Consider the following 72,089-nt stretch of genomic DNA (forward strand, 5'->3'; position numbering starts at 1 on the left):
GAAATGTGTTCGTTCTAATGCTGTGCCAAGAATTTCAGCTTAATTGCATTCAAATAAAGAAAGTGAGGGAACAAATTAGACTTGTATTGTCAAATTGGAGCAAAAGTATGACACCAAACTGTGATTTCATAAGAACGCCAGGAGAGAGTCTAACCTTGAATCTTAGTTAGTTACCAAGTAGTTTATGAAGTCTTTTCTAAGGCTACGAATGTAATATTTTACTTGCGAAAAACATTACATGGTTGACTAAAGAAAATAAGTACAGAAAACTGTATAAAGTTGTATAACTTGAAAAGATGTTACAGTAATGAAGTACGCTTGTGTGGGAAGTTGTTTTATAGTATTCATTCTTTTCTGCAAGCTATTGCTTCGTGGTTATACCCTCAATGACATTATATACTTGATTATTGTTTATCAATAATAAATTTGTTACAGGCCGTTAGAAGTTTTATTTTAGAATATCTGGTTTTCCCATTACATTTGCTCATAGCCTTTCCAGTGAGAAATATTTTCCACTGTAAGAAGCTATATCTAGTAGTGGGGTCTTTTCCTCATTGCGCTTGGAGAGAACACAATATCTAACTTCAGATCCGCCCTCATTTCAGAAGATGTTAGTAATACGTCATATATCCTTTTCAATTCAGTCGCATATTTTTAGCCTTAGTGTGAACAGAGCCCCATTTCTAACTAGGTAAACACAAACACAGAGCACTTCAGCTAAGTAAGGTATCAGAAATATGAGCCAGCCATGCTTGGCAAATTTCTCAAGAATGTGGTCAGTGTGGCCTGAGACATAGTTTCAGTTGGAAAGAGTCAGGAACCTGCTCAGAAAAACTGTCTATGGTAAGGCAAACTCCCAGACATAAACCTCTGAACTATGAATGATCTATGGATGATCTATGTTCTATATAAACAGCCAAGAAAACCCTACAGGGCAGTTCTACTCTGGCACACAGGGTTGCTATGAGTTGGAATCGACTCGACAGCATCCAACAATGAAGGAGAAAATACAGCAAAAGGGAGAGAGGCTTTTGGAGTAATCCCTGCTCAACCACCAGGGTCTTAGAAAGAAAAGGAGGAACTCCTTCCTTCTGCTGGAACCACATATCATTAGGTCGGTACCTATACTCAGTGATACTGTAGAGTGGTGTGATAGTATTAGTACCTACCACCACACATGCGGAGTTCCTGGTATATATCTTTATGGACATATATATATATGTATACACATGCAGGAAACCCTGGTGGTGTTGTGGGTAAGAACTACAGCTGCTAACCAAAAGGTCAGCAGTTTGAATCCACCAAGTGCTCCTTGCAAACCCTATGGGGCAGTTCTACTCTGTCCTTTAGGGTCACTATGAGTCGGAATAGACTTGAGAGCAGTGGGTTTGGTTTCTGTTTTTTTTATATACATATACATATACATATACATATACATATACATATACATATACATATACATATACATATACATATACATATACATATACATATACATATACATATACATATACATATACATATACATATACATATACATATACATATACATATACATATACATATACATATACATATACATATACATATACATATACATATACATATACATATACATATACAAGCAAAAATGGTTAAGCACTTGGCGGCTAACTGAAAGGTTGGCAGTTCAAACCCACTCAGAGGTGCCTTGGAACGAAGGCCTGGAGATCTGCTCCTGAGGGGCCACAGCTTTGAAACCTCTATGGCGCACAGTTCTACTCTGACACGCACAGGGTTACCATGCGTTATAATTGACTTGATGCCAACGAGTTTGCTTTTTGTTTACCACCGTACTAAGCATCATGTTTAAACATGCCAGCATGCACTTTTATACTATATCCCTGCCATTTATTCAATAGATACTGTCACTGTGTGGCTCTGTATAATAAAAAGCATTTTGAGGGTTAGACAAAACCACACTGTACTGTGTTAAAGTTTATCTCTTTTTATTTTTATTTTATTGTACTTCAGATAAAGGTTTATAGAGCAAACTAGACTTTCATTAAACAACTAATATACATATTGTTTTGTGACATTGGTTGCCAACCCCAGGACATGTCAACACTGTCCCCTCCTGCCTTCTAGTCCTTTTCCCAGGGCTGGTGTTCCACTTTAGTCTCATTTTGTTTTATGGGCCTGTCTAATCTTTGGCTGAAGGGTGAACCTCAGGAGTGACTTCATTACTGAGCTTAAAGGGTGTCCAGGGGCCATACTCTTGGGGTTTCTCCAGTCTCTGTCAGGCTAGTAAGTCTGTTCTTTTTTTTGTGAGTTAGAATTTTGTTCTACATTTTTCCCCAGCTCTGTCCGGGACCCTCTATTCTGATCCTTGTCAGAGCAGTCGGTAATAATAGCTGGGCCCCATCTAGTTGTGCTGGACTCAGTCTAGTGGAGGCCATCCTAGTTATGGCCCATCAGTCCTTTGGACTAATCTTTCCCTTGTGTCTTTGGTTTCCTTCATTCTCTCTTGCTCCAGACAGGGTGAGGCTAGTAGAGTATCTTAGATTATATTAAAGTTTGTTTCTTATGAGGATTTTCTTCCAGATTTTCCGAAGGAAGAAGTATGCTGGTGGGACTCAGGGGTGATTGGCATGTCAAGAATAATGCCCTGGATTTTATTTCAAGGAGAAGAAGGACAAAATCTAATCAGAGAGAAGTCGGAAGTACAAAGGCCATGCAATATTGTCAGCTCCTGGTTAGGACTAGGCCTTTGATGAGCAGAGTGGTGAAAAATATGAAACAGGTGTCAGTGGTACAGAGTAACTGAAAATTGAAGAGTTCCTTTCACCGTGTCAGGGAAAAGGAAACAAAACTTACTTAGAATCTTAGAAACTTGTAGAAATATAATGGGGAGTGAAGATATAAGGAGACAGCATGGTTTTCTCCTGCGTAGCATGTTCCTGTTGGATTATCTACCACTCACACTTATTAGTTTCACATTAAGAAATGAGACCACAGGAATAAAATTGCCCTAATACATCCAAACCAGTGTTTCTCATTGGGGATGATTGTTCTCCCACCTCATCCTAGGGGACAATTGGCAGCATCTGGGCACATTTTGGTTTGTCACAACCAAGGGGTAGGTGCCCTGGCATACAGTGAACAGAGTCCAGGGATGCTGCTAAGCATCCTATAACCCACAGAACGGGTCCCTACCACAAAGAATTATCCAGCCCAAAATGTCAATAGTGCCAGGTTGAGAAAACGTGATTTAAACTTTTTGGAAGGAAATTATTAAATTTATACATATATATGGATCATTTCATATATTAAAATATTTACATGTATAGATAGATAGATGGCCTTTAAATTAATCTTACTCACTGCATGAACCCACTAATCTTTAAAGTGTTAAAAAGCAAAGATGTCACTTTAAGAACTAAAGGGCACCTGACCCAAGCCATGGTGTTTTCAGTCGCCTCATATGCGTGCAAAACCTGGACAATGAATAAGGAAGACTGAAGAAGAATTGATGCCTTCGAATTACAGTGTCGAAGAGGGATACTGAATATACCATGGACTGCCAGAAGAACAAACAAATCTGTTTGGGAAGAAGTGCAGCCAGAACGCTCTTTAGAAGCAAGGATAGCAAGACTTCCTCGCACGTATTTTGGACATGTTATCAGGAGAAATCAGTTCCTGGAGAAGGATATTATGCATGGTAAAGTAGACAGTCAGTGCAAAAGAGGAAGACCCTCAAGGAGATGGATTGACACAGTGGCTGTAACAATGGGCTCAAGCATAACAATGACTGTGAGGATGGCACAGGGCTGGGCAGTGTTTCATTCTGTTGTACATAGGGTCCCTATAAGTCAGAATGATCTCAGCGGCACCCAACAACACTGCTCTGGAGTTAAGCCAGTCCATGTAAAAGCAATATTTTCTTGCAAAGTTTGAGCTGTTTGTTGATTTGTTTTGCTTTTTAGTGAGAGCTGAAAAGAGGAAAATGCTGGATTATAAGACTAAGTTTGGCATTGATCGCAGGAGAGAGTACAGCAATGTAGTCAGCGCACTTGGCTCTGTTGACCTTGGATATTTCTCTGAGCTTCAGTTTCTTCATCTGTAATAGTACGATAATGCTAATATCCACCTCAGGGTTTTCAAGGGTATGGCATAACGTAGAACACTTATCTTCATGTTCTATGTATAATAAACCTTGAATTTGCTATTATTTTGGGTTTTTTTTTAGCTTTTTACCTGAAAAATTACCTAGAAAATAATCTAAACTCAGGGTGGCTCACGAAAAAATTACACATTTATGTGGGCTTCTTCGAGTTGATAAAAAATAAAGCACTGAAACTCTCAATTAGAAGTCTTATTTTTTTCTTCCCCTCCTCACAAACTTTAAAGGGAACAAAGACAGTGTCTGTTGAGAGAATCCTGATTGCAGAGACCTGGGAGATGATGGAGTCCCACCTCTTACTTTCTGTAAGAACTCACGTGGCCTTGTAGCTGACTTAGAGGTCTTTACACCAGCATTAGGCCTGTCTGAATAACCACTAAGCTCTAATTTACTATCAAGTGCAATAAGACTTATTTACCATGGAGAAATCCTTCAAAATACATCGCTTCTTCTATGCTGTCAAGGAGAAGGAACTTACTTTCATTACAAGTCTGGTTTTCTGAACAGTTCTCTTGTTGTGGCTGCTGTCGTTGTTAGGTGTTGTCAAGTCCATTCTGACTCATAGGGATCCCATGTGACAGAGTAGAATGGCCCCATAGGGTTTCCTATGCTGTAATCTTTACCGTAACAAATTGCCAGGTCCTTTCTTCCATGGAACCACTTGGAAGTTGGAACTTTTCGATTGGCAGCTGAGGGCTTACCTTTAAGCCATCAGGGTTCCTCACAGTTCTCTTAGGTGAGTTCAAAATTAAAATAAATAAATAAATAATACTTGCCATGCTTTCTTAACTGTGATTTATGCAAGAATATTACAAGAATCAAGCTAATTGTCTTGGTAGGTTGAGTCATTAGTTATGATATCAGGTAGTATCTTCCTGTCTACAGACAGAAAGGGCAGCATTGTAATCTTTGAGTCACCAACTTTCTAATCATCGTCTGTCTGAAAGAGGACCTACCGTAAATGACTCAGTTAAGATATGCAGAGAAAGCACATTGTGTGAGCAAAGATACCTGGGCACCACTTGATGATTCAGGGGCTGAGTTAGCACCCTCAACCATCTGAAGTGTCTCATAGAAATGTCAATACCTTATGCATGAAAAAGAGGTTCACCTACACCCCACAAATACAGTAGAATTGCTTCTCTTTATCCATTATTGTGAAAATACTTGGACAGGTATTTTATTTTTCCTAAGTTCCAAGACAACCCCCCACTGGTGACATGCTCCCAAACAAGCAGCTGTGAGAGGATCCTATTATTTTAACAGGATCATTACTGATGTAACAGAAATGACATGTGTCCCTGATGAAAGTACCCCTTTTAGTCTCCTAATTGAGATGAAAATTACATATCAAACAATAAAACCAGGCACTTGGCCAGTTTATCATTCCATGAGCTCTGAAGAGGCTCTGAAGAGCCTGGGAATGCCTGGCGATTTAGGTCACTCAAGTGTTGTTTACCTGGATAATCTTGTAGGCTCTGCTCTTTATATAGGCAAAATAGATTTGCTAATCTAGCCTGCAGCTCCAGAGCCTGCACCTAAGGCTATTGTCAACAAACCTGCCCAGGGTCTGGAAGGATGGGGTCTAGGGTTACTCGACAACCACATTTCTTTCAGTAGTAACAGCCCTTCGGACTCTGGGTATTTTGTTTCTAAAATGCCAATTCTATCTTTGGGGATTTATCTTTGGGGAAGGAGGTATGAGTGGGAAGAAAGTCTCTAAATTACTCCAAAGTAGGCATCAAAGACAAACCATGGCCTAAAGTTCCTATCCACTATCCTTCTGTCAGTTTGTTTTACTGTGGAGGCTTACATGTTGGCTTACATGTTGCTGTGATTCTGGAAGCTATGTCACCAGTGTTTCAAATACCAGTTGGGTCACCCATGGTGGACAGGTTTCAGCAGAGCTTCTAGAGTAAGGCTACGAAAAAAAGGCCTAGTGATCTACTTCCAAAACTTAGCCAATGAAAATTTTATGTGTCACCACAGAATATTGTCTGATACACTGCTGGGAGACGACCCTTCTACATTGAAAGGCACTGAGAACACATGGTGGCCACAGCAACGGACTTGAGCATACCAAGGATCATGAAGATGGCGCGGGACCAAACAGCGTTTTGTCTGTTGTAGGTGGGGTTGCTGACTCGACATTAACTAACAACAGTTTTTATAAAGGAAAACTGTTTAGGTTTTCCACGTGTATGATGAAACAAAAAGATTCCATAGAACAGTGGAGCAGAGGTCCTTACCGAAGAGTAAAAGTTTCTTTAAACAAGAATGCACCCACACAAATGCTGTCCAAACTGAACAAAAGAAACAATGCCTGTTATAAATGCTGCCCAGGGCTGCAGCCAGTTTTCAACAGGCATCATGTTCCCGGATGGGACTTGAAATTTACAGCATTGTCCTTGGTCAGGATGGGACCCCACCACTTTGTTTCTTACTGCTTGCCTTATTCTGTGCAGAATAAGGACACATCCTATTTTTTCTTTCAATTATTAAGTTGAAGTCTCAGAATGAAAGAATAAATGCTGTTTTCTTTTTCCACGAGAGTTTAAAAGGAGAAGAGTTCTTTAACATACTTGCACGAATAAAATAATATCCATTTACTAAAAAGCCACCTTAAAGTCAGTGTTGTGCCTCGTGCTTTACATTCATTCTGTAAATTAAGTCTCATCGCTGTCTTCTGAGGAGAGAGGACTATCACAGAGATGAGGAGGCTGGTAGGTGCCCTGCTCAGGGCTGCACAGATGGACAGGAGCAAAGCCGGGCTGTGAATCCACACACAATTCTGTCTCCACTACAGCGTCCAACAGCAAGGCCTAATCAAGAGACAGAGCTTGTGTTATAAAAACAAACCCCCAAGAGAATGGTAAGAAAAAAATCGGCGGCTTCAGTGTTGCTCACAGTTTTGCTATTATTGAAGCTATCTGTCTTAATTATTTCAATCAATGAAGTTATTATGTGTATTCGTTGGAACTTTCAGCAGAAGGAATAATGGAGAAAATCCAATAAATAAGGAAAGGGAGACAAAGAACAGAAAATGCTGTTTTTCAAGCAAAATAACAACGGCATCGGCAAAAGCCTCACCTCCACTCTTAGCACCAGTACCAGCTTGTGCTGCACAAGTTCTGGGTCAGGCCACTTTGCTTTACCACCTAGGACCAGATGTGACAGGAAGGCCAGACTCTGTTCTTTTGCCTTAAGCTCTTTGTGTAGCTGAAGGCTTCTCTATGATTGCTTTACTTCAACTTCATTGATACTGATTTAGAACAACTGCACAGTCTTATAAATGTTATTTTGGGGCCCAGGTGGCACAGTTGTTTTGAGCTTGGCTATTAACAAAAAGATCGGCAGTTCGAATCCACCAGCGGCTCCTTGGAAACCCTATGGGTCAGTTCTACTCTGTCCTATAGGGTCACTATGAGTTAAAATCAATCAATGGCAATGGGTTTGATTATTTTTTTTAAATAAATATTATTTATACACTGGATAACTTTTACATGGCATTTCTCAACATGGTCTTGTAACTCCCACTCAAGTGATTGGGTGGAACTATACAAAGAAAGTAATTGAGGCCCACCAATGGGATTGGATAGCTTGACAATAATGCAAAAAAAAATTTGTGGTACCTGTGTGGGGGTGGGCCATACAAATAAGGTTTATGGAGTCCTAATGAAGGAATGGAAACCCTGGTGGCGTAGTGGTTAAGTGCTACGGCTGCTAACCAAAGGGTGAGCAGTTCAAATCCACCAGGCGCTCCTTGGAAACTCTATGGGGCAGTTCTACCCTGTCCTATAGGGTCGGTATGAGTCGGAATCTACTCGATGGCACTGGGTTTGGTTTGTTTTTTAATGAAGGGATTGGTCAGTTTTGCCATCCTGCTAGGCTTAAAATGAGCCATCCCATAGGTGGGAGGAGAAGATCTACCATCACCAAGAAAGAAGAGCCAAGAGCAGAGTGCATCCTTTGGACCTGGGATCCCTGCGCTGAGAACCTCCTAGACCCAGGAGACAGAGACAAAGCTGTAACACTGAAGACGGTAGGACAGTGAGAAGCAGTGGCAGAGAAACGGCAGCAGCAGAGGCAGCAGAACCAGGAGACTGGCAGGACAGCAGCAGGGGATGCTGTGGTGGGCTTCCCAGCCCACAGAGCAAGAAAGCTGAGTTCCTCTGGGCTGGGGCTTACTAGCCAAATGGGGTGTCTTGGGGTACTTATCAGCTGAATGGGGTACTTATAAGAGTTTTGTAACACTTGCCAGAGTGTGACAGAGGCTGAGGGCCAGAGAGAGACCTGCCTAAAGGCACAGCTGAGAAGAGGCTGTCCTGATGGAAGAACTGTATCCTGAGTGTTCCTGAACCTGAGTTAACCTAATACTTCCCTAATAAACCCATAACTATGAGTACTGTCTCTGAGTTCTGTGTGCCATTGCAACAAATTATTGAACCAAGCAGAAAAGTAGAGAGTGACATGGAAGGGAGGATTGGTATCAGAATTGGTAAAGATGGCAGAGAGAGGAGGTATGTCTGACCTCTGCCTCATAGGAATCAGCCTTGGGCTGGTGATCTTGATTCTCCTTCCTCCTTGTGAAGTGAGAAGAGGTCAGATGCTTCTGCCATGCCATTTTTACACAGAGACTAACCTCAGATCCTTACCCATGGTCTTCTGCTTTTCTGCAGAGGGGTGGAAGTAAAGCCTGAGAGCAAACTGATCCTTGGTGGTACTCTACCTAAATGTCTTTGTCAGTGGCAACTGTGTGAAGAGAAAAGTTCATGTGTGTTTTTAAGGGAGCCCTGGGAGCGCCATGGTTAAGAGCTTGGCTGCTAACCAAAAGGTCAAAGTTGGAATTCACCAGCTGCTACTTGGAAACTCTATGGGACAATTCTACTCTGTCCTATGGGGTCGCTATGAGTCAGAATTGACTCAATGGCAACAGGTCTGATTTTTTGGGGGGGGCAGTTTATACTCATGATCAAAGAGCCTGGTGATGCAGTGGTTAAGCACTCTTCTGCTAAGCAAAATATTTGCAGTTCTAACCCACCAGCTGCTACACAGGAGAGAGATGTGTAAGTCTGCTTCAGTAAAGATCACAGCCTTGTAAACCTTATGGGACATGTCTACTCTGTCTTATTGGCTCACTATGGTTTGGAATTGACTTGACAGCAACGGGTTAGGGTTTTGGTTTTATAAATACGATCTTATGTAATAATGGGTTAAGATACTTGAGTAGAATTGTCGCACAACTTGAAGAATATAATCAACCTCACTGAATTGTACAAGTAGAAATTGTTGAATCGACGTATGTTTTGCTGTGCGTATTTTCAACAACAACAACAAAAATAAACTATTTTAAAAATTCAAAAAAAAAAAAAAGAAATAAAGCATGGCGCATTCCTATCCCTGGCTCAATCTTTTTTTTTGCACTGGCAACAGCAAAATTATTTTGAAATGAAGAGGGAATACCCCAAATTTACCTTTATTGTGATTAGCAGAACACTGTAATACTAAGAATCATTGTAATAATCATTCTGAGAATGACTTCTCAGAACCTTAACGAACAAGATGACTCACCCGTTCTTTCATCGTTCATCATGTGTGCACAGCCACTGTGCGTGTCCTGATCCTCGGCTCACACCAGGGCTGGCCTCCTGACAGTCCTCCCATCTCTCAGAAGTCCCGTTGTGTAGTTAAGACAGCACCAACAATGTTGTTCCAGGACTTGTATTTATAGTACCTCACTTAAATTTCTTTCATGAGACAAAAATTATCACCAGATGAAAAGAGAGGCAAAACCTTGCCCAGTGCCAGAGGACAAGGAAGTGGCAGAACTAGATTGCAAACGTAGATGTTCTTTCCAGGACAGCCCAGCTCCTGAACTCTGAAAATGGCAGGCAGGGAGAGTCACCTGGAAGCAACATCTGCAATCTCAGGCCAGTTTCTTTACTTCTCTGCAACTTGGCCTCTTCATGTGTAAATAGTGAACAATACCTCCAAGAGGTTTTTTTTGTTGTTGTTCTTAAAGAAAAATAAGTGTTAGTTTTACTTCTGTCTCTACTTTTATATTTTACACCACATATTTTATGACATCCATTGTGTCATATTGTTTTCCTACCCCAAAACTTCAAATGCTCCCACCAACCCCACCCCCACCTGATGGAAATATTGCCACCATTTCATCAGGAGAAAGCTAAAATGTCATTGACTGTAAAGAGCTGGAAGTGTCATCAGAAATTATTTTTTCATAAAGTAAGCCCCTGGGTGGTTCATTATATCTATTAAGGATTCAAGGAGTCCCTGGGTGGTATAAATGGTTAATGTCCTTGGCTGCTAATGAAAAGGTTGTAGGTTCAAATTCACCCAGAGGTGCCCCAGAAGAAAAACCTGGTGATCTACTTCCAAAAAACCCAGCCTTTGAAAACCCAATGGAGCAAAGTTCTATGCTGACACACATGGATGGGGCACCATGAGTCAGAGCTGACTCGACAGCAATGGCTTGGGGGTTTGAGGTCCTCCGTAAATGAATTCTCTCTTTATTGTAACCAGATTTCTCTCTCACTCTGTTCTACTGAACTTTCCTCTGTAGCCAAAACTCTTTCCTCACTGTTTCAAAAATATCTGTACAGCCGCTGAAGTAGTACTAGCCCACCTGGAAAACTATCTCCCTGATCATACTTTCACAAAAATGAGCTTGCTTTCTACAAAACCGTCCTTGACACCTTGCAGGTATTCTTTCTCTCTGCTTTCTCGTTCACACTGACATTTTGTAATATAATGCTATTCATGGTGATGTAATGTTACTTAATGATTTCACGTTTACGTCTCACATTTCATTCACTGGGAAATAGGAAGCTAGACCAGGTCATAATTTCTATGGCACTTACCTTACACCTAGCAGAACGATATTACCATGGTAAGAGCTAAATGGAGCCCTGGTGGCTCAGTGGTTAAGAGCTCTGCCACTAACCAAAAGTTTGGCAGTTCAAATTCACCAGCCACTCCTTCGAAACCCCGTGAGACAGTCCTACTCTGTCCTATAGGGTCACTAAGAGTGGAAATTGACTCAGCAGCAACAGGTTTGGTTTTTCTTAGGCGCTAAATAAATAACCATAATACCTAGCATTTCTGGGTTCTTACTCTGTAGCAAACATTGTTCTAAGTGTTTTTCTCATATAGAACAACTCTATGAGATGCATACAATTATTATCCTCATTTTACAGATAAAGAAAGAGAGACATAGACTGTTAAGTAATTTGGCCAAGCTCACCCGTATAATATGCAACAGTGCTGGGACTGAAACTCAGGCAATCTGACTGCAAAGCCTACGGTCCTAGGAAGGAAGGAATAAATGAATGAATGGATGAAAGAATGAAGGGAGGGAAGGAGGGAGGAAAGAAGGAAGGAAAAAACTCAGAAGACAGCTTATCTAGCCAAATAGCTTTGGGGACTCAATCCCAGAAAGACCATTTGTGCCTACAGAGCCTTCTCTAATAATCCAATAACTACAAGGTAAAACTGTATTTCTAAAAGAGTGGGCTCAGTAACTCAGCCTCTCTCCCTAGGAAATAGAACCTGACAGGCAAATCCCAGGAGTCTCTCTGCTGTTGGGAGATTATTCAGTACTATGTAAACGAACAATCAGCAGGATCCTGAGAAGGAGGAGAAGCGGGGACTGATAGAAAATGAGGGACAAACGAGAATGGGATAAAAGTGAGAAGTCTGTCATGTGAAGAAAACAGAGTTAATGATGAAAAGACATATCATTGGGGTTGATCTCCTAGCTTGGTTCCTCCTTACAGGCATCTTTAGCCATAGATGAGACTTAGAAGGAAAAAGAGACAGTCTGTGCAAACATATTGTCACTCCTGCCGTGCCTGTGCTCCCAACTCTTTCTGCAACTACAGTGGTTTGTGTTCATCATATTCACATTCACCTAAAAAGGCAAGATCCCAATAATGGATTCCCCTGCAGTACCCTCAGTGCTGTGGAAGCCACAGCCACAGGCTAACGTTTCTGCACATTTTCCATCCCTTTCCTTGGTGTTCCTGTTTCCCCAGGGATCAGTCCCTGGATATGCTGCGTAGCCTTGAGGTAGTTTAGAGATATAAATCTCAAACAGAACATGGCTCAGTGGTCAGATGACAGACATGAATATCACTCCTGGTCCATCTCTGAAATTAGATAGTTGAGGTAATAAGGTTGCTTTAAAAAAAAAAAAAAAAAGCTTCTTCAGATATGCGTAGATAATCCTCGGAATACACCTGAGTAGTAAAAAGTGTGTTCACATTTTAGGCAAGTTCAAAGCAAGAGGAAATGGCTAAGAACAGTACAGAGAAAATGGCTAGCAGGATTAGAGGAAACTTTCAGGGTTTCCATTTCTCCACCTCTGAGTTCACATCATTTTTTCCAAAAAAGTTTTTTTTTTTTTTTTTGTAGTTATTGTTTAATGAGGGAACTACTGTCTTCTTTTCTGCATATTCATAAGCCAAGACCTATATAATATCTAGGATGAAGAAACGTTGAATTTTTAATCTTTGAGCCATAGGCCTCTGGTAACTTTCAAGTTCCCCCAAATCTTCTGATTTTCACTCTGGTTCAAAACCACAATTCCATTTGCAGTTGAAATGGCATCGTCTTCCATTCTCTACTTCTGCATTTAGTATCAAATCTTGGGTTACGTACTGAGTGGTGAGACTGAACATACAACTGCAAATCCCTTCACAGGCAGGTGTGCTTTCCCTTCAGAGCCTTCCCTTCTACCTTTGGGAGAGTTCACCAACATGAACCAGGCTCCTTCATCGAGACGTCTTATGCTTCCCTTCTGATGATGTTGACACGCCACTGTTCAGCAGAATGCCAATTAGGAACTAAATAGGAAACTCCAAAAAGCTGGTCTCCAGTGATACATTTGTTACAGGAAATGAAAAAAGGAACCAAAGGTTTCAACCAAATGAGAGCAGAACTGAAAGTCTACAAATAAAAATTACAGATCCTTGCTCACAACTTTCCCTCTGCACAGGCTGTATAGAAACACGCAATTTTGTAAGAGACTGCTTTTTTCAAGAGCCCTTGAGGCATCTTGGTTTCTGTCTCTTGATTTAGAATTGACTCCAAGAGTGATAAAAATGTAAATATAGCACATTTCCCTGCTTTGCATGTAACCCACAAGGAAGATAATTCTTCACAAAGGATTCCACTTCAGGGCTCCTCATCTGACATAACCCGGATGTGCTTAGCTTAATTTTCTCTTCTGGAATACTTTAGAAAACAAAAAGCAACTTAAACCCTAATATTCGGTTTCATTTTAGGCCAAACATTTTGGAGGTTCATTTTAAAAATACAGTACATCAGCATGTAACTGCCAAAAATTCCAGCCAGATTCAGAAGAGGGCGTGGAATGAGGGATATCCTTGCTGATGTCCAGTGGATCTTGGCTGAAAACAGAGAACACCAGAAGGATGTTTACCTGTGTTTTATTGACTATGCAAAGGCATTCGACTGTGTGGATCATAACAAATTATAGATAACATTGCAAAGAATGGGAATTCCAGAACACTTAATTGTGCTCATGAGGAAGCTGTACACGGACCAAGAGGCAGTCCTGCAAACAGAACAAGGGAATACTTTGTGGTTTAAAGTCAGGAAAGTTGTGTGCCAGGGTTGTATTCTATCACCATACTTATTCAATCTATATGCTGAGCGAATACTCCAAGAAGCTGGACTATAAGAAGAAGAACGGAGCAACAGGATTGGAGGAAGACTGATTAACAACCTGCGATATACAGATGACACAACCTTGATTGCTGAAAGTGAAGAGGGACTTGAAGCACTTACTGATGAAGATCAAAGACTACAGCCTTCAGCATGGACAAAAACTCAACATAAAGAAAACAAAAATCCTCACAATTGGACCAAAGAGCAACATCATGATAGAGAAAAATACTGAAGCTCTCAAGGATTTCATTTTACTTGAATCTACAATCAACGCCCATGGAAGCAGCCGTCAAGAAGTATTGCACTGGGCAAATCTGCTGCAAGAGACCTTTTTCAAGTGTTGAAAAGCAAAGATGTCACTTTAAGGACTAAGGTGTGCCTGATCCAAATCATGTTGTTCTCAATCACTTCATATGCATGTGAAAGTTGGACAATGAATAAAGAAGACTGAAGAAGAATTGATGCCTCTGAATTACAGTGTTGGCGAAGAATAACGAACATATCATGGACTGCCAGGAGAATGAATAAATCTGTCTTGGAAGAAGTACAGCCAGAATGCTCCTTAGAAGCAAGGATGACGAGACTTTGTCTCACATACTTTGGACTTGTTATCAGGAGGGACCAGTCCCTGGAGAAGGAATTCATGCTTGGTAAAGTAGAGCGGCAATGAAAAAGAGGAAGACCCTCAACGAGATGAATTGACACCATTGCTGCAACAATGGGTTCAAACATAATAATGATTGTGAGGATGGCGTAAGACCAGGCACTGTTTTGTTCTGTTGTACATAGGGTCACTATGAGTCAAAACTGACTTAAAGGCACCTAACAACAACAATTTAAAAAGCATAACAAGATACAGTCACTGTTAACTCAGCTGAATGAAACATTAGACAACACATAAGTTTGATGTATCTATTAAAAATCAAAGACTAAATGGACTGATCAAAATATTTTAAGGCAAGGTAGTATATGAAAGACCTCTGCTCCAACTGTTTAAGCTTCTTTATCCTTCAGATTTTTACTCTTGGCTGGCTGGACCAGCATAGCTAAAACACAGAAAAACACACACACAACTTTTTGCCATTTCTTGGATGTATAACTTTCAGTTTATACCCTTTCTCATTAGTAGGCCATATGCAGGTGTTTTTCTTTACTTTATAAAGGTAGAAACTAATCATGACTAGCTTTAGTATTCTGTTTAACAATAATACCAAAAATCAAACCCATTGCCAACAGGTTGCTTCTGACTATAGCAAACCTGTAGGACAGAGCAGAACTGCCCTATAGAGTTTCCAAGGAGCCACTGGTGGATTTGAACTGCCGACCTTTGGTTAGCAGCTGAGCTCTTAACCACTACACCATCAGGTCTTCTTAATTCCTTAAGAATCAATCACCTTGTGGTCCAACATTCGGCTGTTAGGAAACAGTGCAGAGTTTAGTGCTAACAATTGCATGACCTCCCTACTCACCTGCTCATTAAAAATGACAGTTGCAGCAAGTTGTGTTTGTTCATTTGGTTTTCCTTCCATTAAGAACATAGAAAAGTGGAAAATTTTCCAATGAAAAGAAAGTTTCAAATTATAGGCTTTATATGTTATGAACACATCATGTAAAATATTTATTATGTCAATATATTTAAATAAACATTATTAATTAGACCTAAGAGCGTGCATGCAATACTATATTTTTGTATGTCATTTTTTTTTTTTAAATTGAAGGTCACTTGAAGGCAAACAGCATTCTTTCGTATATGACCTAAGTGTCATGCCTTACCAGAAATGCAGGTTGCAGTAGAATGAATTGAAATCCTGAGAAGCCTTAGGCAAGTCACAAACTCTCTGGATATTAAGGATAATACTTACATTACTGGATTAACTATGGGGATAAAATAACATTTGTGAATTAGATAAATTAGATGCTAATATGTTACAGATAATATATGTATGATGTGTATGTTATATATAATACTCTATTTTAGTTACAAATATAAAGTTACCAAAATTTTAATTATTCTGAATGACGAGCAAATAGTCCTAAATAAGGCTGATTAACATGGCTGTAATTCCTGCGCCTATAACACATTGACCCATGTAATTCTAAGGAACTAAATTAAATATAAGATAATGCAATACATAAGTGACATTTTGATTTTGTTTTATCATTTCCAGAAAACTTCCCCTCTGTCCATTTTACTAACCTCCTCAACAATCTTTTCCAGGCCATTTCTTTCTTTGGCCCTAGAAAAACTGAATCCCCTAACTTTGAAAGGGAAGAGAGTATTTACTAAATACCTACTTCATATAACCTACACAGAATTTTGTGAGAAGATATTGTCCTTTTTTCACAAATGTTGCAGTTAAGGCTCAAAAAGTTTAGGAGTAACTTGCTCACAGCCACACTGCTAAGGATGTGACGATTAGCATTCAAACTCAGTTTTCAAACCCAGAGTCATTGTGTTAGGCCAGCTGCCTCCCACGGGATAAAGAATCATGGCCGGTCCAGTTTTACTTGGACACTCCTTGCATTTCTGTGGGGAGTCTCATCTGGGTCATTTCTGTTTCCATAAGGTGTGGTTTCTTTTTATGCACATGCCCAGGAAATCAAGTCCAGTGAAACGCGTCAGGCTGCCCTTCCCAGGGCTTGACAGACTTTCCCAGAACAGGCCTGAATGGGCAAAGAAAGTACTGATTTTCCCTAGCCTGCCCCGCCCCAGGTGCCCATCTCTTGACTCACAGGAGACCTGTGGGCTGCAAGCACGGGAGCCATGAGTCACGGCATCTTTCCTTAATTATGTTGCATAGAATCCTCTTTTAAAGCTAATCCTTGATGAACATCTGCTCTCAAGGGGACCAACTAAAACCCCAATTGTTCTACAGTCCTTATTCATGGGCATTTTAACTAAATAAGAGTCTGGATTATGGTTTTGCTTCTAGTTCAGTGATATTGGCATGTTTGGGCCTTAGGGCCCTCCATTCTAAAATGAAGGCAGTAATTCTCGCCCTCATAGCGTTTGCTGGAGAATAAAATGAGACAGTATATAGTAGTGTCCAATGTGATAAAATGACTAAGAATCAAGAACACCAGAAAATTAACTATCCTTGTAGGTTCCTGGGTCACCCAAGTGGTGTGTGCTCAACTACTAACCTAAAGGTTGGTGGTTTGAACCCACCCAGCAGTGGCACAGAAGAAAGGCCAGGTGATCTGCTTCCATAAAGATTACAGCTAAGAAAACCCTAGGGAACAGTTTTACTCTGCCACACATGAGGTCACCATGAGCAGAGTGGTCTTGATGGTTTGAGTTTTTTGGTTTGTAGTCTGTTCAAAAACAAGGTGAATTTTTGTTGTTGTTTATCTGCTGTTATTCGGGTTTGGTTTCTTTTGTTTCAACCATCAGCCATTCTGGATCCTCCTAATACTTCCTCCAACCCCTTTAATAATCGGTATTAGGAACAGCAGCTAAATAAGCTCTAACGTGCTTTATCAAGACATGCTATACTTAAAACTGGCTCCTCGGATTTGCTGATCGGAGAAGAAAAGGTGGCGCCTTCACGGGAGCCTTTAACCAGACAAGAATATTTACCAAATCTGCCCTGGTGCCGCTTGTGACTCTTTTGCTCAGATTTCTGAAATTCACCAAAGTGTCTCTTTGCTGCATCAGTGAAGATGTCACCAGCCCGGTAATGTTCAGCTTGACGAACACAGGTGTGGGGAAGGAGGACAGCATATTCACAAAAATAAAAAGCTAATTATCCTATCTATAAATAAAAACCTCTTGGTTTAATGCCTCTGAGGTGAGGAGGTAGGAAGCCAAATCTCGAGTCATTATTTTGAGCAGCAACTAGGCTGAGTTGTCATTCTTATGATGCTCGACTAAGCTGGATTGTCCTTGGTGCTGTGATAAGTACTACACAGAGAGTCTAAGAGGCAGCTGCTGGCCTCTGAAAACTTAAAATCTAGCTCTGACTGGAGATTAGAAACAGAAAGCCAGAATGTGACTCAGGCAAAGGTGTAACAGAAGATAGCCAAATCCTAGTGCAGAAAGGACTATTTAGTAAACAGTGATCCTTTTCGTGTCCAGTACCCGAAGGCTGGTTGTTGCCTTACTCAGTGGTCCCTCCCAGGGCACACGACAGTTAGTGTATAAAACGGTTGCTTGAGCTTGCTTCCTGGTATGAAAAGAAATTTAAACATACTTGTAAACTTCACACACCCATTCATGAATTGAAGATCAGCACCGCTCTGTGATCAAGGCAAAAATCTATGAGCCCAACAAAGGATGCCCTGGATAGTTTTATATTCAAACAGAAGGACAATTTGACATAATAACTAATTCCAGTAGCCACAGAGGTGGACTTCGGGACAGGTATATAAGATGCAGGGTAAAGGCTGTTTGATTTTGTCAGAAGGCAGGAATGGAAATAAAGGTATAAAATAGGAAGGGTAAAAATAAGGATTACAAATTTGGGCAGGGAGAGGATTTATTCTGTTGGTGTTCGTTCCCCATCCTCCGTGCATGACAGGCCATTGGTTTCGAAGGTCACAGACACTGTGTTTGGGGACCTGTCTTCACTCTTAATGCTTCCTGACGATGATGAATGTGATTCAGTAGGAAGCAAACAAGACCAGGAGCCAGGAGACCTGGATTTTAGTCTCACATCTGACCCTAATATTATGGAGCCCTAGTGGTTCAGTGGTTAAAGTGCTCATCTGCTAACACAAAGGTCGGCTGTTTGGACCCACCATCTGCTCCTTGGAAGAAAAATGTAGCAGTCTGCCTTCATAAAGATGACAGCCTTGGAAACCCTATGCAGCAGTTCTACTCTGTCATATAGGGTCAGTATGAGTCGGAATCGACTTGACAGTACAAAAGACAACATTGCATAAGATAAAATAATAAACATATTTCAGATGCAGAATCCAAGGCATGGGAAATAGACACTACAAGAAAGCTGTGCTGAAACTGGCCTAAGGCCTGACAAGGGCCTGTTCAGTTTATCCCTCAGGAATCCTGCAGGAGTTAGACCTTTGAACAACCTCAGGTTCCATCTCTATACGATACTAGCCCTTAGAACTGAACTAGGCATTGAAGGTGTGTTAGTCGAATACTTTGTCTGTTTTGAGCGCTTTCAAAAGCTGAGTCCCTCAGTCTCTATCCTCTCCAGGCAGAGGCATCCAGTGTTCTGTGAATCTAAGGTGGGGGCCTTAGGCTGTGGCTGATGCTGTGTCAGTCCTTACAGTACGAACGTCAAGTACAGAATCTTGTATGACCTCGCAATAAACCTGAAAAGTAGACATCGCAATCTGCGTTTTACGGATACAGAGGCTGAAGCTCCCAGGGGTTAAGTAACTCCACAAGGTCACATGCTTAGAAAGTTCCAGAGCTGATATTTGAATTCAGATTTGTTTGATTCTCTTTACAAAGAGCTCGCCTCTGTAGGGTATAAGACTTTATCTTGACAGTACTTTTACCCCAGTTGTAAAACATGACCTGAAGGAGGAGGGCCACCAGTGTGTGGGCCCCAGCACAGCACTGGGAATGGATGCAGAAAGGAACTGAAGATCACGAGAGAGAAAATTGTCAAGTCAATAACCAGTCTGTTCACATTGTGAGTACAAACACTGTGATCTGTGCACACCAAGAATTATCACTTACTTATTTTATTATTGCTGCTTCTGTTGGGTTATAGGTGAAGGTGAAGGAGTCCGGATGGTGGCTTTGTTGCCCTGATGTCCTGACTTCATTTTGCATCCAAAGTTGTCTCTACCCCTGAACTGCAGCAAACACGAACCTTCAGAAGGACAACACAGAGTGTAGACAACACACTGTATTCATGAAGTGTCCAAATGATAAGTGATATGAGCTTTTCAAAACAATTTGGCCACCAATAAATTCAACTAAGGCTTAGTAATTTCACTATCTTAGGTACCTTCTATTTTGCCAGCAAGATCCGTCCCTCCTTATAAGAACAGAAGTCTCAGTAGTGGGCTGATAGTAAAAACCGTGATTGATTGTTGAGCAAAGGTGAATGTAGTCTTTGTTACGTGCATATCCGGCAGGGGAAACTACAGTGGCTCTTTCCTGTGAGACCGGAAACAGAGGGATACCTTCACGGCCAAATACAGCAAACCCAACTTCTGTCTGGCATTTTTCACGGTAAACTACTGGGATTCAGCGAGCCACGAGCATGGATGGCAAAGTACAGGCACATTCTAAGGACAGTTAAAGGCTCCTGTCATACTGAGTATGACAGCAACATCTGTACGGGCTGCTTTTGATTTACTCAGTGTTTCCATATTTGTTAGTCCTCTGGATCCATATAAGCACACTACAGAGGGTTGTTTTTTCCCTTTTTTTTTTTTTACTATTCCTGTTTTATAAAGGAGAAATTAAAATAAAAATCCAAATCCCAGTGCAATATTATGTGCACCAGCCACCGCAGTCATGGATCCTATCTGAAGCTCCTTACATACATTATTTCTAATACTAATAATGACTCAGCAAGTTTACTATTATTATCCCTGACTTTAAAAATGAGAAAACTGAAGGAGAGAGAGGTCAAAAAGCAACAGCAGTATCATATTTGACCATGATTTTACCTGTCAAAGAACATAGGAACGACTTGATAGACACAGAAGCTGTGGACTTAGAGCAGAGGGATGAAAATGGAGTTGTATAGGGTAGCCCTCTCCTTCAGCCCAGGTGCCAGTGTGATTCGTGACTCTCAGCATCCATCGTCATCGTCATCTGTCAGTGATGTGGTTCATTGTCAACAGACGCAGCTTTAGCCTTTGGTACAGACAGCAGCCTAGAAGCATCGGCTAGACTTCAGGGAGGGTGTAGATGATGATTTGGGCCTTGGAAGGGTGGGAGGGATGGGGAGTCATTTAGTCATTGACAGAATAACTTTGAAAACAATTCAGTAATCTTATTTTGTAATGACTTTTCAAAACTGTGCAATTTATTTTGTAGTAAAAAATAGTAGTTTGTTTTAATATCAAATGCTATAATTTAAAACTAAATTGTGTTTAAAAACAGCAACAAAACTATTCTGAATTTTTTGCTATAATTAACTGTATGATACAACCCTAATTTTTTTTCTCATGTCTTAAGTTTTTGCATGTTTACTTTATTATGTGTTGTTTATTTTTGTGGTTGTTTTACTGAGTTTGTAAAATTTTGTTTATTAAAGCAGCTATTATGTGGAGACTCGCTTGTATCATGAACTATTTAAGATTTTTATAGTTTGGTTTTTTTCTTAGAATTTATTTTTAATAACAGTGTTTTTACAGGCGTTAGAGTCCCTTGAGCGTGTAAGTGATTAATGCCCCTAACTGCTAACCAAAAGGTTAGAGATTTGAGTCTATCCAAAGGTGCATCAGAAGAAAAAGAAAAGAAGAAGAAGAAAGGCCTGGTGAAAAGTCAGCCATTGAAAACCCCTCATGGAGCACAGTTATGTTCTAACACTCACGTGGTTGCCGTAAGTCAGAGTCAAGACAATCATTTTGTTTGTCTGTTTTTTCATATATTATCTCTTTACAGTGGGACACCAACCTTAGGAATTTTACAAGGCGGGACTTTTTAGCTCAGAGTGGTAGAGAGAGTGTGGTAGCCAAAGACACACAGCTACTATTAAAAAATGGAGCTCGAGCCCAAGCATCAGGCTCCAGGTCATTTGGCTTGTTGCTGCAATATCCTGAAAGATATTTCCCTTGGACTGATCTCAAAAAATTGATTGAATGGAAAATAGTTGATATAAGAATTGTGGCACGTGAGAAAACAGTTTCTAACCAAGGGACTTAAGACAAAAGCAACTTGCCTTTAAGTTAGCAACTTGGAGAAAAGTCGAGAGACATATTTATTAGGCGTTTACACAAATAACTTAGGCCTTCTACATTTATTTGCCAACCACGCCCTCACTTCACAAGGTATTTTTGTAAGCACCGCTATGCCAATTTTCCCTGGTAGTGAAGTGGTTAAGAGCTCAGGAGGCTAACCAAAAGATCTGAAGTTCACATCTACCAGCTGCTACTTGGAAATCCTTTGGGGCAATTCTACTCTGTTCTATAGGGTCACTGAGAATCAGACCCAGGGCAATGGGTTTTGTTTTCCTGGTTTGGTAAAACAGTAAAATAACATAAACATTAGCATAACATGCTTAGGAAAACACCGCTGGGGGGAAAGTGCAGTTGGCAAAAACATGTAGAAGGTGCACATTATTTGCATAAAAATACTAAATGACACAGGAAGCATCCAAAGAAGATGGAAGGAATACACAGTCATTATACCAAAAAGAATTAGTTGATGTTCAGCCATTTCAAGAAGTAGCGTATGATCAGGAACCAACGGTACTGAAGGAAGAAGCCTAAGCTGCTCTGAAGGCATTGGCGAAAAACAAGGCTCCAGGAATTGATGGAATATCAATTGAGATGTTTCAACAAACAGATGCAGCACTGGAGGTGCTCACTCGTCTATGCCAAGAAATATGGAAGACAGCTTCCTGGCCAACTGACTGGAAGAGATCCATATTTATGCCTATTCCCAAGAAAGGTGATCTAACCGAATGTAGAAATTATAGAAAGATATCATTAATATCACACCCAAGCAAAATTTTGCTGAAGATCATTCAAAAAATGGCTGCAGCAGTATATTGACAGGGAACTGCCAGAAATTCAGGCTGGTTTCAGAAGAGGATGTAGAACCAGGGATATCACTGCTGATGTCAGATGGATCCTGGCTGAAAGCAGAGAATACCAGAAGGATGTTTACCCGTGTTTTATTGACTATGTAAAGGCATTTGACTGTGTGGATTATAACAAATTATGGACAACATTGCTAAGAATGGGAATTCCAGAACACTTAATTGTGCTCATGAGGAACCTTTACATAGGTCAAGAGGCAGTTGTTCGGACAGAACAAGGGGATACTGATTGGTTTAAAGTCAGGAAAGGTGTATGTCAGGGTTGTATTCTTTCACCATACCTATTCAATCTGTATGCTGAGCAAATAATATGAGAAGCTAAACTCTGTGAAGAAGAAGGGGCCATCAGAATTGGAGGAAGACTCATTAACAACCTGCATTATGCAGATGACACAACCTTGCTCGCTGAAAGTGAAAAGGACTTGAAGCACTTACTAATGAAGACCAAAGACCACAGCCTTCAGTATGGATTGCACCTCAACATAAAGAAAACAAAAATCCTCGCAATTGGACCAATGAGCAACATCATGATAAACGGAGAAAAGATTGAAGCTGTCAAGGATTTCATTTTACTTGGATCCACAATCAACAGCCATAGAAACAGCAGTCAAGAAATCAAAAGATGCATTGCATTGGGCAAATCTGTTGCAAAGGACCTCTTTAAAGTGTTGAAGAGCAAAGATTTCACCTTGAAGACTAAGGTGCGCCTGACCCAAGCCATGGTATTTTCAATCGCATCATATGCATGTGAAAACTGGCCAATGAATAAGGAAGACCGAAGAAGAATTGACGCCTTTGAACTGTGGTGTTGGCAAAGAATATTGAGTATACCATGGACTGCCAGAAGAATGAATAAATCTGTCTTGGAAGTACAACCAGAATGCTCCTTAGAAGCAAGGATGGCGAGACTGCATCTTACATACTTTGGACGTGTTGTCAGGAGGGATCAGTCTCTGAAGAAGGACATCATGCTTGCCAGAGTACAGGGACAGTGGAAGAGAGGAAGACCCTCAACGAGGTGGATTGACACAGTGGCTGCAACAATGGGTCCAAGCATAACAATGATTGTAAGGATGGCACAGGACCGGGCTGTGTTTCGTTCTGTCGTGCATAGGGTTGCTATGAGTCGGAGCCGACTCGATGGCACCTAACAACAACAAGTATCAGGATATCACGCATATTCACATAAATTTCTCATTTAATACTTGCAACAGCCCCCTGAGAGTATTCCACAATATAGATGAGAAAACAGACCCAGAGAGCTTAAGCAGCCTGCCTTTGATCCTGCAGATAGAGTAAGGTAGGGGATTTTACTCAATTTTTTCCGCCTCACTCACTGAGTCACATTACCTTTAACTAGAAAAAGATTACATGTACTTTGCCATGTCCTGAGTAAAATGAGTACATAATAAGTAGTGACTGTTTAACAATCCATTTGACCTTGAAAATGACGACCACTCTGTTTTAATGCAGTAAAATAACTTTCAAATGACTTTCAAATAAGAAGCCAAAAAAAAAAAAGAAGAAGCACTTTGTAAAAGAGGCAGTTTGGGATCTATAAACATTTTAACTAGTCACTTGGGAACTCCCAATTTATCCCTCACTTGCAGGAGATTCATATCCAGAATTTAAAATGTTTTACTTTTAGTTTAGATGCAGTGTGTCAAAAAACTTGATTGTTTAAATTTTAATGACAAGCTCAGAACCTGCTTTGATAAAGTTTAACTTTCATTTCCCTGAGTAAGCTACTTTCAGACGTATTTGGCTCTTTCTGAAACACTCAAATAAAAAATTATTTCTGGATTTGGGGTGAAAGTTTTTTTTCATTTTTTTTTAACATAAAGTTGAAAGAGAACTCATATAGTGAGTATTGCCCAGATGGATATAGCCATTGCTAAATTTTTACTTTCTGTCACGCATCTGTCAGTTTGTCCTACTGTGGGGGTTTCCTTGTTGCTGTGATGTTGGAAGCTATGCCACCAGTACTCAAATGCCAGCCAGTGAAAACTTTATGAATAGCAGCGGAACATTGTCTGATATAGCGCCGGAAGATGAGCCCCACAAGTTGGAAGGCATTCAAAAGATGACTGGGGAACAGCTGTCTCCTCAAAGTAAAGTCAACCTTAATGACATAAATGGAGTCAAACTTTCGGGATCTTCATTTACTGATGTGGTACAACACAAAATGAGAAGTTAACACAAACATCCATTCATAATTGGAACGTGGAATGTACGATGGGTGAATCTAGGAAAATTAGAAATTGTCAAAAATGAAATAGAATGCATAAACATCCATATCCTAGGCATTAGTGAGTTGAAATGGACTGGTGTTGGCCATTTTGAATGGGACAATCATGCGGTCTACTAAGCCAGGAATGACAACTTGAAGAGGAGTGGCATTGTCATGGATTGAATTGTGTCCCCCCAAAAATCTGTGTATCAACTTGTTTAGGTCATCTGTGGTTGTCCTCCATTTTGTAATTGTAATTTTATGTTGAGAGGATTAGGGTGGGATTGTAACACCACCCCTACTCAGGTCACCTCCCTGATCCAATGTAAAGTGAGTTTCCCTGGGCTGGGGCCTACACCAACTTTAATCTCTCAAGAAATAAAAGGAAAGGGAAGCAAGCAGAGAGTGGGGGACCTCATACCACCAAGAAAGCAGCACCAGGAGCTGTCCTTTGGACATGGGGTCCCTGCACTTGAGAAGCTCCTCAGTCAGGGGAAGACTGAGGACAAGAACCTTCCTCCAGAGCCGACAGAGAGAAAGCCTGCCCCTGGAGCCAACGCTCTGAATTTGGACTTGTAACCTATTAGACTGTGAGAGAATAAATTTCTCTTTGTTAAAGCCATCCATTTGTGGTATTTCTATTATAGCAATACTAGATGACTAAGGCCTTGTAGTCATCATTAAAAAAAAAAATTAAAAATTTCAAGGTCTATCCTGAAGTACAACAATGATATGATAATATCCATACACTTACAAGGAAGACCAGTTAATACGATCGTTATTCAATTTATGCATTAACCACTAAGGCCAAAGATGAAGAAATTAAAGATTTTACCAAATTCCGCAGTCTGATTTTGATCAAACATGCAATCAGGATTCATTGCTAATTACTGGTGATTGGAATGCGAAAGTTAGAAACAAAGAAGGATCTGAAGTTGGAAAATATGCCCTTGCTGATAGAAATGATGCCAGAGATTGCATGATAGAATTTTGCAAGACCAACAACTTCTTCATTGAAAATACCTCTTTTCAACAACATAAGCATCGACTATACACGTGGACTTCTCCGAATGGAAAACACAGGAATAAAATCAACTACATTTGTGGAAAGAGATGATAGAAAAGTTCAATATCATCAGTCAGAAGAAGACCAGGGACCGACTGCAGAACAGATGATCAATTGCTCCTATTCAAGTTCAAGTTGAAGCTGAAGAAAATTAGAACAAGTCCATGAGAGCCAAAGTATATCCCACCTGAATTTAGAGACCATCTTAGGAATAGATTCGCTGCATTTAGCACTAATGACTGAAAGAAAGCCAGACGAGTTGCGGAATGACATCAAGGACATCATACACCAAGAAAGCAAAAGGTCATTAAAAAGAAAGAGAAGACCAAAATGGATGTCAGAAGAGAATCTGAAACTTGCTCTTGAACATCTAGTAGCTAACCTGACCAAAAAAATGATGAAGTAAAAGAAGTAAATAGAAGGTTTCAAAGGGCAGCTTGGGAAGACAATGTAAAGTACTATAATGACATTATAATTATTATAAAACCAAAAGGGAAGAACACGCTCAGCATTTCTCAAGCTGAAAGAACTGAAGAAAAAATTCAAACCTCAAGCTGTAACAGTGAAGGATTCTATGGGCAAAATACTGAACAACACAGGAAGCATCAAAAGAAGATGGAAGGATTACACACAGTCACTTCACCAAAAGATTTGGTTGACATTCAGTCATTTCAGGGGGTAGCATGTGATCAAGAACTGATGGTGCTGAAGGAAGAAGTCCAAGCTGCACTGAAGACATTGGCGAAAAACAAGGCTGTAGGAATTGACGGAATACCAACTGAGATGTTTTAACAGAGGGGTGCAGCACTAGAGGTGCTTACTCTTCTATGCCAAGAAATTTGGAAGCCAGCTACCTGGCCAACTGACTGGAAAAGATTCATATTTATGCCTATTCCAAAGAGATATGATCCAACCGAATGTAGAAATTATCAAACAGTATCATTAATATCACAAGTAACTAACCTTTTGCTGAAGATCATTTAAAAGCTGTTGAAGCAGTGCAACAGGGAACTGCTAGAAACTCAAACCAGCTTCAGAAGAGCACATGGAAGGAAGGATATCATTGCTGATGTCAGATGGATCCTGGCTGAAAGCAGTGAATACCAGAAAGATGTATGTTTACCTGACTATGCAAAGACATTTGACTGTGTGGATCACAACAAATTATGGATAACATTATGAAGAATATGAATTCTAAAACACTTAATTGTTTTTTTTTTTTTTATCATGAGGAATCTGTGCATAGATTAAGAGGTAGTCCTTTGAGCAGAATAAAGTGATACTGCATGGTTTAAAGTCAGGAAGGTATGCATCAGGTTTGTATCCTTTCAATGTACTTATTCAATCTGTATGCTGAGTTAATGATCCAAGAAGCTGGACTATACGAAGAAGAACGGGGCATCAGGATTGGAGGAAGACTCATTAACACTCTGCATTATACAGATGACACAACCTTGCTTGCTGAAAGTGAAGAGGACTTGAAGGACTTCCTGATGAAGTTCAAAGACTACAGCCTTCAGTATGGATTACACCTCAGCATGAAGAAAATGAAAACCCTCACAGCTGGACCTCGTAGCAACATCATGATAAGTAGAGAAAAGATCGAAGTTGTCGAGGACTTCATTTTACTTGGATCCACAATTTACACCCATGGAAGCAGCAGTCAGGAAATCACATGAGGCATTGCATTGAGCAAATCTACTGCAAAAGACCTCTTTAAAGTGTTAAAAACAAAGATGGCCCTTTAAAGACTAAGTTGTGCCTGGTCAATCGCCTTATATGCATACGAAAGTTGGGCAATGAATAAGGAAGACTGAAGAAGAATCGATGTCTTTGAATTACAGTGTTGACAAAGAATATTAAGCATACCATGGACTGCCAAAAGAATGAATAAATCTGTCTTGGAAGAAGTCCAGCCAGAATGCTCCTTTGAAGCAAGGATGACAAGACTTCATCTCACACACTTTGGACACATTATCGGGGGGGATTAGTCCCTGGAAAAGGACATCATGCTTGGTAAAGTAGAGGGCCAGTGAAAAAGAGGAAGACCCTCAACAAGATGGAATGACACATGGATGGAATGACACAGTGCACCAAAAGGCTCAAGCATAACAATGATTGTGAGGATGGAGCAGGATCAGGCAGTGTTTCGTTCTCTTGTACATAGGGTCCGGAACCAATTCGCCAGCATTCACAACAAGTTTTTATTAGGAGGCCTGGTTTCACAATGGTTAAGTGTTTGGCAGCTAGCCAAAATGTTAGCTGTTTGAATCCACCGGGGCTTCGTGGGAGAGAAGATCTGGCAATCTACTCATGTAAAAATTACAGCCTAAGAAACTCTATGGGACAGTTCTACTCTGTCCTATAGGGTCGTTCTAAGTCAGTATTGACTGGCTGGCAAACAATAACTTTTCATTATTCAGAAATTAGTTGACAAGCTTTTACATTTCCCTGATCATTGTCCTCTAGACTTCAACCTCTCCGTCTTTTCAATAACTTCGCCTGGTCCATCTAAGGATAAAAAACAGAAGGGAAAAAAATAAAACATAAAATGGATACTTTGTCTTTTGTAAGTCCATTCAATCAAATTTATCAGGGAAGAGATCTGTAATGGTTTGAATATGTTGAAGTACTAACTCCAGGTACTTGTAAATGTGACCTTGTTTGGAAATAGAGTCTTTGAAGAAATTTTAAGTTAACTTGAGGTCATACTGGAGTAGAATGAGCCCTGGCCCAATATGACTGGTGTCCTTATAAAAATAGGAGACAAGACACAGAGAAACAGAGGCACAGAGGGAAGACGGCTGTGTGAAGAATGAAGCAGAGATTGCAGTGATGAATTTACAAAGCAAGGAACGCCAAGGATTGCCAGAAGCCACCAGAAGCTGAAAGAGGCAAGGAAGGATCTTCCCCTAGCACCTTCAGAGAGACACTTGATTTGGGATTTATGGCTTCACGAACTGTGAGACAATACATTTCTGTTGTTTTAAGTCATCCAGTTTGTGGTACTTTGTTACAGCAACCCTAGAAAACTAATACAGGATCTAGTACTCTGGGCCAAATGAGTTGTTGGGTTTTATTTATAGGTGGTTCTTAAAGTTAACGTATGCAGCTGTTAGTAGAAGGAGTGAAGTAGAAAATAAGCAGAGTTACTCATTCATTCAAACAACAAACATTCATGGAACACCTAGATTAGAAATAGGTGCTGAGGATTCAGAGATTTAAAAATACATACACGGTTCTCTGTCCTCGGGAATTTACACTCTGAGAAAGGAGAGAGGAGAGTAAACAACAGCAGGACACTTGGTAAAGGGCTGTAAAGAAGAGAGCCCGGAGAAGAAGCAAATACTCCAGACTGAGGGGGCCTGAGAAGGATACTCTGGGAAGGAATGATGGAGCTGACCCTTACAGGGCTTTTTCCATCCACTTCTAAAATGCCATTATGCCTTAGAAGGCTATATCAGAAATTCTTTCACTACTGTTCAACCACAGCATATTAGAAATTAAATCAAATTTTGTTTGTAAGTTGTGCAGTATTTGGTAGTAGAAACGCCAACACTTATCCAGAAGTAGGAACAGTCCTCTGGCCACTTAATCTCTCTGGCATAATTCTTTTCTCTCTTTTTTTTTTTTTTTTGCCCTAAATCGCAAATACCCCCCAACTCCACTACTAATCTGAAGACCAGATAATGTCAGAATCTACGTATGTCTGACTCAAACACCCATTCACAGCTTCAAGAACCCCACCTCTTTTTGGTAACCTGGGAAGTGCTTGTGTAAGTGCTCAATGCAGGGAGTGTTTACAACAGGCATAATTCTGACGCAGTAAAGAGTGTGACCTATTGTCAGAATGAGTGGCTATGATGACTCCTTATCTGACCTAATCCCAATGAAGTAGTAGATACCATGGATATATACATAAAGCAAAACATCACACCATCATCATTGTCAAAACCGGAAAGCAGTGACTGAGGCAGCTACTTTGTACACAGCACTGCAATTGTTTGCCGGTGATGCCAACACACAAGCTTTGCTTCTAGAGGACTGGGTCTCTAACTCATGCAGTCCAAAAGATAAACAAATGTTAAAGATGTCTCACACAAAGTATCAAATAAGGAGCAAATAAAAATCAAAGGACAGAAGCTCAGGTAAACTCCCTGAGGGCAGGAGTGGTCTGGATGTCTTCTTGGAAGAGATCAGTATGTAAGCTAAGACTTGAAGAGAAGGTTAGAGACAGTATGTCAGACTAGATCTTATGGTTCCCAGTAGCCACCACTCAAGAAGTGATAGAGAGGTTTCCAGTACAGTTCCTGTCACATAGTAGGGACTTAGTATTTGTTGAATAAATGAAATGTGGACACTGCATGAGGAGCCTCAGCACTAGTTGACCTGGAGTTCAGTTGTGGGTAGGTTGAAAGGTTAACTTGAGGCAAGAACAGAGGACACTAGAATATAGAGATTTGCTTCTGCTACTTTCTTGCATGGGCACTTGCCACTTTGGTGGCATCTAATTTGAGAAATTAATAAGAGAGCTAAACACAGTATATTACTGTAGCGGGAAGAGGTGGGTTGGGCAGTACCTCCGGCTCTGTCTCTCATTGATTGTGTCAGTTAATTGTGCCTCAATTTCCTCCTTTGCAAAATGTGAATAATAGTGACTGCCTTGCTTACCACGGGGCAATCATGGGACTCAAATAAAGGTAACCATCATGTATACATTTGTCAACTCTGTTACTCAAAGTATGGCCATCAGCATCAGGATCAACTTGAGTGCTTAGATCTTATGTTACAAATGGTTAAACGCTCAGGCAAGCATTTGGCTACTAACCAGAAGGTTGTGATTTGAATCCACTCAGAGGTACCTGGGAAGAAATGCCTGGCTATCTACTTCCAAGAGGTCACAGCTGTTGAAAACCCTGTGAAGTGCAGTTCTGCTCTGAAAGACTTGGGGTTGCCATGAATCAGGATTGACTCAATGGCAACTGGTTTTTATTTTTAAGGAAAATGAAGGCATAGAATGCATGTCCATAGAAGTTATGCTAAATAGGAAAAAGGGCGGTGAAAACCAACAATCAAAAATTAAGCAATTAAAAACAGAACAACAACAAAAATCAACCAACCAACATTCTTATGTCAGCATAAGACTTTTAATTGGATAGAACCGATGCCAGGTTAAATTGGTTTCTAATACTGAGGCTAATACCTTGTGATATAGGAGGTACTCCACCTATGGAATTCTTTTAACTGGAAAGAATGTAATAAGTTAATAACGTAATAACCTCAGAAGAGCATGAAGAGATATCTGTTTAGTGGTGTTTTAAGCTGAGTCCTGATTCAGAAAAATTGGATCAACCTCAGGGTTCGGCCACTCATGAAAACTGCAGTAGCAAAGGAGACTTCTGGGTTCTTCGTCCTTGGTCAAAACCACAGTGAATTCAACTCACTGAATCTATTGGTCAATTCAATCCTGCCATTGGTCAGTATGTTCACAGCTTTTGACAGGAAGGCGTTTTACTCAAAGACTTGCCGAACTTCCTTCCTGCAAGATTTCAGTAGCACACTAAGCATTGCAAAGGGGAACTATTGATCATAAAAATACAACATAATATTGTAAGCTTGGCCTTCACTGAACTTACTGGAAAATTATGTTGTGGAAACGAATGATGAATGAATTTTTCCTAATGCTAATTTTAAAAAAAAAATCAATTTTGAAATAAAGTGATTAGGATTAGCAAGAATTATTTTCCTGGTTAAGAAATAAATATCAAGCACACAACAATACTACTACTCACCAACTATCGGCCATGTGTTATGTACCAGGCCACGTAGGAGGTCCTTACATACCTTACCTCCAATTGTCCACAATCCTGAGGGTCAAGAATCATCATCATTCCCGTTTCACAGATAAGAAAAGCAAAACCCAAAGAGCTTAAGTAAGGATAGCAAAGCCAGAAATGAGTGAGGTCTTTTACTTGTAAGTTCCATGTGGGAAGATGCCACTTAGGCGTTTGCTCACCATTGAGTCCCTAAAGCATAATAGAGTAAATGTGCAAATAAAAGTCTTAGAAATTTCCTTAAAGAAACAAACAAAAGTAACTACTAAGTTGTGTCACTGTGAAAAGTATCCAAGGAAACCAACAACTTAAAGAAAAGGGTTGCAAGGTGCTTGGGAAGCAAATTTCTCACTTTCTTGTACAGATGTCTGGTTTTCAGAAGCCATCCCGGTTGGTCAATAGAATGCACTTACCCTTAAATGGCAGCACTCCTGATTACCTAAGCACGGTAAGCTCGTGGGTCGAGCATGACTGATTAATGTTGAGCCAGGAGCTGCTGGCACACCTTCCCCTCTTAAATCTCATCAACCTTTCCAGCAAGGTAGAGAATATGACTGGAATCTGTTCCCATAGTTTTCTCCTCTTGACATACTTGCACCTTGAGGGTGGAGTTGCATCACAAATTGGGAATTCCCAAAAGACAGGCACCCTGCCCTGTTAAACCATCCTCGTGCACTGCTGCTCAGCAATGTTTCCATGCAACTTCCTTCAGAACAAAAAAACAGTTGCTGTTGGGTCGATTTTGACCACTGGTGACCCTGCGCATGTCAGAGTAGAACCGTATTTCGTAGTGTTTTCAGTGGCTGATTTTTTGGAAGTAGATGGCCAGGCCTTTCTTCTGAGGTGCCTCTGGGTGGACTCAAATCTCCAACATTTCTGTCAGCCGCTAAGCTGATTAACCATTCGCACTACCCAGGGACTTCCGTCTTTTCAAATCTAAGGGCTATTGCTGTGAAAGCAACTTGGAAATGCTGGATTTTGTAATGACATCTTGCCCAACAAGTCTTCAAGAAGCTCCTTTAACCTTGTCTCAGTCTTCTGACAAGGCGTGATAAAAGACAAATATTTAAAATCGGATTCTGTGTTTAAAATAGTTTAGTGTTGGAAATCTGTAGCTAACACTAATGTTCTCTTTAATTTAACTAAATGATTCAGATAGTTGAATTTTGCCCAAAGGCAATTTTACTACAAAGAGTTAAAATTTTTAACTTAACGTGAACACACACATACTTCTGTGGCAGGGTAAACTGGCTTGCTCAAGCTTTTGAGCTCATAAATACATAACATACTTTAGGGTGAAGATGGAGAGAGAGTGAAGAATTTTTCAGATTCCTGCCTGAAAGGGAAGCTACACAACCAGCCCACTTCTCCACTATCTTACCTGGCCAGTGGTTCTACCACTTTCTCATCTCCTCACCAACACAAATAGAAAAGCACCACCTGACTAACGCTGCCTGCCTTTGTAGTGAGTTAATTGATAAAGCCAGTGCTTGTCGTTGGAGAGCCCGCACGTTCGGAGGCAGAGCTTGCACAACGAAACGCAACGTGGTGATGTGAAACTTAGAAAGCCAGGGGAACACAGCTATGCTGAGCTGGCAGAGCCAAGTCACTGGGAACTGTGCTTTGTGATCTCCAAAGCGCAAACCTGATGAAAATGGTGATATGTGGCATGATGAGTTCCTCCACGTCAAAGCACCTAAATTTTCAGACAGTTATTAACTGCTTGCTCATGGCAGAGTTCGATGGGGGGCTCTAAATTTAAGGAACAATTCCAGTGGTCACGTGATCTGCCTTTTTTTTTTTTTTTTTGCACAGATTATATAAAGGGACGTGAGTGCAAGGTTTACCAACTGGAGTTCGGAGGGACTAACAAGCGATAATGTACATTTTAGTTAAATGTATTTTTTATTGAAGATTCTGGTGTGACTACTCAGACCCGTTTGGCTTCTATCAGGACATGTGGTACCCAGATTTGTTTTCTTCTTTGTCTCTCTTCATTCACAGACGTTTAGAGAATCCTCATTAAAATTACTTAGAACGAAACAGAAAAGACCTTGTAGAAAATAAATCTAGTTAAACACACGTTGTTGTATTGCCTCATTTGTGTGATGCATGGACCTAATTTTCCTCTCTTTGTGCCTTAACTATGTACATTAGGTGATTCTTGCCAATTAGTGCAGGGTGTCACATCTCCAATTGCTTTCTCTATCTTCTTACACATTAAAAATAAATATGTGCCATCTGTCTCATATCTGGAAAACAATTCAAAATGGTTACTTTTGCTTCTTCAGGATTGCACCACATTTTATAGTTCTAGTGCCTTTGGATGGTAAGCAAGTTCTCTTTTCATTTCATAAACGTGAAGTCATTTTGTGAATCCTATAAAATCATTAGAAGCTTCTCATGAGAGGTTGGGCCAGCTAGAAGGCAGTGAAGGGTGGTGATTAAATCCACAGTCTTTGGTGCCAGAGATTTCCGTGGAATGCTGAGCCTGCTGCTGTCTAACTGAGTGACCTCAGCAAAGTGGCTTGGCCTCAACAAGCCTCAGTTTCCTCACCTGTGAAATGGGGATAAGATCTACCGGATGCAGTACTGTTCTAAGTACGGCATACCCATACGTTGCCTACACAATTCCTGGTTATGGCACAAGGGGTAGAAGCTATCTTCCTCCTCCTCCTCCTCACCAAATTTAGGGAGGGAAATAATGCAGTTTGGGGAGGAAGGATGTTTAAAAATAGCTCACTGTGGCTGTCAGAAAGCTGTTTTCTTTCTCTACAGCAGTTAAAATATATAAAGGCAAGAACCTTTATTCACCTGCCTACTTTGCCCTTTGCATACACAGGTCAACTCTGAATGATGGAATGAGATTGGTGGAACTTGGGAAACGTGGGAGACTTTGAATCTACTATGGCTACAAAGCATTTTTCAAAGATTTTTTTTTTTTTTTTTAATAAAAACTGGTGTGTTATGAAGAACCAAATGCCTGAATAACTTAACTATAATTAAAGGGGCAAAGAGCACTTTGAAAACTTTTCGTTTTCCATTCTAAGTTAGTCCAATTACCTTCAACGAGACTTCCTACTGTAGCACGAGAGAATGCTTTCTAGGTCTGAGCTAGGGCATTTTGAAGACAGGGAACATGTAATGTCAAGTCCACCCTGTACTCACAGACCACAGAATTCCAGTGCTATATAAAATGCTGGATACATGTGACCTAGCCCAAACTATTTTAGCAGTAAGAAAATTGAGGCCCAGGGCAGTTAAGCAAATTGTCCAAAATCACACAGCTAGTTAGAACTAGAATGTTTCTTTTTAGCCAGGTTTCAAAAAATTTGTTTTGCAGATTGAAACTTTTTATACTTCTATAAATATCATTGGTTTGCAGCTTATTCCTTGTACAACAGTCCTCACAGCAGCCTTATTTGAACATAACTTAGCTGGTCGGCATAGTCCTTGCATGACAAAGTGGTCAAGTCTTCAGAGCAGCAGGGAATGCATTACCAATCCTTTACTTAGACTGTACAGTCAGGCCAATTCAACTATTAGTCACCCTGACATGTGTTCGGAACACAACACACTCATGAATCTTGGCAAAAATTTAATCTGCTTCCTGCACCCTCCCACACCACGCCTTTCAAATTGCTGATATCTTTTTTACTGCACTTATAGAGAGAAAATCACTTAGAATCCCTAATCTGTAATGCATTTAAGCGTCCCCTCCCAATTATAAAATTCAAAGCAACTATCAAATTCAGCAAATTAAGAGAACCGCAAATTCTACTCTGAAGAAAAGTAGTGAGCACTTATTTCGAATAATGAATTTTCCTTTGTAGTCAAACTAGGAACAATGTTAACTCATTCCCTTTGACCTTTTTTTCCCCATAAGTACCCTTCTTCCAGAAAGCACCCATTGATTTTACCCTATTACTACTTATTAGCTTAATATAAAATGAAAATATACCTCTAATGGATAGATGGACCAGTTCCCACTAATCCACACAGTAAATTAAAACTGAAACTAAGCTCTAAAGCTACTCATTTAGAAATTCTTCTCAAAAACAAAAAGCTGCCTACTTTATTTTCAAACTCTACCTTTTATACACTGGCTTGGCTTAAAAGAAAAAATAAAATAAAAACGAAGATACAAAGTCATCTTGTGATAATATACACGACCTTTTGCTTCCTGCCCTACTTTACTAAGCTAGCCAGTGAAGGCTGTGGGGCTACGGCAGGCTGGGCCCAGAAGACCGTGGGAACAGTTTGCAGGTCTGGCTTCCTTCCGCCATTGTCTCCACCACCCCCCGCCCCCCCCCCCGTGCTATCTTAAGCAAGGTGTGTGTGGCCAGGTGGCTGAAGAAAGGCTCTGCTGTTATTGCCTAACAGGAACAAGGCTGCTGAAAACTGCTGGAGGAGTAACAGAGAAAGGGATGAGATGGAGTTTCTCATTGTGTGGCTGCCTCTGATGGACTTCTCTAGTTTGAGTGACAGGAAGATAATAAACAGCAAGCATTTTCTTGCTGTGGCCCAAAGCCTGGCTGTTGTTTTTGTCAGTCTTTGGAGAAGAGATGTTTAATGCATTTCCTTGAGAGCCATGCATGTCAGACTCCTTTCCCTCTGGATTCTAGGACTGGGCTGGGGGTATGTTGAGAGGAAGAGCTACCTGACACAGGCAAACAGCTGGCTCGGTGTCACACAGCAGCTGTTTCCCAGGTGATTAGTCCAGCAGGAATTTGTCTCCACAACCCCCCCAAAAGCAACCAGACTCAAGATGCTGATAAGAATTCTTTTATGTTATTCCCATAAAAAATACATTCATACAGAAATATAACAATCTTGCAAAAAACAATTTCAAATAAAATCTTGTAAAACAAAATTTTACAAAAATCTTACAAAGATTCTTTAGATAACAGGGTGCTTCCAAAAAAAAGAAAAAAAAAAAAAACAAAACAAAACAAAGAAATTTCACTAATAGAAATTTTTTTTTTTTTAATTTCAAGCAAAAAGTTTCTGCTTGATTGAGGCTCAGTTATCACCTGAACAGAATGTACTTGCTTATTATGAAAATTACAGGGATTGACATACATGGCACCCAGCCCCACCCATTCAAACAACTCTGATGCTATTTCGTAAGTGAGACAGACAAGCCAGTGCAAGTTTTGTTTTTTTTTTTTTTCCTTTTGTTTACCTTCTTGCTTCATGGAATTGTTATGGCGAAGCACACAGCATGCCAAAAAAGGAGTTTTCCAAAACCCAGCAAATCAAATGCCTGGATTTGGAATTGCCAAAAGAAAAGTGCATTTTCCCCCTAAGTGAAATGGAATGAGTTATTTAGGTCAATGTATACCTTCGACCAGATAAAAAACCAGTATTGGGAGCTTTAATCATTGCTCGTTTCCAGGAAGATCAAACAAAATACCAGCACAGCCAGACTCATATATGTGTATATATATATATGTGTGTGTATATATATATATATAAAGATCCACACCCACAAGCCAACAGCTGGATGAAATACCAGCTGCCCATGCTGCGGTATGCCAATCTGGGGAAATTACTCGTTTCAAAAACTGGGAGACTCTACATGCTGGAAAAAAATAGCTTCATCTGCATAAAAAGTGTTCTAAAAAAGAATCCCTGTAATTAGCTTACTGTTAGGTTAGATCTTCTAATAAGGCTGAAATTCAAAATCAAAACCTTAGTGTGTTTGAGTCCAACTAGTGTGCCGGTATTCTGTCTGTGCCATTTTTAATGGCCAAAGGTATCCTATTCCAGACATGCCCATGATGATAACACCAAAGTCAACAGCCTGGAATAGATGTTAAGCCAAAAACGTCTTCAGCAAATCATTAAAGGTAAAGCCGCTATAAAAATTATAGTTTTCATTTTACCTCCTTTATGGCCATTTTGAAATATTCACAGGCTGTGGAATTTTCTAGCTAAACATTCTAGTTTCTCCTTAAAAAAAATATTTATATATTATCTATATATATATTTATATATATACACACATACACATACTATACACACAAATATACATACACAAGAATTCCGCCCACTTTTTACAAAAAGTAGTATACTTTCTGTATTGCCAACAGATAACTAGATAGATATGTGAAACTTGTGCCTTTGAAGCAAATATTTAAGCATTGTTTTTTTTTTTTTTATACTTCTGTATCTTTAATATGTGTGCAAATGGTACATATTAAATACAGCTGGGTGTGTTTTCTATACAATTGTTGTGCAAGGTCTGTGTGACAGTCTCACGGTGGCAGAGTTGGTCAGATTTTTCCACTATGACATGTTTTCCGTTGTAACAGTGACAGTCATGTTGGCTAAAATATCAAACAAATACTGACATGTCAAGGGAGTTCTCATCTCTCTATTTGTCTTTGTGAAGGAGGACCTTAAAAGGATTTTTTTTTTTTCTGTATTATACATTGATACAGTACAATGCCAGGTGAGAAAAGAGCCTTAATTAAGCATGCATCACCCATACCCCTGTATAAGACCCCCGCACATAAGGGGTCACTTGCATAAGGCACCATTATTAAGGTCAACAGTGCATTAACAGCTAAAACACCAGAAATTAGTCCTCGAGGCATAAATAAGAGAAACTTAGCTGCATGAGAAAAACAGTTTCTAAGCTTTTAGTGGTTTCATCCACCCAACTGAGGAAAATTTTAGGTTCTTCATCTAATGTAACATTAGACCAGCAATTCCCAACCTGGCTTCCTGATACCCCAACACGGGTCCGATTTCTTCAAATGGCATCACAAAATTCTCCAAAAAGATAATTCAAATTCACAATCATGTAAAAAATAATTCTAGGCTACGCAACACCTTTCTGGAAGGGCAGTGTTACAAAATTGAAAGGGGAAACAAAATTTGTGTATTGCCAGGCCAAGATGGCTAGGAATCACCGTATCAGACAAATTCAATCTTAGCTGCTCATTAACTGGAATCAGAATTGCAGTCCTGATTGAAAATGGAAAAGCATCAAGTTCCCCAGAACCATGCATTACTTTTGTATTATAAGGAGAAGTTATAATTGTGTTATATCTGTAAATACACAGCTTATACAATGGATTACAAATGAGCTCTGTAGCAAGTAAAACAAGCTACTTGACACATTGCACGTTCAATAGCTGCACCAGACACCAAAAGCTCCTCTCACACCAGAGAGGGGCTCCCCCTCCCCACACCCACTCGCCACTCAGGGGTCCTGACTGCCCAACCCCGCCCTCCATATTTGTCCTTCTTTTTTTGTGTTTTTTGTTTTTTTCTAAGGTGCAGATACCACCCTCCCCACCCCCCACCCCGGAAATGATTGGTGGTCATCTCATCTCATGGTATACTTCTTACACACAAAACATACAAACTCCTTTTTTTCTGTCTCTTGTAGTTCCACTACCACAAGGAAAAAAAGTTGGCCTCATCATACAATCAGTAATAGATCCTCAACATACAGTCAACCCACCCATTAACATTCTCAGTGCACATGCTCACGGCAAAGGCTTAGGAGCCACTCAGAAGGTTAGGTACCAGTGACGAGTCCAGGATCACCCAAACATCATGCACCATGGTTGCTATGCCGCTTCTTACATGACCTTTAGCCCTCGATAGACCTTCCAAGGAGAGGTCCTGGAGGCAACTGGGTAGGGCGCAAAATGGCATGCTTTGGCTGGAACACGCATCCCTCCCTCCTTCCAAGGCTGGGTCTCAGCCTTGACGCCTTTTAGCCCACAGCATTCGCCTCTCTGCTCTCTCAGAGGTGTCTCTTCATGTGAAGGGCCAGGTGATCAGACCTGGAGAAACACCTGCAAGAGGATGTAAGAATGCAGGAAGTTAGGTGGACATGGCTCACTTTGCTTTAGGGCTAACTGCCTCACTTCCCTGTATGACCAACCCTTACTCCCCATTGAAAAGAAAGCTGGGAGTCTTCTCTGATTCATCACAAAGTGTTTCAGGGACAGGAAATTTCAATTTAGGAATTAGAAATTAAAGAAGGTCTTAAACCAGCAGTTGCTGGGTCCTTAGGAGAACATGAATCTTCAAATGTTGAAACTGTTGAAGGGCAATCTTCAAAAAGTTTTTAGAAGAGATTATTTTATTCCCATGCACATGTGGTACAATACCTCCTAATTTGGAAAACTTGTGTATCTGACTTAAAAAAAAAAAAAAAGTCTTAGATTTGAAAAAGAAAGGTCAATCAAGTACAGGGGGGAAAGCCTGCCTTTCAACCTTCACTACATGTCTTCTACTCTGGTTATCGTACAGCTGTGTACCTACGCCTCTCTGCGAGCTCAGACCTTACTCACATACCTGTCACAGTGAGAACACTTAAAAGGCTTGGCACCAGTGTGCTTTCTGAAGTGTCTGGTTAACTCATCACTTCTTGCAAAGCGCCACTCGCATCCTTCCCATGAGCATCTGTAAGGCTTTTCTCCTACAAAGAAAGCACATGACACATTCACCATGACTTCACTGAAACCAAACAGTGAGGGGATCTGGGTATCACAACAACAGTGGGTAAGCAGCAGTATGCAAATCAATTCATTTACAAGTTCCAGGTCTGAGAGGCCCCCAGAATTCATTCCACACTTGAGTAAAGGTCCTATCTCATGGTAGTAGGGTGACCAACAGGAGCTCCTTCCTGACCTGGCCTCAGTTCTCTAAGTGCTGTAGTAGTGACCCCAGGTTTGGCAAAAGCCACGTTACTGCAATCAAAGTGAACTCATAAGAATGACAATTACTCAGATGGGTGAAATACTTCCGAGGTGATGCGTCAGCCTGCTGGAACAACAACCTTGTCAAGGGCATGGTTTTATTGCTTTCTCCATGGAAACTGTTTCTCTCAAGTACTTATTTTCTTCCTTACTCACTTCCCTGTGGAATGAGTCTTTGTACATTTCTACATTTCTGGGACTTTCTACATTTCTCCAAAACTGGAGCTATGAGTTTCCATGAAACCCCACTCCAAGGGCTTCGAATTACTTTCTAAATGGCAATCAAATGACCAAATGAATTTTTTTTCCGAGTCAAATTACAAATATAAATTTAATAAAAGTGCCACCAGAGAATATAAAAAATTTCAAAAACCAATCATAGAATGTGACGTTGGGACAGACACTGGCCTGGTTTTCAGAATCCCCAGGTCCTAATCTCAGCTCTGCCATCAACCTGTGTGGCCCTGACTTGATCCCATGGGGATCTACTTTCATTATTTGTAAGACAAGAGTCTGAATGAGTTGACCTCTGACATCCTTCCCAACTCTAAAATTTCTGTGGTTCTTAACCAGCTATCCTGGAGACTGCCATGGTATTTTAAAATTGAACTTATCGATGTTGTAGTAATCCGTTAAGATTGCCTTATAAGTGGAATTAAAAAACAAAGGCTGCATGCACAGAGAAATTCTCAATAAAGAGCCCCTGATCAATACTGCTTCTTGCAGCGTACGTCAGGTCAGTCCTGCTCAGCCCTCGAACTCACTGTAAACAGAGGCGAGCGCCACATCACCTACAAACTGTCTCTCCTGACCCCTTGAGTTTCAGTTCAGAAAAATTAATGACACCTCACGATAACATTATCCGTGGAAAATGGCTGCACGGGTAAAATAAGCCCCTAATAAGCTGGATTGCTGGGGAGGGTGGAAGGTATGAGTGTAGATGGAGAATATGATTTAGCTTCTTGTTTGTTTAATCTGCAAGTGTTAACCATTCATCCAGCACAAATGTCCAGTCTTTAAGATTCTACTCTATACTCCAAAAAGATCCAGTTCCTTTGTGGAAAGAATGAGGAAGTGAGGCTGTGAATACTGGGAAGGCTCTGCTGTGACGGCATCATTCAGAGCTCTGGGCTCTCACCCAGGGCTTGTGGAATTCAATGACACGCCACCACCACCGCTGGGGTATTCAGCCCCTGCGGTCCCGACCCCTTGGGTACACAAGAGGTTACTGACCTGTATGAGTGCGCTGGTGTGCTTTCAAATGGGAGCTTTTGGTGTAAACTTTTCTGCAGCCATTGAAGTGGCACCGATGGACTCTCCTCCTGCCATCCGGGGAGGCGTCGCCACTGCCCTTGTCACCAGGCTTTCCCACAGTCCCACTACGAATTTTACCCGGGGAATGCAATTCCCCGGGTATACAATTCCACAGCTGAGAAGGTTCTCTGCTCAGTTCTGGAGAAGAAGGAGGAGTGGAAGTGACTGAGGAGCTCAGGTTTCCTGAACTGACTAAAACTTCGCCTATCGGGTCGGAGGTAAACTTAGTAGTGGGTGAAAGTTCTTCCGAGCTATCAGATGATTCGCTGCTGACATCCGAATTCAAGCTGTTGGTCTCCAAATTGTAACTCAAACTCGGGCTGATGAGAGTGTCCTCTTGAGGACTAGAAGAAATCTTCAGTTCAGATTCCTCCTTTTTCTCTCGAGCCAGAATGATTTTGGTCCACAGATCTTCCTGGCTGTCAAATTTGATTTCTGATGCTGATACGTAGCAGGGTTCGCTCTGGAGATAACGTTCCAATTCCAGGCAGGTCTGTGGAAAAGAAGCCAAAAAAAAGGGACGTGAGGGTTACAACTGCTGAAAATGGAACCCGGAGCAAATTTGCAAGCACATGCAGGAATGAAAGAACAAATGGGCTGTTGTGGGGCCACTGCGGGTGGAAAACCTTTTATAATTAAGGATAGCTGTCTTTCTCCAAGTTAGAAGAAATTTGTTTCTAGGAATTACGGGTAAGGATTCAAAAGAAAAAAAACAGAGGGTGAGACCTCCCTCGGCTTTTCAAATACTGGACTCACGACCAAAATGAGTGATGCTCTCTGAGCCAGTTTTTGTTATAGTTACCAGTGTTGACGTTTCTAATGAGTTTCCCGTAAACCACACAAAGAAAGCCAGCCGCACACACATTCACCCCCAACAGGTTTAACCAGATTATCTGACATTCTCAAGAACCATCTTTATTAAAGAAAGTCAAAGCCATTCACCCTTCACGTGCTGACACATATTCATACCACAGGACAGAAAGACAGCCCTGCACACAATGTGGTCTGACAGACTCCCTTGAAACAGAGCTGACAGCACAATACAACACTGGCACAAGACAGCAGCTAGCTGACAATCTGTACTCAGGGACATCAGTGGAGGGCAGATAAACCACCCATTTCCTGTAGATCAGAGACCTAAGAGGCTTTCAAAGGATGCCATTTCCAAGTGCAGGGCCATGCACAACCACCAAACTTTAATGACTTCTACAGTGGTCAGAGAAAAACAAGGCACTCTAACAGCAAGAGTGGAGAAATCATTCCAGAATGGCCATATGCTATTGTAAAGGATGTAAAAGGGGAAATTACTCCATGGCCCTGCTGGGAGTCCCACAATGAACAAGAACTTTATCTACTGGCCAAGAGTACAACTGCATGAGTCATCACTCTATTTCTTTCACGCAATGCCAAAGGAGACTTCCTTTTGAAATTCTGACCAAAGGCCAAGAAACTACTCGGTTCAAATATACATGCAGTGAGTCATGTAGAGAGTGGGCCCCCTCCCCAGCCCCCACAACCAACCTTTCAAGAAGCTACAACTGCCGAGATCAGCATCCCCTCTCCCCACCATTTCAAACTTTCTAGCCACTGGAAAAGAAAAATGGTAGGAAACATTTTAGGATTAAATGACTTCTTCCCTCATTTCCACCAGGATTAGTTGCCTGTATGTCCATATAAGGTTGTCTACACGACTGGCAATTCCACACATGTAAATGTCTACAACAAACTCTGCCCTTCTAAGCAAATCATTTTCAGGACAGATAACCTTCCTGGCTTTCAGCACAACCTACCCAAAGAGCTCACTCTTCGCGGTGTGCCCTCTCATAATATCGTCGGTATTATTCCCCCTTCCTCACTAGTCACATATCAAGTGTGAGCAAGCAAGGGGGAGAAAAAATAATTGTTTTCTCTTTACACCTCAAATTAGACATTGGAGTTGCAACGCACGCTAACGTATTCTGAAAAGAGACAGCAATATATTTTATCGATGTTCCATAGAAAAAGGAAAGGACATTTATTGAGATCTTGTTAAACTTTAATAATCTGGCTAATTTAAAATCTCCATTATGTAGTGAGCATTAGGGACCAGAAGGAAGCTCTCAGTGAGTTTAAATGCCTCTGAAGGCAACCAGGAGCCAAGTCTGGCTGTTTGCCCAAATCCCAAATGCCTGAAGGAAACTACTTAGATCAATTTCAATCACGTACTATGGAGCGGCTTCTTTGGGGAGGAAAAAGGGGGGAGGGGAAGGGTAAGTAAGGCAGGAGGGGATTGTGAACAATTAAGCAGGCATGTGAAGGCTGCAACACTTCGCATTTCATCTGCCTTCAAAGCTCTCCAGGCTTTGAAACTACCAGAATGTATCTGAGCTGGTAATTCACTTGGTGACAAAAAGCAAACAGCACAAAACACACCAAACCCTCCTTATATCTTTTTAAAGACAATGGGACAAGTGTCAGGGTGCCTCTCCCCTCCAGCAATCCTACAGATTCAAAGAGGTTAAGAATTTAAGTTTCTTAAATTTCCAACGCCCAAAAATCCAGTTCTGCTAAAATGCCGGAAACCGAGGTTCTTCCCAAACTAAGACTTGAAGCAATTAGGGCAGGCTCATTGTCATATGATTGACAAGTCACTGGTTGTGCAAACATTTTTTTTTTTTTCTGGTCAACAAGAGAAGCAGGTAAGAAAAATAAGGCCAGATTTTGGCAAATCTTAGGGATTCCGACAAGGGAAAAGAAATTGGAAATGACATAGGAAAAAAGAGCCGATGTCTTTTTTCACTGGCAAAATTTTAAATTTAAAACGCACATGTACAAACACCAAAACAAAAACAAAATCCCTTAAAAAAAAAAAATCCCTTGCCAGTAAACGCAAGTTCATATGACAAGATCCAGCTGTGGAGTCTGGACCAGGTACAGGCACAAAACTTCTGCCAACGGCTCGCTCGGTACGGGATCGAGCGACAGCAAGGCTGGAGTTTGGCGTTCCACTCCGGTGGTTGCTGTTTAGAAGATCCAAAACGGCAAAAACACTCCGGGGACGAAGAATCGTCGCCCCGCTTTACTTAAATGACAACTCCGCTTCAGGTTGTAAAAGCCGTTTCAAGCGCCTTCGGAACCAGAGGCATTACAACTAAATTTAAAACCTAATTACCTTCATTTTAAAAATTACCCAAACAATAAAAAAATAAATAATACACCTCCAATCACACACAATCTTAATTTTTTCCTCCATCCACTCCTCCCTCGGTGTACCGGGACACTGGGCATTTTTTTAACTCAGCGCCTTGTATATCAAAATCCCTATTTACCTGTTGCCAATATTCTTCCAGGGACGGTAAAGCTGAGAAGTAACCCGTTTCATGCACAATCTGGAGTTCCTGGAAGATGCTGCACATTGGGAGTACATCCATGTCGGGTTGGAAAATAAAGTCAATTCTGTTGTAAAAATAGGGAGGTGTGTGGTCTGTAGTCAGAGAGATGGAAAACTCTCTCCCGAAATCACAAGAGTCAATTCCTGCAGAGGAGGTGAAAGTTTCATGCAAACTCAATTGCACAGCAATTAGACGCCTCAAATTCGGATTCTCCTGGATCACCGAGACTTGCTCAGGAACCTACACAATATTTGCAAACACTGAACTGACTGCAAACGTAACCCCTGCAAAACTTCCCTATTCAAAGCTCTTCTGCCAGCCTCTCCCCCCTCCCTCCTCCTCCTCCTTCTGCCTTGGCTCCCCCCACTTCTGCCCTCCCCCCACGTGACTAGCTCTGCGCTGGCTCTACCCGCAGCCCAATCACGACGTACCCATCCTGGAAGTTGAACACCTATGATGTCAGCTTCGACCAATCGCCGGCTGCAATACACAGCTGCCCCGCCTGGCGTGACCGAGCCTCTCCATCACAACCTTTACTATTGGCTGAATTCGAAATTTCTCCGGGTCTGATTGGTAGGCGGGTTCGAAGGCTATTTTTAGCAACGTATATAAGGCGCGGGCTCCCGAGCTGCTGGAGTCGGTACTGTGTGGTAGCGCTGCCGAGCAGGCGTACACTGCTGCCCGCGGCCGCTGCGAGCGTGGCTGAGCCACCGCCGACGGGGAGAAAGCGGCGGCCGCCCCGAATTGCGGGAGAGCCCCCGGGGCTCCGTCGCTTTTATCCCTCCGAGTCCTCCCCAGTCCCCATCACACAGCTACCGCGGTAGCGCTAGTTCCCGAAAAATCACCTCCCGGGCCGAGCCTCCCCGTCGGCTCCCCGGCGCGCCTCGGAGCGCTCCGTGAGCGGAGGGTGCGGGGCGTGCGGTTGGCCCGCGCGCTTCACCCGTGGCCTACCGGGGCCCTTCCCGCGCGGGGCTCGGCGCTTCCGCGGGCTCGCGGGCTCCCCTAGGGCCGCCGCGGGGTAACAGCAGCGGCCGGCGCCGGGCGTCCCGAGCCGTGTGCGCCCGCCCTGCGGCCCGCGGCCCCGGCGGCTCCGAGCGCGCGGCCTAGGGGCCCTCCTGCCCGCGGGCCCACGCTCCTCGGCCCGGGACCTTACGAAGTCAAAGGCTGGGAAGGAGCCGCGGGGAAAGCACAGGGGAGGCAGGAAATTAAGCAGGGAGCCCCGGGCGTCCCGAGCGGCGGTGGAGGGGTCTCGGGACTGGAACAGATTGTGTATGAGGGGGCCAAAAAATGGGACGGGAGCTGCGGACCAGGGGAGTGTAAAAAAATCTCCTTTTGAAAGTCCCTCTAAAATGCTAAGCTGACACCGGGGTTTTCCTGCAGTGAACACAGCCCCACACCTGGGCGAGCCGGCTCGTGCGGCCCCGGAGCCGTCGGAGCCCAGTTTATTTGCATAACCTGGGAGAGGAGGCGGTGAGCAGGCTTGGGCAACGTGTTGGCAAAAGAGACCAAACAACTCGTAAGGCTAATTTTTGGCCTGCCAACCTTCGTGGTGGATTTTAAAATACATTTCTGGTTTTACACTGATTCTGCGGGAATCGATTTCGCCTTTAAAAAAGAAACGACATATCACCTGGCACTCAGACTCTGGCTCCTGGACTAGAACAGCAATAGCACCACCTGAGCGGGGCGGGGGGCCGCAACTGTGTTTTAACAAGCTCTCCAGGTGATTCGGACGCAGACTAAAGTTTGAGAATCACTGACCTGTAACTTCAAATGTCCTTTTACTTGTTAGGCACCTATGTACAATTCTCATTGTATGAAAATGGAGAGTATGCTTCTAATTGGGAGAGACCTGTTTATCTTGTAGAGCAGCAATCTCAGAGGACACCCACCGAGGTTAACAACTAGGCTTTTCCCACGAATGTGTAAACAATTTCAATTAGGTTGAAGGCAGTGTATATTTTTCATCTAAATTATCTCCTAAAATACACCATAATGTTGGTTTTGAAGAAAAATATCAAGAACATGAAGAGTGTGCCCTTTTAAGTTCAAAATGGAAAACTGAATTATAGCTGCTATTATAATTTGGTAGTGCAAACCGTTAAGTGCTCCATTGTTAGAAGGCTGGAGATTCATACTCACCCAGGTGCACCTCGGTAGTAAGGTCTGGCAAACTGCCCCTGAAAGGTCACAGCCTTGAAAACCCTATGGAGCACAGTTTTTCTCTCACACATGAGGTTCTCATGAGTACCAACAATTATAATTTTTCTTGAAAATTTTTTATTGTATTTAGATGAAGGATCACAGAGCAAACTATTTTCTCGTTAAACAATGCATGTATTGTTTTGTAACATTGGTTGCCAGCCATAAGAAATGTCAGCACTCTTCCCTTGTCAACCTTGGGTTCCCCATTACCAGCTTTACTGTCCTCTCCTGCTTTCTAGTCCTTACCTCTGGGCTGGTGTGCCCATTTAGCCTCTGTTTTTTGTTTGTTTGTTTTAATTTTTATTGTGCTTTAAGTGAAAGTTTACAAACCAAGTCAGTCTCTCATACAAAAACTAATTATACACCTTGCTATATATATATATATATACTCCTAGTTGCCCTCCCTCTAATGAGGCAGCACACTCCTTCCCTCAACTCTCTCTTTTCGTGTCCATTCGGCCAGTTTCCGACCCCCTCTGCCCTCTTATCACTTCTCCAGACAGGAGCTGCCCACATAGTCTCATGTGTCTACTTGATCCAAGAAGCTCACTCTTCACCAGTATCATTTTCTATCCCATAGTCCAGTCCAATCCCTGTCTGAAGAGAATGGCTTTGGGAGTTGTTCCTGTCTTAGGCTAACAGAAGGTCTGGGGACTATGACCTCTGGGGTCCTGCTTGTCTCAGTCAGACCATTAAGTCTGGTCTTTTTACAAGAATTTGAGGTCTGCATCCCACTGCTCTCCTGCTTCCTCAGGGGTTCTCTGTTGTGTTCCCTGTCAGGGCAGTCCTACCTTATAGCCGGGCACCATGTAGTTCTTCTGGTCTCAGGCTGACGGAGTCTCTGGCTTACGTGGCCCTTTCTGTCTCTTGGGCTCATAATTACCTTGTGTGTCTTTGGTGTTCTTCATTCTCCTTTGCTCCAGGTGGGTTGAGACCAATTGATGCATCTTAGATGGTCACTTGCTAAAGTTTAAGACCCCAGACGCCACTCTCCAAAGTGGGATGCAGAATGTAGTCTTGTTTTGTTTTATGGGCCTGTCTAATCTTGGGCTAAAGGGTGAACCTCAGGAGTGACTTAATTACTGAGCTATATAGGTGTCCCGAGGCCATAGTCTCAGAGTTTTTTCAGTCTCTGTCAGACCAGTAAGTCTGGTCTCTCTTTTCTTTTCTTTTTTTGTGAGTTAGAATTTTTTCTACGTTTTTCTCCAGCTCTTTCCAGGATTATTCTATTGTGATCCTTGTCAGAGCAGTCAGTGGTGGTAGCTGGGCACCATCTAGTTGTGCTGGACTCAGTCTGGTGGATGCTGTAGTAGTTGTGATCCATTAGTCTTTTGGAATAAACTTTCCCTTGTATCTTTGGTTTTCCTCGTTCTCCCTGGCTCCAGATGACTGCACACAAGCTTTTAAGACGCCAGAGTCTACTCACCAAAGTGGAATGTTGAACATTTTCTTTATAAACTATGTTATGTCAGTTGAGCTAGATGTTCCGCAAGACCATGGTCCCCACAGCCCTCAACCCAGTAATTTGGTCCCTCAACAATTAAAATTTTTATTTCAAGATATAGCTTTCTGCACATAGTTTTAAAACCTGTTTTAAAAGAATGGTGTATGTAAAAGAATTTTGAGAGGATTTTATGTATTAGATTTTGAAAGATTTTAGAAGAGTATGCCATGACTATGACCCAGTAGGATTCTGGGCAGAAAACTTTGGGAGCCAAAACTTTTCAAAGGTCATAGTTTTTTTTGTAGTTAATGTATATAGGCTGTGAGAATGACCCAAAATGAAGCAATAACAATTATCACTAGAGTATATTCATCATATTTTACCTCAGAGACAAGGAGGCATGACTAGCCTTCCATAAAAAAAAAAAAAAAAAGAGGATATATATGGTGACAGGGTCACAGAAAGCCAGAGTTGGTCATAACAGCATGATGTAAGAAGATGGGCCTTAAACTCCAGTTTCTAGTACTTACTACATTTGTTGGCTTGGCCATGTTATTTAAATAGCAGATAAAAATGTCTATTAGAATCAGTTTGCTAAAATTAAAAGATGATACGGCATATTCAAATTCTTGTTTTGTGACAAATAGTCATTCAATAATTTGAAAACAATACTCACTCAACATTTGTTGACCTCTGACTTCGCTCTTGTATTTATTTTATAACACTACCTCCTCCCCTGTTTTCAGTTTTTGTTCTTGTTTGCTTGTTTTCAACAGATGAATGAACTCAGACAGTGAAATGAAATCACCTCTGCAGGTCACATTGCAAATTAGAGGCAAAGTTGGATCTAAAGTTAGGTCCAGTGGCTTCAAAAGAGCTTCCCTCTATTACAGCACACTGAAGATTCTTGCTCTCCCCCGGGCCACTTCTCACTCGTCCAGTTCATGGAGAGAAAATAATAAACTTCAGTTTGCTTGATGCTTGTTCTCTGCACAGCTCCATCTGCTCATGTCTTCTCTTGGTTGTCTGTACCACCATCTTCAGAGGGTCAGGGCCAGCATTCTGGATGGCTGCCCCTGGCTCATTTCCACATTCCTCGACGATGTGTCTGACACTTATTTTCTCTCTTGCAGCCCCATGTCATTTCCTCACAACCTGACCTGCTGTCTTCTTTCCTGCCCCACTCTCTTTTCTTAAATTCTCATACTTCATTAATAGTATACCCATTTACTTTTATTTTATAGCCCTAGGATTTTTTTTTTTTTTTTTTTTTGCTGCATCTAGAAAAAAAAAATCTGTTATTTAAAATAAAGTTTACATTTTAAATCCAATTTTAAACAATGATTTTGACATATTGGTTTTGAGCGAGTCCAATCTACCTTTTCTTCTAGATAATTCAAGAGGGCTCTTAAGAGGAATCTCATTATTGGAGAGTTCCAATAATGTCCCAAATTATATTGGCAGAAAATGCTCCAACTGTTGGGCAAGAAGCCATTTTTTTCCCCCGTTTGTTTGTTGTTAAATTTTGTTCTGGGTGTCATTGCCAATTTACTGCCTATCCTAGAGAAAGCTGATTCACCTTTCATTTCACCTATTTCTTAAGTTGTTATGTAAAATATCATTGCTAATAAACTGTAAAATGTAATTGTTAAGAACGTGTTTTGGAATCTTTAGATGATAGATACTATGCAGGTGTAAAATGATCATTTTTATGTATTACCTCATTTGTCATAACTTGCAAATAGGTCATGTTGCAGGTCTGGCACCTGGAAAAAAAGACAAAGAAAGAAAAGGAAATGGATAAGACGATCTTCAGGCTGCAGGTAGCTTTAAGAAATTCTTAGCCAGACTGGTAAGTTTCTGAGCAGAGATCCATCATTAAGAGGAGTTCCTCACTGAGCAGAAATGACCTAGCTCTAGTATCTCTCCAGGATGGACAGCACAATGAATCAGAGCAAAAGGTGCCGCAAGTGAAGTCTGTCAGCCAATGATGCGCCTTACCTTGCAACTAAGAGAGCTAAGTGGTGACCTATGGCTGCAACGTATACCATATTTATGTATTAGGAAACTTAGTTTTGTAAGGTGTCTGTCATGGATTGAATTATCTCCCCCCATAAATGTGTGTATTAACTTGGTTAGGCCATGATTCCCAGTATTGTGTGGTTGTCCTCCATTTTGTGATTGTAATTTTATGTTGAGAGGATTAGGGTGGGATTGTAACACCACCCTTACTCAGGTCACCTCCCTGATACAAAGTAAAGGGAGTTTCCGTGGGGTATGGCCTGCACCACCTTTCATCTCTCCAGAGATAAAAGGAAAGTGAAGCAAGCAAAAAGTTGGGGGCCTCATACCATCAAGAAAGCAGCACTGGGAGCAGAGTATGTCCTTTGGACCCAGGGTCCCTGTGCCTGAGAAGCTCCTCGACCAGGGGAAGGTTGAGAACAAGGACTTTCCACCAGAGCCAACAGAGAGAAAGCCTTACCCTGGAGCTGACACCTTGAATTTGGACTTTTAGTCTACTTTACTGTGAGGAAATAAATTTCTCTTTGTTAAAGCCATCCATTTGTGGTATTTCTGTTATAGCAGCACTATGTGACTGAGACAGTGTCCATTCTTTGCAAATTGATCTATGTATTCCACACCTTTGCAAGTCAAAATCCCAGCAGACTTTTTTGTTGAAATTTCCATGATGATTTTAAAATTTATAGGAAATGCTAAGGAAAGAATATAGGCAAAACAATCTTGCAAATTTACATTTTGAAACATCTGGAAAGATGGAGGGGTTATATTATTTGTTTCAAGTCTTAATATAAAGTGCCATGAATCAAGGCTGTGTGGTATTGTGTAAATATATACAAATAAATCAATGAAACAGAATAGACAGCTCAAAAATACACTCATAGTGTACTTGTACAGTTATTTGATTTTCAAAAGGTGCTAAAGTGATGTAATGGGGTTTTTGAGATTTTGAATATGTGGTTTATTGTTTTTCATTAAATTTTGGAAAAATCTTGGATGCTATCTCTTCAAATATTTCTTGGGCGCCACTCTATTTTCCTCTCCTACTGGGATTCCAGTTACCCATATATTACCCAGCTTGATATGGCCCCACAGATCTTGGATGTTCTCCGTTCTATTTTTCTCACTTTTATTTTTTTTTTCTGTGTTTCATTCTGATCATTTCTATTGCCCTATCTTCAAGTTCACTGATTGTTCCCTTGATTCCATCCTGTCTGCTGAGAGGACCATTGAAGGAATTCTTTAAATGTGATATTGTGTTTTTTATTTCTTACATTTCCATTCCTTTTTTTTTTTTTTTTCCCACAGTTTCTGTCTTTCTGGTGAAATTACTCATTTTTACATTGTTATCAGTTTTGACCAATAGATCCTTTAACCTGTTAACTCTGGTTTTTTTTAAGTCCTTCTCTGATAGTTCCTATATCTTGTTTAACTTTGGGTCCAATTCCATTGATTGTCTCTTAACGATGAGTTGTTTTGCCTTACTTTTTTGTGTTTCTTAATTTTTGATTAAATGCAACATTGTGTTGAGAAGAATACTAGAGGCTGAGGTAAACAGAATTTTCTCCTGAAAATAGACACATCCCTACTTCTCTCTCCCTGTTATTCTAGGGCAGGGGCTGGAAAGCTTTTTTTTTTTTTTTTTCTATAAAGGGACAGTTAGTAAATATTTTAGGCTTTATGGGCCATAGGGTCTCTGTTAAAACTACTCAACCCCACTGCTGTAGCACCAAAGTGCTGAGGCTCCAACTTATGGCAACCTTCTGTATAACAGAGTGAAATGTTGCCGAGTCCTTTGCCATCTTTGTGATCTTTGATGTGTTGGAGCTCATTGTTGTGGCCAGCGTGTCAATCGACCTCCTTGAGGATTTTCCTAACCCTCTACTTTACCAAACATGATGTCCTTTTCTAGGGATTGGTCTTTCCTGATGACATGTCCAAAGTCGGCCAGACAAAGTTTATCCATCCACTCTTCTAAGGAGCATTCCAGTTTTATTTCTTCTAGAAAGCACTAAAGTACATATACAAAATGTAAATATGTAAATGATGGGCATGCCTGAAGTCCAATAAAATCTAATTAACAAAAAGAGACTACAGGCAAATATAGCTGGTCAACGTGTCAACCATAGTTTGCCAACCTTTGATATGACAGTTGAATAAATCTAGTCAATAGTTGAGCTAGTTTTGGATTCTGTTATTGTTATAGTTAGTTACTTTCAGGAGCCCTGGTGGCTCAGTGTCTAAGCACTTGGCTATTAACCAAAAAGTCAGTGGTTCAAACCCACCAGTCTCTCTATGGGAGAAAAGACCTGGCAATTTGCTCTGGTAAGGATTGTTGTGTTGTTGTTAGTTGCCATCAAGTCAGTGCAAACTCATAGCGACCCTATGAACAGCAGAAAGAAACACTGCCCAGTCCTGTGCCATCCTCACAATTGTTGTTATGCTTGAATCCATTGTCATAGCCATTGTGTCAATCCATCCCTTTGAGGGTCTTCCTCTTTTTTGCTGACCCTCTACTTTACCAACCATAATGTCCTTCTCCAGGGACTGATCCCTCCTGATAACATGTCCACGGTACGTGAGACATAGTCTCGTCATCCTTGCTTTGAAGGAGCGTTCTGGCAATACTTCTTCCAAGGCAGATGTGTCCGTTCTTTGGCAGTCCACGGTATATTCAATATTCTTCACCAACACAATTCAAAGGTGTCAATTCTTCCATCTTCCATATTCATTGTCCAGCTTTCACATGCATATGATGCTACCAAAAACACCATGGGTTGGGTCAGGCACACCTTAGTCTTCAAGGTGATGTTTTTCAACACTTTGAAGAGGTATTTTGCAGACCTCTGTAAAGATTATGGACTAGGAAACACTATGGGGCTGTTCTATTCTGTCCTATGGGCTCATTATGAGTCAGAGTTGATTCCATGGCACACAACAGAAACAACATTGTTACTTTCAATTGCACTACATACTTTAAAATTTTCCAGCAGTTGGCTTCTGCTACCTTGCATTTCATATAAAATCTGGGATACCTAAGGTTTTTTTTCTTCTCAGCATTCCTGTTCTATAAAGATCCCTGATTGTGCAGTGGTTATACACTGGCCAGCTAGCTGAAAGATCGGCAGTTAGAACCCACCAGCCACTCTGCAGGAGAAACATGTTGCAGTCTGCTTCTGTAATGATTGCAGCTTTAGAAACCTTATGGGGCAGTTCTACTCTGTCCTATAGGGTCACTGTGAGTTGGAATCAACTCGACGGCAGTGGGTTTGGCTTGTTTTTTTTTGGTTCCTGTTCTATGCTCAAATTTCAGCAATTCCTATGCATATATGGTGGTGGTGGAGCAGGGTGAGCTGGTGGTGGAGGTGTGGATCAGTGGGTTCCTCACACCCTGCAATAGTCTGCTTTGGCTTTTTCCTCAGTGCTAGGCTCCTAGTGAGGGCAGTCTGTGTTCTCACTTTTTATCTAACCATATCTAAGGTAGACCTTATGCTTTTGAGCTTTGAGGATTGGGCTTTTTCAATGTTTCTTCTTCTTCCCCCGTGGAAGCCCAACTTTCTTGATGTGTTGGAGGAAGTGTGTTAGGTGGGAGAGAGTTACCTGCCCCTCTCCCGGCAGGAGAAGACTCCTGGGCCTGAGGGGACTTCCTGATTCTCCTCCAGCATCTTGGAGCTCCTGTTGCATTTCAGAGAAGCATCTGGGGAGGTGGGTGGGTTAGAGTTTCATGCGTCTGCGCCTCTGGGGACTGGAGGGTATCTATCTGCAGTTTTCATTCTCTGTCTGCATGGTCACATTGCCTGTCCTTCTTCTGTCTCGTCTCCCTCTGCCTCCCTTTTATAAGGACAATTGTTAGATTTAGGGCCCACCTAGGTAACCCAGGATGGCCTTCTCAAGATCCTTAACTGTTAACATTTGCAAGATCTCTCTTTCCGAATAAGGGAACATTCGCAGGTTCCAGAGATTTCATGTGGATATCTTTTGAGGGTCCAGTTTTTCGCCAACCACCCTTAGTAAAAAGTATATAAGTTAACTTGTTATATTCAATAGAAGTTAGTAGTAGAATGGGATATGGAATGATTCCACCCATATTTTTCAAGATTGTTAGCAGTAAATACTTTTTATACCATACAGAATATATTAAAATTTTAGAATTTTTTAGACAATATGGTCATTTTTTAGGATTTATTTTAAATTCATTTTCAAAGCTGATATTCATCAATCATTAGACGTGAAAGTCTCAGTATTAACATATCAAAACTTAATAAAATTTGCTATATACCTACAAGGGATGGATACCTGTGTTGCTTTCCTTCAAGAACTCAATTCCTTCAAATTGAGAGCCTGTCTGTCCAAAATGCAGAGCTGGGTACTATGCAAAGGTGAGCAGAGTTCCTGTTCTGTTTCAGAAATATACAAAGAATTCTGTGGACTTGGGAAAATTTCAATATTCCTGGGTCTCAGTTTCTTCATCCATTGGAGAAGAGGTTAGGAATAAGGCCCCCTTTATTCCACATTCCATTTCTGTCAAATATCCAACCTAGAGGAAGGCTGTACCATGCCTTTCAATAAACGTACACAGGCCAGTGGAAAAATTGGAAAGAGAAATTAATTTTGTCAGTTGGAATGGGAAGCTTTATTGAGATAGCAACACGTAAGACTTGAAAGTGGACATAATTTAGTCAGTATTGAGGAATCAGGGCATTCTAAGGTGAAAAGGAGAGGAAGGGCAGACGCAGAGTGAGGATAACTAGAAGGGCACTGGCAAGCTGTCGGGCATGACTCTGAAGCTAAGGGAATGGGAAGATGAGATTGAAGGATATGATTAGAGTTTTTCCTGGAAAATGACTGGCAGTAGTGAAGAAAGAACAGATTGAAGATTGCAAGACCCAGTAGGCAAGAGGTAAGAAGGATCTGAACAATAATGATAAATATTAAACAATGATTATAAGGCAGGCTGAATAGAAACAGAACTGGACAGCATATCATTTCCACTTACTATGCAAAATTCTTTACATGAATTATCTAATTTAATCTTCATGAGCAGCCTACTGTCTTCATTTTAGGTAACGAGGAAACTGAGGAGCAGGAGGTTATATAGCTTGCTTGAAATCACAGCAAAGTCCAAAATCAAACTCACTGCCATCGAGTTGATTCTGACTCTGAGGGACTCTACAGGACACAGTAGAACTGCCCCGTAGGGTTTCTAAGGGCTTAATCTTTATAGGAGCATATTGCCACATCTTTTTCCTACAGAGAGGCCAGTGGGTTCGAACCACCGACTTTTCGGTTAACAGCCAAGCGCTTAACCTCTATGCTACCAGGGCCCCCCAAGCTAGTAATAATACAAAGTAATAATGTATGTTTGGGATTACAACCGTCTGAGATAAAGGCTATTATCATTCTTGTATTTCAAGGTAAAAACCAAAAAAAACCAAACCCAGTGCCGTCGAGTCGATTCCTACTCATAGTCGCCAAGCTTTTGGTTAGCAGCCATAGCACTTAACCACTACGCCACCAGGGTTTCCATTTTAAGGTAAAAAAAAAAAAAAAATTGTAAGGAGAGGTTAAATAACTTGCCTGAAGTCACGTGACTATGAATGGCAGAACCAGGGCTGGGACTGGGGATAATTGCTCCAGAGCTGACACCACCATCTATGCAGCCTCTAGAATGTAATAGAGCTGTGATTTGAATCTCAGCAGTCTAACCCCATAGTTCATAGTCATAACCACTGTGTTAGTTTTCTTGGGCTCCCATAACAAAATACCACAAATTGGGTGGCTTAAAACTACAGAAATGTATTCTCTCACAGTTCTGGAAGCCAGAAGTTGAAGTCAGAGTGCCTTGCAGCTATGATTTCTCTGAAGGCTTTAGGGCAGGAACTTTCCTTGTCTCTTCCAGCTTCTGGTGGTTGCTGGCAATCCTTGGCATTCTTCGGCTTGTAGTGGCATCTCTCAGATTTCTGCCTCCATCCTCACATGCTGTCTTCCTTCTGTGCCTGTGTCTCCATTTCCATATCTTCCTCTCCTTTCTTTTATAAAGACAGTAGTTGTTGGATTTAAGGACTACCCTAATCCAGTATGACCTTGTCTTAACTTGATTCCATCTGCAAAGATACTATTTGCAAATAATGTCATATTCACCAAAGGTTAGGCTTTGAACATATCTTTTGGAGGGACACAATTCAACCCACAACAACCACTATGTTATATGATTGGGGTGATGGGAAGCAGAAAGACAAGATTGCAGAATGGTTTCTGAGGAAAAATCAACAGGATTGGGAAACAGGAAAATGAGGTAAATTGTACTCCAGTTCCGAGTCCTGTGAACTGCAGAGTCTCTTGGCAGTTTTCTGGAGAATGTAATTAACTGTGGGGCCTGCAACATAGCGTTTATTGTTTTATTGTGCTGTCACACCTGGTTGCCCTTGAGGACAGAGGTCTCCATCTGACAGGGATGTTGGCACTAGGCCCACTTGCAGACATGGTTATATACACCTAAAATGCTATTGCTCCCTTTATGTCCTTCCTGATTTAGTCAGCCAAATGTGCTGTGTCCTTCACTTACCCTAGAGCCCTATGTACCTGTCCTCCTGCTTGTCCTTTGAGACTCAGCTCAAAAGATTGTCCCCTAGAAGCCTTCCCTACATACCTACTCAAAGTTTTATACATCTCAACTTTCTGAATATTTCTCTTTGTGTGCCAATCACACTATACTGTAATTGTTTCATACACTTTTCTCTTCCCAATCGTGTGTGAGCCTCTTAAAGTGAAGGACTGAGTTATATCTCCACATCCCAATGCTGCTATGGGGGATGCACAGGTGAACCACAGTTTATGGCCTGAATCAGAAATGTAACTCAATTAGCTTCCTGCCAATTGACCTTTGGAAGGCAAACTTTCTGAGTCCTTGCCTGTCTGGAAATCTATTGTTGTCTTGTATTACTGCTATCTGCGCATTCTTATCTTCTTTACTGGACTGCCAGTTTCTATGAAGCAGTAACTGAGTCTTCGATCATTCTTCTTACCTCTGCAAATTTCAGCAGACACTCATTTTAAAAGAATTTTCTAAAGGAAGGGGTGTTGCCTCCTGCTGTGTAAGGTAGTCGGTAAAAATTAAGATTCACAACTAGAGCTTAACAGAAAGCAAAAAGGAAAGGGAGGACTGCCAAAGACTAATGTTTGACAAATTTGGTGTACATCCAAAGCTGTCATTGAGTATTAAATTGTTAAAAAAAAAAAAAAAAAAAATTGAAGAAAAAATTACAGTTTATTAAAAGAATTGAAGGTTGGCAGTAGCAAGTAAGTTTAGCCTGCCCTTGTAAATTAAATGTTATGTTTTTTGGTGATTATCTTTAATCTTATTTTTATCTACTATGTTCTAGTTAAAAGTGAGCTACCACTAATGCCTTCTAAAAATTTCATAATCACTAAAAATTTCCCAAGAAAATAAAATGTTGTAGGAGGGAAGTGGTATAGATGATATTGAGGTATTGAGCACCTGTAAATATGTAATACACTCTTTAAATAAACAAATAATTCCTATAGGGACTTTCTTTAGCATAATGCCTATGCCTCCTTTTAATGCTACAGATACTCATGGCTTATTGGTCTGGAGACAAGAGTGTTCTTATACTTTTTCCATAATTGGTGTTTAGTGTAATGCCTAGAACCTACTAGTTGCTCAGTAAATACCTACTGAATGAATGAATCCATGAATGATTGTATACATGAGTAAGGGATTTATGAGTAGGTTAAAAATGAAACTTCAAAGTATTTTCTATTTTGGTAAATGAAGATAAAATTGGATCTTTAATCCAGTCCATTAACGATTTTCACTTTTACTTCTCTTTTGTACCTTTGTAGAAATTAAAATAAATAAGGTCATGGCCTATTTTACTTTGTACCCTAAATTGTTGCACCAAGAAATAAATATATGGGTTGTACTCCTGAGTAAGTGCATATCTGTGGAATAAATTATATGCTAATTCATATATAGAGAAAATTTATATTTTTTTTATGGTGGAGAAATCAAAGAAAGAAAAAATATTATGAACTGTTGAACAGGGTAATCCTCTAGATTACAAATATCCAATCAAAGCATGTTTTGCTATAACCTTAATGAAGATGCACAAAGGTTAATCCTGGACTCTGTACCACACTTTGTGAACTCCACTTTCTCTTTCTCTTTTTTTCTATTCCTTTGTTTTTCTGGAGCACATCCTACAGTAAATTCCTATGAAATGTGTGGAAGGTCAACTTTCTGAGTCTTTAACTGTCCATAATTTTTTTAATCTGAGAGAGGCAGAGTCACTATGGTGCTATAGACAGAAGCACCACACTGTCCCTCCATACCAAAGACCTGAAAAACTAAGTAAAACAGAGACAAACATCAATCCTGGAACCCTAAGTGTCAAATGAAGAGATAAAGAACTCAACCAAGCACCAAATAGAATAAGAACCTGACAGAACAGAGAGTGAGGGGAGATACGAGCAGAGACCCCCTATGAGCTAACACAGCACCAATAGGCCATCTTGGACTTCCGTCAGAGATCAGCAGGCAGGGAATACGGGAAAGCAGCTTTCCAGAGCTCCCAGCAGGAGACAGAACACCCAGTAACCAGTGATACACGCTTTCCTGCCTCTCACCTTTCGTCCTCCTGCTCAGCCTCTGCCACTTCACAGTGGGCTGAGTGACCTCAGCTTGGGAGGTGCTGGCTCTGTGCCACTTGGATTCGCCCTGCCCACACCGGCCAGCTCCTTCCGTGCCATTTTTTTCTTGCTGATGTTGCTTTTATTGGCTTTTTTTGGTTTCTCCCCGTCTCTCACCTTTTCCCCCTCCTTTCTTTCAAACGCTTGGTTCCGTGAGCCATCTTTGCTTCTTCTTGACACACTGTGAAGCGCAGCTTGGCTGAGGTACTTCTTCCTTGGTCTGCACTGCCACGCTGGTAGGATCCTCGTGGCCTTTTTGTTTGTTTGTTTTCTTTTTCTTTTCACAGCTTGGGAACCCCTTCTAGCTGGGCTGTACTGCACAGCTTGGGAGCAACCTCCCCAGTCTGCACAGCTGCATCTGTGAGATCCTTGGGGGCATTACTTTTCTTTTTTTCTTCTTCTTTTTTATTTATGTATATACTTTTCTCTTTTCCTTTTTGTCTTTTTTTATTTCTCAGTTTCTAGTCTGTCTTTACTTATCTTCTTTTCCTGTCTCCTGAACACCTGGTGGCGTGTGCTATCTCCACCCCTTCTAGCCAGGCCGTACTCCTCAGCCTGGGAGCCACTTTCCCAGACAGTGAAGCCATGCCGGTGGGATCTCTGGGGTACTTTCTCTTTTCCTTTTTATTTTTTTTTATTTCTCAGTTTCTTGTCTCTCTCTACTATCCTTATTTTCCTGTCTCCTGAATGACTGGTGCAGTGTGTGATCTCTGCCCCTTCTAGACAGGCTGTGCCCCAAGACCTGGGAGCCATGTTCCTGGTCCCTGGTGGGAGCTCTGGTGGCCTTCCTTTCTTTTCTTTTCTTTCTTTCTTTCTTCCTCTCTCTCTCTCCCTCCCTCCCTGCCTTTCTCTCTCTCTCTTTCTCTTTCTCTCTCTCTCTCCCTTCCTTCCTTTCTTTGTCTTTAATTTTTATTTACTTATTTTTTTTTCTGTTTTTCTTCCTTCTTTTTTGTTTCTATTCTTGTATTGCCACACCAATGGTAGGCTCCTCAGGACTTTTTTTTGGCTCCTGTTTCTCTCTACTTTTTCTCTTCTTTCTCATACCCAACTTAGCTAGACATATCACAACCTCCTGCCTATCTACATCATGTACTGAACATTGCACCCATGAGCAGCACAGGAACGGCCTCCTGGAACTTGTTCTGCAGTGACCCCCAGGCCACCTTGTCGACCACAGTACATGCCACAAATAACCCATCCCAGCCCCTCCCTTTCAGCTGGAAATGTCTCACTATAACATAACTGAGCAACTGGCCCTGCCCATTGGCCAAGATGGTGAAAAGTATATCATACCCACAGGCGAGCAAACAACAAAGAATGCACAGTCTGACTATTCAGATATGACAAAATAAAACAAAAAAGCAGGATGAAACAAACAAATCTGTAATCCATAAATGAAGAAAATAACTACTGAATGTACCGAACACAGCAGACAATATCAAAACAGATTAAAAAAAAAAAAAAAAGGATAGGATGGTTCCAGTAGGGGCCCAAAAGAAATCACCAGATGACTTTTCAGTAGAAGAAAATGCACTGGAACTATCTGATAAGAAATTCAAGTCTCTAATAATCACCTCTACCTAAGAGTTGAAGCAAAAAGCAGACAAAAATTAGGAAAAAATAGACAAATTCATGGAAAATGCAGACAAATTTATGGAAAATACAGACATAACAATGGAAGAATTCAGGAAAATGATACAGGAACAAAATGTGAAAATAAATTCACAACTATAAATAGTACAAAACAATTAGAAGTCCAAAAGATAACAAGATTTCAGACATAGTGTCATAGAAGATCTGAGGAGCATGTTTGAAATAATGGAAGACAGGATCAGTGAAATTGAAGACAAATACATGGGTACTGCTTTGAGGAAAAACCAGAAAAAAGAATGAAGAAACCCTGTGAATGATGTGCAATACAATCAAAAGCAAAATTTTGCAAGAGATCTGAGTTCTAGAACAGGGGAAGAAAACAGAAAACACAGAGAGGATCATTGAAGAATTGCTGACAGAAGACTTCCCTGATGTCATGATAGATGAAAAGCTGACCATTCAAGAAGCTCAATGAATCCCACATAAGATAGACCTCAAAAGAAAATCACTAAGGAATGTCATAATCACACTAAAAACTCAAAGACAGACATATATTCCTGACAGTAAATCAAGAAAAATAAAAAGTCACATACAGAGGGGAAACAATAAGACTAAGCTCTGATGATTCAGCAGAAGCCATGCAGGCAAGAAGGCAATAGGATGGCGTATATAAAACCTTGAAAGAAAAAAAATTGCCAATGAAGAATAACATATCCTGCAAAACTCTCATTCAAATACAATGCTGAAATTAGGACATTTCAAGATAAACAGAAATTAAGGGACTATGTAAAAACCAAACCAAACTTACAAAAATTATTAAAGGGAGTCCTTTGGTTTGAGAACAAACAAACTCAGATGACAGCCAGAATCTAGGAAGCAAGATCATACCAGCCAGATACCAACCTAGGAAATGAACTCTCAAGGATTATTCAAAACCAAAAGAATTACAGCAGGGAACCAGAGAGGTTAACCTGTCATTGACAACAATGTCAGAACAATAAAAGAAGGGATAAATGGTGTAGGTATAGGACTTTAATGGAGAGGAAGGCAAGGCGATACCAAGTAATAATAGACTGATTCAAACCTAGGCAGATATGGGTAAATTTCAAGGTAACCACAAAGAAAGTTAACAAATTTACTCATCAAAATAAAGAATAAAAACAAAGTCTCAGTAAAAACAAAATCTACAAAAACAAAAGAAATTAAAGAAAAAAAAGTCCACAACAATAGGAAGAGAGTAAGAGAAACAAAGAAAATGTCAGCACCATTCAAAAAAAAAGCACCACAAAATCATAGCAGTAAACTCACATCTATCAATAATTACACATCTATCAATAATTATCAAAAATGGCCTAAATGCACCCATAAAGAGACACAGAGTGACAGAGTGGATTAAAAAAAAGGATCCATCAATATGCTGTCTATAAGAGACACACTTTAGAAACAAAGACATAGATTTACTAAAAATCAAAGGATGGAAAAAATGTTTCAAGCAAACAGCTATCAAAAAAGAACAGTAGTGGCAATACTAAGATAAAACAGACTTTAAAACAAAATCCACCACAAAAGACAAAGAAAGGCACTATATAATGATTAAAAGGATGATCCATCATGAGGACATAACCATAATAAATATCTGTGTACCCAATGACAGGGCTCAAAAATACATAAAATAAACTCTAACAGCTCTGAAAAGAGAAATTGACAGTTTAATAATAAAAGTAGGAAACTTCAACACTCCACACTCAGTAAAGGACAGAACACCTAGAAAGAAACTCAGCAAAGATGCAGAAGATCTAAAGGCCACAATCAGCCAACTTCAACTCATAGACATACACAGAACACTCCACCCAACAGCTACAATGTACACGTTGCTTTCTAATACACATGGAATGTTCTCCAAAATAGACCACATCTTAGGCCACAAAGCAGTGTTCAACAAAATCCAAAACATTTAGATAATACAAGGTATATTCTCTGATTACAGCACCATCAAAGTAGAAATTAACAACAGGAAGACAAGAAGAAAAATCAATTACAAGGAAACTGAATAACACTCTGCTTAAAAACCATTGGGTAATAGAAGAAATCAGAGATGGAAAAAAAAAAATCTTAAAATCAAACAAGAATGAAAATACGTTATACCAAAACCTCTGGGACACAGCAAAGGCAGTCCTCAGTAGTCAATTTATAGCAATAGATGCACACATCAAAAAAGAAGAAAGGGGCAAAATCAAAACAGTAGCTACACAACTCGAACAAATAGGAAGAGAACAGCAAAAGAAGCCCACAGCCACCAGAATAAAGGAAACAAGAAACATCAGAACAGAAATAAATGAAATAGAGAATCGAAAAACAATAGAAAGATTCAACAAAACCAAAGGTTGGTTTTTTGAGATGATCGATAAAATTGACAAACTGGCTAAACTGACAAAAGAAAAACAGGAGAGGTTGCAAATAATCCAAATAAAAAATGAAATGGGGGACATTGCAACAGACTCAACTGAAATAAATAGAATAGTAACAAAGTATTATGAGAAACTATATTCGAACAAATTTGAACACCCAGAGGAAATGGACAAATTTCTAGAAACATAGTACCTACTCAAACTAACACAAAATGATGTTGAAAATCTGAACAGACCCATAATAAGAGAAGAATTGAAAAGGTAGTTAAAAAAAAAACTCCCAACAACAACAAAAAAAAAGCCCTGGTCCAGGTGACTTCACTGGAGAATTCTACTAAACATCCAGAGAAGATCTTACAGTAGTAATACTCAAACTATTTCACAACATAGGAAAACAAGGAATTCTTTCAAATTAATTCCTTGAAGCCAGCATAACCCTAATACCAAAATCAGGGAAAGATACCTCAAAAAGAAAATTACAGACTAATATCTCTCATGAATATAGAGTCAAAAATTCTCAGCAAAATTCTAGCCAATAGAATTCAGCATCATATCGCAAAAACAATATGCCACTACCAACCAAGTGGGATTCCTACTAGGTATGCAAGGATGGTTCAGCATTAGAAAATCAAGCAATGTAGCCCACCACATAAATTAAAGAAAGAACCACATGATCATCTCAATTGATGCAGAAAAGACATTCAACAAAGTCCAACAGCAATTCCCAATAAAAACTCCCAATAAATAGGTATAGAAGGGAAATTCCTCATCATAATAAAGGGCATCTATACAAAAGCCTTTTTTATACAAAAGCCTTCAATACAGATTGCACCTCAACATACAATAAAAATCCTCATGACTGGACCAGTAAGCAACATCATGATAAATGGAGAAAAGATTGAAGTTGTCAAGGATTTCATGTTACTTGAATCAACGATCAACACCCATGGAAGCAGCAGTCAAGAAATCAAAAGACACATTGCATTGAGCAAATCTGTTGCAAAAGACCTCCTTAAAGTGTTGAAAAGCAAACATGTCACCTTGAAGACTAAAGTGCACCTGATCCAAGATGTGGTGTTTTTAATCACATCATATGCATGTGAAAGCTGAACAATGAATAAGGAAGACCAAAAAAGAATTGATGTCTTTGAATTGTGGTGCTGGCAAGGAATATTGAATATACCATGGACTGCCAGAAGAACAAACAAGTCTGTCTTGGAAGAAGTACAACAAGAATGCTCCTTAGAAGCAAGGATGGTGAGACTATGTCTTACATAATTTGGACATGTCATCAGGAGAGATCAGTCCCTAGAGAAGGACATCATGCTAGGTAAGTACAGGGTCAACAAAAAAGAGGAAGAACCTCAATGAGATGGATTAAAACAGTGGATGTAACAATGGGCTCAAGCATAGCAACAACTGTGGCCATGGCACAGGACCGGGCAGTGTTTCGTTCTGTGGTACTTAGGGTCACTATGAGCCATAACCAATTCGATGGCACCTAACAGCAACAACAACATACAAAACCAACAGCCAACATCATTCTTAATGGAGAGAGGCTGAAAACATTCCCTTTGAGAGCAGGAACAAGACAAGGATGCCCTTTATCACCACTCCTATTTAACATTGGGTTGGAAGTCCTAGCTAGAGCAATAAGGCAAGAAAAATAAATAAAGGACATCCAAATTGGAAACCCTGGTGGCATAGTGGTTAAGAGCTACTGCTGCTAACCAAAAGGTCGGTAGTTTGAATCTACCAGGTGCTCCTTGGAAACTACGTGACAGTTCTACTCTGTCCTATAGGGTCACTATGAGTCAGAATCAATGGCAATGGATTTGTTTTTTTTTTTCTTTTTGAAATTGGTAAGGAAGAAATAAAACTGTCCCTATTTGTGGACGATTTTTCTATGCATGGAAAACCCAAAATACTCCACGAGAAAACTACTGGAACTAATAGAAAGATTCAGCAGAGTGGCAGGACACAAGATAAACATACAAAAATCAGCTGGATTCCTATACACCAATAAAGAGAACTATGAACAGGAAACTAGGAAAACAATACCACTTATTATAGCTACTTGAAAAATAAAATACTTAGGAATAAATCTAACCAGGGAGGTAAAAGACTTGTACAAAGAAAACTACAAAACACTACTGCAAGAAACCAAAAGAACTCTATGCAAATGGAAAAACATACCATGCTCATGGATAGGTGGGCTCAACATTGTGAAAATGACAACTCTACCCAAAGCAATTTACAAATACAATGCAATCCCAATCCAAACACCAACAACAACATCCTCTAAAGAGATGGAAAAACTAATCATTAACTTTAAATGGAAAGGGAAGAGGCCCCTGATAAGTAAAGCACTATTGAAGAAGAAGAATAAAGTAGGAGGACTCGTACTACCTGACCTCAGAACCTACGATACAGCTACAGTAGTCAAAACAGCCTTGTACAATGATAGGTACATTGACCAATGGAACAGAATTGAGAACCCAGATGTATAACCATTCACCTACAGTCACCTGATCTTCAACAAGGGCCTAATGTCCATCAAATGGGGAAAAGACAGTCTTTTTAACAAATGGTACTGGCAAAACTGGATGTCCATGTGCAAAAAAATGAAACAGGACCTGTACCTCACACCATGCACAAAAAAGAATTCAAAATGGGTCAAAGATCTAAATGTAATACCAAGCCCCATAAAGACCATAGAAGAAAAAACAGGATCAATGCTAGAGGCCCTCATACACAGGATACAAACCATAACTAACAACACATAAACTCCAGAAGACAAGCTAGATAACTGGGATCTTCTAAAAATTAAACACTTATGCTCATCAAAAGACTTCACCAGAGAGTAAAAAGAGAACCCACAGACTGGGAAAAAATTTGGGGGTATTACAAATCTGACAAAGTCCTAATCTCTAAAATCTTCAGGAAAATCCAACACCTCTAATCTACAATAAAAAGACAAATAATCCAATTAAAAACAAGCAAATGAAATGAACAGATACTTCACCAAAGAAGACATTCAAGGGGCTAACAGGCACATGAGGAAGTGCTCATGATCACTATCCATTAAAAAAAAAAAAAATTGCCAAAGAGTAGATTCTGACTCACAGCAACCTTATAGGACAGAGTAGAACTGCCCCAGAGAGTTTCCAAAGAGGGCCTGGTGGATTCAAACTTTCAGCCTTTCGGTTAGCAGCCGTAATGCTTAACCACTGCACCACCAGGGTTTTCAACTAGCCAAGAAAACTGCAAATTAAAACCAGTCAGATACCCACCTCGCCCCAGCATTACTGGCACCAAAAAAAAAAACAAAAAAACAAATGTTGGAGAGGCCACATGAAAATTGGAGCTCTTATGCACTGCTGGTGGGAATGTAAAATGATACAACCATTTTGGAAAACAACATGCAACTTTCTTAGAAAGCTAGAAATAGAAATACCATATGATCCAGTAATCCCACTTCTAGGAATATATCCTAGAGAAGTAAGAGCTATCACATGACATGTCACCCATGTTCATTGCAGCATTGTTCACAATAGCAAAAAGATGGAAACAACCTAGATGCCCATCAACAGATGAATGGATAAACAAACTATGGTACATACCCACAATGGGGTACTACAGAAAGATAAAGAACAATGATGAATCTGTGAAGCATATCACAACATGAATGAATCTGGAGGACATTATGCTGAGTGAAATAAGTCAACCACTAAAGGACAAATATTGTATAAGACCACTACTATAAAAGCTCATGAAAAGTTTACACACAAAAAGAAACAATCTTTGATGATTACGAGGAAGGGGAGGGATGGGGATGGTAAAACACTAATAGACAATAGATAAGTGGTAACTTTGGTGAAGGGTAAGACAATACACAATACTGGGGAGGCCAACACAACTCGTACAAGGCAAGGTCATGGAAGCCCCATAAACCCAACCACTGCCGTCGAGTCGATTCTGACTCATAGCGACCCTATAGGACAGAGTAGAACTGCCCCATAGAGTTTCCAAGGAATGCCTGGTGGATTTGAACTGCCGACCTTTTGGTTAGCAGCCATAGCACTTAACCACTACACCACCAGGGAAGCCCCACAGACACATCCAAACTACCTGAGGGACCGATTTACTGGGCCAAGGGCTATGGGGACTTGGGGTCTTGGGGAATACCTAGCTCAATTGGAATAACATAGTTTATAGAGAATGTGTTCTACATTCTACTTTGGTGAGTAGCGCCTGGGGGCTTAAAAGCCTGTGAGAGGCCATCTAGGATACTCCACTGGTCTTACTCAGTCTGGAGCAAGGGAGAATGAAGAAAACTAAAGACACAAGGGAAAGGTTAGTCCAAGGAACTAATGGACTACAACTACCATGGCCTCATTCAAACCGAGTGCAGTACAATAAGATGGTGCCTGGCTAACACTACTGACTGTTCTGACAGGGACCAAAAAGAAGGTCCCGGAGAGAGCTGGAGAAAAACGTAGAGCAAAATTCTAATGCACAAAAAAAGACCACACTTACTGGCCTGACAGAGACTGGAGAAACCCTGAGAGTATGGCCCCTGGAAACCTTTGAGCTCAGTAATGAAGTAACCCTTCATTCAAAGATTAGACAGGCCCATAAAACAAAACAAGGCTAAGGGGGCACAACAGTCCAGGGGTAAGGACTAGAAGGCAGGAGGGGACAGGAAAGCTGGTAATAGGGAACCCAAGGTTGAGAAGGGAGAGTGTTGACATGACGTGGGGTTGTTGTCATAAAACAATATGTGTAGTAATGGTTTAATGAGAAGCTGTTTTGTTCTATAAGCCTTTATCTAAAGTACATTAAAAAAAAAAAAAAGAGAGAAAAGAATAATCAAGGATATGAAGAAAGAGGAGAAATTTCTTTAATCTTCCCACATGCTTGATTGATAATGTCAGTGTATACAGAACTCTTGGTGTGAATTTCTATACCCCCATTGTTTTCCACTTTTTGGTTTTTATGTTTAATTTGGCTTTTCTCTTCCAAACTTCTGAAATCTCCTCATATGCCTGGAGACACCTGGATGTCTACGGTTTCCTATGTTTTTACATTTCTAGATAAGTTTCTCTGGTAGATTTCTTCCTTGTAGGACTTCTGTCCAGGAGTTTGCAAGGGGCAAAACAGTTATGGTAAGTGGACAGAGAGTTGAGCATGGACATCATATTTTCCCAAGGCCAGAATGTTGTCTCCAATATTTTCTCCAGTTTCTTTGGGAAAGAACATTCTGGTGTTTTAATAGAATGTAATTTTTTTTTTTTTTTAATGTCTGAGCTTTGTGGAGGCTGGGGTTGAGATGGGGGAGTGAGAAGTGAGGTTGAGACTGGAGAAATGTCCCCATAGACAGACCTTCAAGTGATCCTCCTGTCTTCAGCCCACTTCTTACTCACACGTTCCCGTGTACGGGCCCACTCTGAGCACAGGCTATCTCTGGGAGTCAGCCGGGTGGACTGACGTACTCACCTCTTCAGAAGCTCACTTTCACTGCATTTGAAGCTATAGATTTCTCTTCCTGCTTCCATTGCTCAACCTGCTGCTTTCCACTTTCTGTGTTCTAAAAACTTATTGAAATCTCTTGTATGTTGGTGTATGAAATCTCTTGTATGTTTTATATAGTCCTTCTTATAATTGTATATTTTTAGTTCAGTAGGATATGGAGAGAATGGGAGAGAAATTATAGGCTTAGTCTGTTAGCTTAAACCAGAAGCCCTGAATTTTGTTAAAAAATAAGTTTAACAGTCCATAAACATGATCTAATTGACCATGTGGTCATGGCTATGTTTTTTCTTACCCTGCAGATAAATAGACATCAATTTTCTTTCCTTTTCATGTACTGGGTTTTATAACCTGATAAGCTTAAAATTTAAAAAAAAAAGTGAAAGTAAAAAAGAAAAGAAACTGAAAACCTTTAACCATGCTTGGTATTTCAGGAGAAACCCCCAAATATGTTTCCTGTAGCCAGAGGGAGCACATTGAGAACTTGGTCCACAAATGTGTACATGGGCCACATTTTTTACGGTGCTTCTCTCTGAAAACAGAAATCTGTCTGGATAAAAGAGATTTACAACTTAGCATAGTTAAAAAGATCTTATCTCCTTCCATGTAACGTTCTCATTTCCAGGAACCATTAGCATCTTTAGATGTGTCAGAAATCTCTATTCTTTATCTGGTGATACTCTTCCAGCAAACATATACATTCCTTAAGTGCAAAGAAGTCCAAATTTTTGTTCAAAGAAAAGCATATTTTTTTCATTCATTCAGGCAGCAGATTTTTTTGAGTACTGCTGGACATCGTTCTACGTCTCCAGGATACAGCAGTGACCAAGACGATGTCTCTCCTCACACAGAGCTCATGTTCTGGTTCAGGGGACAAGTGATAAACCAGCAAATAATATCCCAAGTGATGACAAATGCCGTGAAGGAAAATTATGACGGGTATGGGGATGGAAAATGTTGGGGATGCAGGAACTAGTGATGCTATTTTAGACAGGATGATGAAGGAAGGCCTCTCTGATGAAGTGACATTTGTGTAGAAGGAAGGAATAAGATAAGGGGATACGAGTGAGACATAGAAACACCTGGCAGGAAGCACATGTAGAATGTAATTATCGGTGATAATATATTTTAATCAGATTCCTCTTTTCCCCTTTATTTCTAAAATATATTTGAGGATTTCATGTCATTTTAGGAGCTTTTTGGAGCCCCTGGTTGGTGTAAAGGGTTAACATGCTTGGCTGCTAACCGAAAGGTTGGAGGTTCCAGTCCACCCAGAGGTGTCTCACAGGGAAGGCCTGGTGATCTACTTTTGAAAAATCAGCCACCGAAAACCCACTGGAGCAGCTCTACTCTGACACACACGGAGTTGTCTTGAGTGAGAGACTGCTCCATGACGATTACTTTGGTTGGTTTGGTTAGGTACTTCTTTGTATGTAATTTGCAAATATTTTTAAGATAACATTTGTTCTTTTGTTGCTATTAGGTGTCAGTCATAGAGTCGGTTACAACTCATATTGACTGTAGTTCACCAGAACGAAACACTGCCTGGTTCTGCACCATCCTCACAATCATTGTTATGCTTGAGCCCATTGTTGCGGCCACTGTGTCAATCGATCCATCTCATGGAGGCTCTTCCTCTTTTTCACTGACCCTCTACCTTATCAAGCATCATGTCCTTATCCAGGGACTAATCCCTCCTGATCACATGTCCAAAGTATGTGAGATGAAGCCTAACCATCCTCTCTTCGAAGGAGCATTCTGGCTGTACTTCTTCAAAGACAGATTTGTTCATACTTTTGGTATTTGTTCTTAGGCAGCCTCAGATATAAACTTCTAGGAGATCATGACAACCTACACTTAACTTCTTGGATGAAATAAGTACTTTAAAACATGTAATAAATGTGTTCACCCACAGAGTCTTCTGTTTCAGTATGTCGTAAGAATATTTGAGTCAGATGTAGGAACCTGACCTGCCGCTGACCAGGCCAGACTAGGCCACTTCAAAAGTTCTTTCAGCTCTAACATATTTATGGTTCTACATGTATTAAACCTTCTCCAGTTTACTGCTGAGCTGATCTGAAGGCACACTGGAGTTCTTTTAAAAGACCCAGAATTCCAGGGTGATGGTGACCTCATTCCTGGGAGGGTGCTCCAAGATCAGTTTCATGTGGTGCTAAAGTTCCTGAGACTGATGCAAAAATGAACCAGCTCCTGTAGCTTTTGTTAAAGTGTTTACTTGGGTAATTTGAATAGTTGAATATTTGGAAATGCTTCTTTTTCATTTTAGTAAGTATTCTGCCCTTCTCTTAGAGTCACTGGGCATGAATGAAGAAATCTTTGCAGTTCTGAAGTCCTGTGTCGGACCAGGAGCCCATGTCACCCTGCTGGTCCCCACAGTCACTTTACAAATCTAGAGGTAACATTTGGGTCCCAAGGTTTAATCCCTAACACAAGAGATTCCAGGATTTCTTGAAAGGTTTGAAGGGCTCTGAGAGTAGAGATTTAGGTATTGTACCCTAGAAATAGAATTTTAAGAGCAAAAAGCTTAGTAATTTCTGTCATTCTCTATAAAACTTGGAAGCTAGCCTAGCTCAAGGACCTGGGATCAGTAACCTCTAATAACTTACTCTTCTGTACACAAAGTTTAAACACAGGACATTAAACTTATGCCGTCACTTAATATCACTCAGTGTCATAAAAGGGGGATCAGCTTTTGAAGACAAACCTTAGTTGTAAGCTAACCTGTAACATTTAACTAGCAGCCAGACATATGTCTTAAGTCTTCTGAATTTCAGTTAAAAACAAACAATAATGCTTACCTTACAGGATGGTTGCTGATAAAATGAGATGATGTATGCCTAGCTCATGAAAGAAGACGAATTAATTATAAATATTATTTTTTAGGGTTCTGTGGCAAATCCATCTTATACCACAGAAGATTCCACAGATAGAAAAATAGATGGTGGCGCCAACCAACAGGCTGTAGAGGTTCGTTTTGCTCCTTTGGTGCTAAGTTTCAACAACAACGATGGAAGTGAAACTGCAGGGTAAATACTTTGAGGGTAA

At 40.7% G+C, this 72,089-nt stretch overlaps 1 protein-coding gene and 1 long non-coding RNA gene across 2 annotated transcripts; both read right to left on the bottom strand.

Annotated features, from left to right (window-relative positions):
* Positions 1 to 5,629: 5,629 nt before the first annotated feature.
* On the bottom strand, positions 5,630 to 35,988 carry LOC135231280 (uncharacterized). Its single transcript, XR_010321972.1, has 3 exons — positions 20,471 to 35,988; positions 9,734 to 19,662; positions 5,630 to 6,984 (listed from the first exon to the last, which is right to left on the bottom strand). It is a non-coding gene; the product is annotated as an uncharacterized LOC135231280 (long non-coding RNA).
* An 836-nt stretch (positions 35,989 to 36,824) lies between these two features.
* Positions 36,825 to 45,421, bottom strand: KLF6 (KLF transcription factor 6). The gene is made up of 4 exons (XM_010590607.3): positions 45,051 to 45,421; positions 41,662 to 42,235; positions 40,025 to 40,148; positions 36,825 to 39,519 (listed from the first exon to the last, which is right to left on the bottom strand). Exons 1-4 carry the CDS (start codon positions 45,150 to 45,152, stop codon positions 39,468 to 39,470), a joined length of 852 nt encoding a protein of 283 aa, XP_010588909.1. The 5' UTR covers positions 45,153 to 45,421; the 3' UTR covers positions 36,825 to 39,467.
* Positions 45,422 to 72,089: the final 26,668 nt, after the last annotated feature.

Source organism: Loxodonta africana, chromosome 4 (assembly GCF_030014295.1).
Source record: "Loxodonta africana isolate mLoxAfr1 chromosome 4, mLoxAfr1.hap2, whole genome shotgun sequence".
NCBI classification, from domain to species: domain Eukaryota; kingdom Metazoa; phylum Chordata; class Mammalia; order Proboscidea; family Elephantidae; genus Loxodonta; species Loxodonta africana.

Excerpts from the sequence above, each read along its gene's own strand:
- KLF6 (XM_010590607.3), bottom strand. The coding sequence starts at position 45,152 with ATGGATGTACTCCCAATGTGCAGCATCTTCCAGGAACTCCAGATTGTG. Across the intron at positions 42,236-45,050 it reads TGGAAGAATATTGGCAACAG|ACCTGCCTGGAATTGGAACG; the intron begins GTAAATAGGGAT and ends TCTTTTCCACAG. Across the intron at positions 40,149-41,661 it reads ACACCAGCGCACTCATACAG|GAGAAAAGCCTTACAGATGC; the intron begins GTCAGTAACCTC and ends CTTTCTTTGTAG.